Raw genomic sequence first — 72089 nt, 5'->3', positions numbered from 1 at the left:
GCACTTTCCATATCCTTCCCCTTTCTTCACAAGCTTAAGCTAAGTACTTGACAAGAGCTGGCTGTTGATTGGCTGATTATCATTCTATCACTGATTGGTAGAGGGGGATTGGTGAGAGCCAAGAGCCGGAAAATGAGCAGGGTGAGGCAGGAGGATGCGAGAAGTTTGAAACAGAAGTGCGGAAGAGAAGACAGGAAGTGAAGGAGGCATTAGGGGGGAGTAGTGAGGAGGTTGTCGTTGGAGGAGGACGTGAGAGGAGGTGCTCCCCAGTGTGGAGGGGATTAATGTTGCCCATTGCTGAAAGCAAGCATCTACAGTGTGGAGGAGAAAGTTAGGGACTCATCTACACAAGCCCCTGTTAACAGTAAAAACAGAGAAAGGAAAAGAGGCGCATCTCAAATCAACTTCATCAACTGCAGAGTAACCTTCTAGAAAACACCCTCAGATAACTAGGACTGTGGGAATTCTACTGAGTGACCTCTAAATGCAAATGCGTTGAAGACTAACTTGTATTGTACTAAACTGAACTTTGGAACGTTATTTGTTTAATGCACAGCAATACCTCTGCCATTACCGAGAGTCTGTACTTATTGTTTGGAATATTACTAAACCTGGAGTAAACTGTGTATCTCCACTTTGCAAGTCAAAGCTATCGGGACTCGTGTTAGTCATTTCCTCATTAACCCTTAAAGTCCCTGAAGAGGTGCTGGCGTCACGTGACAAACCACCGTTGATAATTGTAAACCATAGTAACCCTTCGCCACTGTGCGCGACCGAGCCAGGCACTTTTCTGCCATTGCCGGAAGAGATCACAGAGCCACCCATCACATCCATCTTGTTTACCCTTGGTCTCCCCCACTTTGGCATGACCTGCTCGGACGCTGCACCACACTTGGCTCTGTTAAAGGATCCTACAACATTCTGCCTCCACCATTTCTGCATGCCTAGTTCCTTCACATGTCCATGTTGGCATTGCATCAGATCCAGCTACATAGGATGTACGGTATATACACCATAATAATGATGCATACCTTTGTGCAGTGAGAAATGGCCAATGCTATTACATTACTGTGCACCTATCAGGATTTTCCACTGCCCCAACCATTCATATAGCCTTTGTTCTCTTTTTCTGAAGGGTTCTTGCCAGTTATTGGGGGCTAGACTGTGTTTGCAACCTTGGCAGCTCCTATTGCTGTTTCTTTTGTGCCCATCATTGGTCTACTATCTCCTGGACTTTAGATGAGCACGCATCTCTGGCGTTATTGTGTTAAAGGCAGGGGCGTACCTATAGGGGATGCAGGGGATGCAGTTGCACCCGGGCCCACAAGCCTTAGGGGGTTCATAAGGCCTCTCTTCTCCATACAGGAAGCCCAGTACTATGAATAAAGAATTATATTTGGGGGCCCTGTTACAGGTTTTGCTTTGGGTCCCAGAAGCTTAAACTTATACTTCTGATTAAAGGGATTGTCCAGATAACAAAAGGACATTTTAAAATTAGGTCCAAATGAGTTAAACAATAAAACAAATGCTACTTACTTGTTCTCAGCTCTGGCGATCCAGCACTGTAGCCCCACAATTCTCCTGGTCTGTGTTGATATTGGAGGTCAGGGGAATGATGTCTGCCAATCAGAGGCTACACTTTCTGTCCGCTCCAAACTTCTGCCATCATGGCGCCCAGGGTGCGAGTTCTGATGCCAGAAGAACGGGCAGTGAAGCTGCAGTCTACAAAGACTGGGAGAATCATGGAGCTGCATCGCCAGGGTAAGGACGGCTAAGTATTGTTTGTTTTATTGTTTTAACTGATTTGGATCCAATTTTAAAATGTCAATTTGTAACCGGACAGTCGCTCTAACCCAAAATTCCTCTACTTTAACATCTATACCCTGAAAATGTCAATTTCCTATTTCCAGTCTACAAGATATCTACAGTACATCTAAGAGTCCTATCAGACGAGCCGATTCTTGTTTGAACGAGGAAATGGGTGAGTGACGTCATCGCTATCTCATTGGCTGTTGTGCAGCCTGTTTATGCAGCAGATACATCGTTGGCTTTTTCAGAATCATTCAGTCTTTCACTTTTGCTGTATTAGTGATGCGAGTAACTGAACGAGCGCCGGTTAACCCGAACGATAAGCGAACAAGCCAAGGATATTTTTTATTTATTTATGGTTTTTTTTTATGCCTGCAGAAAATGAGAGACGAGAGAAAAGCGAACGATTCTCATTCTTAGTTTGGTCATTGGCTCGCATTTAGACCAAACAATATCATTCGCTGGTTTGAACAATCGTTCCGTTTAAAAGCACCTTAAAGAGCAGAGCTGAACTTGTTTATTTTGTGCACCCACTAATGCAATCCAGTGGAAAACCAGATCAATATCAACATGTATCAACATCCATTGTGCCAAATGACAAAGTTAGCTCTGCTAAGTCTGTAGTTGTTGTCTGGGGTATCAAGTAGGGTTTTTTTTTTTGCTTTTGTGCTTTCCGGCAGAGAAAGGATTAACTAGACGGCTCGCTTGCCCACTCATCGAGGAGCAGCCTCTTATGCCAATACAGGCTCATGTTCGGATAAACGCCAAACAAACACCTCATAACAAGGTCCTTGGAAAAGGGGCACAAAAACACTTGATAAGGAGTGTGGGAAAAAATCTGCTGCATTGATTATCAGAAAGTCTGCGGTTCTGGAACAGCCAGTGGCATTAGCTCACTTAGCTGAGAATGTCATCAACAATATTTGAGCACAGCGGTTAAAGACCTTGTGAAATATGAGAGGAATTCCATAGGGTCTCCCATTCACACCGATAAGTGACATGAAGGTGGCAGGGGCAGGGGTTGGCTGGACACTCGCTGCACACCTGGACTGCACTTTCACTCAGGTAGCCAAAGGATAATATTTGTGTGGTGTCAACATGTCCTCATATCCATAGTGCGGGAAGAGCACATAGGCAGTACATTGTGGGAACCACAGTATGAACAAGACAGTATGCACTAACTAGGTCCAGAACCCAACAAGGGACCAACTTTAAACTCTTGCATGGATATTTATTCATGTATAGCAGCAAATAAAATTGAGAAGGTAGACCACAAGGTCATACCAAGCAATGAGACCTGGCTTTCCCTGCTAGACCAATAAACTTAGGCTTGGGCTACTTGGGTGTCTTCATTGGCTCAATGTTACAAATTTGGTGACCTCCTCCAGTCCATTGGGGCAATATTATAACAAACCACCAACTATAGCTTTAACCCAAACTTATAGGGTTTTGTTTACTGTGGTTGATGCCTTATTAGTAGTAGGATCCTTTGAGCTGCTCCTGGGACCCCCTGCAATCAGTTGGGGAAAAGACTGGTTTTAGGCAAAGTGAGACCCAGGGTAAAAGTAAAAGTGGTTCATATCACAGATCAGAATAGGAGATGCAATGCGCACTGTCCCTACAGATTGGTGATCAGACAGACCAGCAGCCAGGCCAGGACATGCAATCGTAGTAGGGACTCATAAATGTGGCTGTAATATGCACTTGTGTCACTGACCTTAAGGCCCATTCAAATCTGCATTGGAGGTTCTGGCACGGATCCGGCAGCTAATCCCAGACAAAATACCACAGCATGCAAAATGCCGGACGCTGGACAAACCGTATTATAGCCAATGCAGTCCGTTCCACACCGATATGTGTCCAATTCAGTGGTTCCGGTATTTTCATTGTTCTGCTCCAAGGATGGACCCAAACAATGAAAATCAGCCAGAGCCTAGTGTAGATGTGAATGGGGCAGAATACAACAGTTTTTAGACTCCGAACCCCAATGCCAGGCTCAGAGGCTCAGTCCAGAATAGTTTTAAAAAAACTATCAGATACCAGACCAGCCTGCTACAATCACTACTGGAGTCTGTCTGGCTACATATACCTGCTGATGAAGACCTGGCTGGCAGCAGACATTGTGCACCTTCCTATGGAACTGGCAGGCTGGCCTGGTATCATTGAGCAGGGTCTTCAGACAGGGCCGCTCTGTGAGTCTCCTCCTGCTCTTGCACCTTGAGCTTCTTTGATGTGACCTCACCCTCGTCTGCATCTGTGAGCGGTTTACTGACCCGGAGGCATAACCTAAAGCTCCTGGGCCCCAATGCAAAACCTGTAACAGGGCCCCCAACTATAATGCTTTATTCATAGTACTGGGCTCCCTATATGGAGAGGAGAGGCCTTATAGGCCCCCTAAGGCTCCTGGACCCGGGTGCAACTGCATCCCCTATAGTTATGCCAGTTTACTTGTAGTGGCCCAGCGGGTCCTACAGAACACTCACAGCAACTCCTGTCCTGTCACACCTGTCTACGTGTCGTCCTTGGACATAGAAGGTGCTGTCCATAGGAGAGACCCTGTTTCTCCACAAAGCCTACAGCTTAGCCCTGATGTCAGCTGGTGCCCTATTGGCTGATAGTTAGCTTTAAATTGACTGGTGAAGAGTACAAGGGCAGGAAAACAGCAACACAAGTTCCTTTGCAGAGTGGGAGGAGGAGAGAAAGTGCGTGAATAAGTAAGAGGAGATAAAAGGAAGAGAGAGGGAGCAGTTAGAGGAGGGAGTTCAGTGGTAGTCAGGTGTTGGAGGAGAGAAGTTGTGTCAGAGAAGGAGGAGGTGCTCATGCAGGAGAGAGAGAAAGCAGTTATCAGCACGTTCTTCCCGAGGTTGAGCGAAGGTTTCATTCCGCTCCCTTGGTGTTCCACAGCAGAGAGGAGGAGAATCAATTTTGAGGTCGGTCTTCCACTAAAACAGTGAGTCCAAAGTTACCCGGTGAATTCAAAGCCAGGACTAGGCCAGCGACCGCCTTACACTCTGCTACACCTACACTTTGTTAAATTCACTCAGCCCCCCAGCCATTGTAACTAGTGAGGAAATTGTCTTACAAAGCCGTTTTGGATAGAGTACAGGAGAGAGCGTTGAAGTAAATTGTTATTCAAGTCAATATTGCTATTATGTTCATCGTGTTCAATTCACAGTATCCTGCTGTATCTACTTGTACCATTACCAAGTACCGCATTAGAGATTTTGTATTTTCAACTGTTGCAAACTTTAGCTTAGTAAATCTGCGTACTCCCAGATTACTACCACAAGCTATTTGCATCACCCATAGCAAAACAGGCCTTCCTGTTAAGCGTAATCCGGTACGTTCTTTGGGCCACTACACAACCCCCGAGCAGAGCACTCTTAGGGCCACTGTCAGAAGGGACCACAGAGCTACCCTTGACAACCCTTCTGTAAACCCCGTGGTCTCCTTCACTTTGGCGCTCTCGGCTGTTGCATACTGACCATCCGGATGCTGAACGCTGGTCTGGTGGAAACATAGGATTGACAGCAGGGATGGAGGAGACAGAGCCTCCCCCAACTCCAACAGTTGCTGCAGCGCAGACAGCGCGGTGGAGGAACATGCATCTGTGAGTCAGAACTGGTAGCGCTGCAGTTCAACAGCAGGAGCGGTGGTGCTAAAGAGAGGGGGCCTTTTGGGGATGGGGACTCTGGGCAATTGCAATAGCTGGCCTGGTTTGGGGACATGGAAAGCAGTGTTGAATTCTCCTTCAGTGCCACCACAGGTGAGATGAAGCATTACTTGGTTCTCATTTCAAACAATGGACTATTTATGTAATGCCCAGATGTGAAAGGTTCTCCAGAGTGAGAGATACTCGTTGTAGCTGGTCTGGCCAAGAGATGACAACCTTGAATGGAAGGCCCCCTATATTAACTCAGAATTCCCTAAGGGGGGGCTTTACATGGGGCTACTGTTGGGCACATGGCCATGTCCATGTCCCAATGACTATCGCTCCTGTGCTTTCACACACAATAAGAGTTCAGTGAATGGAGGTGGAGCCCATTGGAGATCTCCTCAGGACAGCCGTCTCCATTCACTGTGAACAGGCAGTCATTCAAAGATGAACAACTGCCTGTTTATACTGAGCGAGGATCACTCACTAGTCACCTCATTTCAGTGAGTTAAGACAAAGCGACCAGTGACTACCGAGGGATCTTTCCTGTGTAAAGACGCCCTAACAGAGTATTTAAAAAGGGGGTTTCTAAACCAGACAAGCGCTTTAAGAAACGGTATGCTATAAGGGCTTATTCAGACAAACGTGGGTGCAACTGCACTCGACAGTAGGGAGCGTAGTTGCACCGGAATGAGGGGTATCCTTTCCTGTTCGCTGTTTTCAAACTCCACGCCAGAGTGTTCACATGGGCATGGGGCAGCTCCCCCCCCCCCACCTCCTGCTGTAATTTAAAAGGCTGTTTAGCCTAATGATTTCCGGATATGTTCTTTTTCCTGCGTTTTTGTGCTTTATTTCACACATCCCATTGCCTGTGCAATTGCGCACCCCTATGAACTTCTATGGGGCCCTTTTGGGGGTGCACTAGTGAGCACAAAATATAGAATGTTCTATTTTTTTGTGCATACAAAAAAAAGGAAATGAGAACAAACCCATTGAAATCAAAGATTTCTCTTCTCTGCGCATTGCACGTGCAAATTTTCTATGCGCAAATCCGTCTGTGTGCAGCAGCCCTAGTGGTGTAAATAGTCTATAGCTGGAATGGCTCTATAAGAAAATGACGCCTATAGGGACTCGGCACTGACATGGCAATGTTCATGTCATACCGGCTCTACTCCTCTCTTCTTGCTTTCTCATTAAAACTTTATGACACATCTAATCAGAGAATTATTTACTGTCCCTTTAATACAAACATCCTGCATCCTGCAGAGGAAAACGCGTTATATTGGTAGTCGGGCCTTATAACCACATCCAGATGGTGTTTTCCTATGCAACCACAACAAAGCATCAATACAGGATATTGGGATTTTCTCGGCTGCTGATATTAATATGAATGAGATTTAGGCTTCCAATAGTAAATGTAACAACCTGCGAGGAGAGACTTAATGATAGATGAATGTATTTCCATACTGTGCTGGTAGCAGACAAATGGAGTAGCGAAGTGCTAAAGAACTGCAAGAAGTATGACCATAAATACAGAGGTGTTTAATGTACAATACTATAAAAAGGCACAGCCAGCTCCTATGACTTTAACCCCCTTAAGGACCAAGCATGGTAAGTATACGGCGCTTAGTCCTGGGCTTTAATCCCGCGCAGTGCAGGATTGAAGCCTCTGCTTCTATAATTAAGCTGGAGTAGGTCGGGTCCTCGGCTATCAGACACAGCAGAGAAGTCGGGAGAGAAAGGAGAAGCTGTTTTTAACCACTTCTCATTTTCTGGGTACATAGCACTCAATGAGCGATATGTACTAAAAAAGTGAAAGTGGAAGTATTATTTCCACTATGTGACCCGGCGATCACGTGACTGCCGGGTGCCCTCTGTTACAGCAGAGCTGCAGGGTCCTAGCAGACCCTGATCAGCTCTCCAGTGACTGTTGTCACTGCAGGGGAAGCTTTTCCTCTGTAACTGGAGCTCCTATGGATGCGGCTCCTACGGATGCCCCAGCTACAGTGGAACAGTGGGAAATTAAAAAAAAAAACATTAATGACCCCTGGAGGTCTTCAATGACATCATGGGGGACGAAAGACGATAAAAACAATAGTTACAAGAATAAGTAAAAAAAAATACAGAATAAAATAAAAATCGATACATAAAAAAGAAAATGACCCTCCACCAACGCCAACCAAAACCGTCGCCGTATGCGCCCTGTATTCTGAGACTATACAAGTTATTTATCAAAATGTCCGAAACAAAAACCCATTCCTGTACTTTATTTTAGCGTAAATTTACAAATTTCAAAAAATACACCTTTAAATGTTAAAAAATTTAACGCCCAATAAAACAAAAATACAAAAAAAAGGCAGTGAGAAAAAATATAAAAAAATAGCCCTATTTGTTCTGGTATCGTTTAGCGTAATAGCAGTGCACTTTTTTAATCATTCCCTTAGGTGTATTAGGCTGAGAAAACTGCGCAAGATTTGTGCATTGGAGACGCACAAATCTCGTACGAGCATGAACCACATTCTTTTTAATGGGGTCATATACATGAGCAATTATTGGTTATAGTTCCTGAACTGATGGCGCTCTGGATGTGAATGCCGATGCCAGGAGAAGGGTCGGTGATGCTGCAGCCTCTGATTGGCTGCAGGGATCAACTAACTTCCTGTGATGTCAGCTGGACTGGAGTGGGGCTGCACTGCTGGATCACGACCGAGAGGTAAGTACAGCTCAGTTTATTTTAATGCAGGGGGCCCTATTAAAGGGATGTTACCTGGTAACAACCCCTTTAATGTGACAATTTCATCCTGACCCTACTGGCTGGAGTCATGCAGTAGGTAAGGAATCATGTACAGCCTCGATTCATTCCTAGTGATTGCGGATTCATTCTCGGTTCCCCAGACATCCCCGTAGCAGCGAGGTTTTACAATGCTTCATGTTTGCATTTCCACAGAATGATGCATGTTTGTATACTTTAATTGTTCTTTTAGTTACATTGTTTCTAGTAAACCATAATCTATTGTGGCAGGAAATGATAATGAACACTCAGACCTGCACAATAAATGGACAGTTTACTGACAAGGCCAGTGATACATGGGCGTATTATGGGCGCATTTATGTGCCCGTGATACAGATGGGTGCCCCGGCCTGATCCGAACTCCGAGCATTACAGATTCCTATAATGCTTGGGGCTGGGGTTAGGATACCTGCAGTCAGGCCGGGGCAATCATCCAACCACTTGTGTAGTCTAAAGGGGTATTCCTATCTTGCCATAGCTTATCACTAGAGTATGCCATCACTTTATGATCAGTGGGGGTCCAACCTCTGGGACTTTTGGGGATACCTCTTTTAAGATTAATTGTTATATACCGCATTTTCCCGAAAATAAGACAGTTTCTTATATTAATTTTTGTTCAAAAAGGTTTAACTTTTTTACATGTATAGCTACACTATTTAAATTGACTTCTTTAATTAAATGTTAGCAGGGCTTAATTTTGGAGTAGGACTTATATTTCGAGCATCTTCAAAAAGCCTGAAAAATCATTAAGCATCCTCAAAAATTCTGGAAAATCATGCTATGTCTTATTTTCAGGGTATGTCTTATTTTCAGGGAAACAGGGTAGTAAATTAAAAAGTTGAGCAACTTTTCAATGTAATTTGGCACACAAGAGATCCAGGAGGTTTGGACTTCTTGTCATTGTTGGGTCACAACACTTCTACATTAGGTTTGCTGTGGCCAAAGTCATTGTGCAGCCCTAGACTTTAAGTCATTGGCTCTTTAAGTTTAATGCGCAATTTATTACCCATAATGAAATTCCGATGTGTTCTTTTTCCAGTGGAATTCCGCAGTGTTTCATGCATTGCATTTTGTGCGTACATTTGCGCACCCCCATTGACTTCTATGGGGACTTTTGGTGCGCAAATATGCAAACAAAATGGAGCATGCTGATTTTTTATGCATGACCGAAATGCGTGTGCAAAATACGTGAATATGCGTATATGTGCAAACACGTCCGTGTAAAGCCAGCCTTGGGGCACATTTTGCGCACACAATACGCAGTGGATAAAACCCTTTCGGTTTGTTCAAATTTCTGTATTTCGGGCGTGCAAAGTAAGATAGAACATGTTCTAGTTTTCAGCATATTTTCGCACTAATGATCCCCATAGAAGTTAGTGGGGGGCGTGCGCAAATGTGCTCAGAATACGCAAGGAGATGCGTAAAACACTGCTAAATTCCGCTGGAAAAAGAACACATCTAGAACTCCTAAAACGAATTAGCTCCTTCAAACGCTGTGCCGTTTTTACCCCATGTGCAAAAAGACATGCCCTGCGAGCAGAAAAAGTACAGTAAAATATGCCGACGCATGCGCAAAAAGCCTTGTGTATAGTGCAAAAAAGCTGCGCTAAGGTGTGTGCAATGACATCTACATCCATGGGAAGCTGGCCTGACAGAGGATTGCCACGTCCAGATACAATTGTAACAAATCCTCTGCTGTAATATTAGGTCTGTACAGTCTTTCAAATTGTTCTATTCATTGACAGCAAGCAATGACTTTGTACATGACCAATATGTTGAACATAGAGTAGATCAGATCTCACCGTCTCATCATCCTAGTAATGTGTCTTTGGGACTACTGTAAGCGGTTCTATACGTTGTCTGTCTCCTCCCTTGCTGCTCTAGTATGAGACACACATGTCTATAAATGGGTCTCTGTAAACCTGGTCAAATATCACTGCCAGCAATCATTCCAGTGGGAGAGCAGAATTGTAGCAAGTGCTCCAGAACACCAGGGGTTAAATCCCTCTTCATCCCTCTCAGCAGCACCTTTGATTTATGTGTCTGATGGGGTGTTTGCCTTCAGCAGGCAGCAGATTTGGGAAGGGTCCCTGTTGACACTTTCTATTTGTCTTTAGGTAAACTTTAAACAGGACACTTCACCTCTGGCTTCCTGGGAAGGCCATTGTGACTGCAAAATGTGCTCCTTCCCACCTCCATCTACCTGCCAAGTGCCCCGAGGTCAGCATGTGATACTGCCCTGTTAGATTTGGGGTAGGGACCAGCTGTATGGGCTGAGGATTAACCCCTAATGAGCTAGCATGCTGCTATCCGCTAAGACCTGCATGACACACCGCTAATGACTTTAATACATTCTGTCAAGGTTTCTTAAATCTGTTGTTTTGCTACATCTGTCATGATGCAGTTCAGTACTTGTACCTCCCTGAGCCCTCGTCTTGTACTCATACTTGTTTGTGCCAGATAGCCAATATGTCCGCTATTCCAGCTCCTACAATGGTGGTCACCCATCTTTGAGGTGCCTTACAGGTGTTTGATCTGGGCACCATTGGTGACGCATCAATCATCTGTAAAGTGCGTTAAAATCTTGGAGTTCTTCTACCTTTTCATGTCATTCTGGTGTTGGATGCCAATTCATGTATGAATATATCAGCTAAAGCCCTCTATTACATGAGTGTTATTGTGACGCTAAGTAAGCCGCGCTATAAAACTGCGACCATCAAGTAAAAAAAAAAATCGCGTGAACGAAAAATAGCCGCGACCAAGTCATGGGTGTTAGCCACGATTTTTCCGTCCATTCACGTGTCTGGCTGCGGTGAAATAACGCCGCAGGTCCAAAATCCCTCGGTCGGCAGAACTACTATTTAATGACTTTAAACCCTTCCCTAGAGGCACCTGTCCGTGTTTGGCAGCGCTCGCCACTGCTTAACTCCCTCCCACTCCCTTTTTCAGATGCCTCCCAAAGACTCCCATAGAAGTTTCTGGAGCCCTCCTGTATTATGTGGTCCAAAAATAGGGAAAGAAATTTCGGAAGTTGACATAATGCGCTTATGTGCTTTTATTTGGTGTCTAATTCTTTTTGGCGCGCCAAAAAATCGTTCGTTAGAATGAATCCATACAAAACCATTGGTTCTGATGATCTCAATTTTATATCGCGGCTAACGAAGCATCAAAATAACGCTTGCGTGAATGAGGCCTAGAGCTTGTGTCACACGGTGAATTCACGTAGCGTTTTGTGCATAGAAAGTTTGCATATGTTCTACGCAGTGAATAGAACCCATTGATTTCAGTGTGTTTGTTCACATGCACGGATTTTGCGCTCACATTTCCGTCATGCAGCGTGTTTTCCTGCGTATTCGCTCAAAAAAATAGCACATGTTGAGCTGATTAGACTAATTGCCTATTGCAATTACTGTGAGCATGCATTCATGCTTTTTGGCATGCTCTGTAAAGCTCTCCATAGGGTTGCTATGGAAAGCACAGCGCCCTGTCCACAAGTGGAGAATCATAGCAATTCTCTGCTCACAGGATTCAAATCGCGGCATGCTGCGATTGCCACAATTCTCCGCGGTAAGCCTAACTGTTAGGGCTTATTCAGATGACCGTATATCGGCTCGGTTTTCACACCCAGCCGATATACGGTGTCCTTGTCTGCGGGGGGGGGGGGGGGGGGGATGATGGAAGAGCAAGGAGCAGGAACTGAGCTCCCACCCCCTCTTCGCCCCTCTCCACTATTTGCAATAGACAGGGCGGAGCTAAGTCCTGGCGCTTAGCTCCACCCCCACACCGACCCTCCTATCGCAAATAGTGGCAAGGGGCAGGAGTTCAGGTCCTGCTCCTGGCTCTTCCACCCCCCCCCCCCCCCCTCTGCAGACAAGGACACCGTATATCGGCTCGGCGTGAAAACCGAGCCAATATACGGTCGTCTAAATAAGCCCTTATAGGTTCTTCTCAGAGACCTGTCAGCGATATTCCGCCTCGGCCCTGAACAGTGATACCATTCTTTTTGAACCCCCTTGTAACTAGGAGTAGGGTTATGTATTGGGACTATATTAACAAAAGTATTTAGTATTAAAGGGGTTGTCCCGCGCCGAAACGGGTTTTGTTTTTTTTCAACCCCCCCCCCCCCCCCTGTTCGGCGCGAGACAACCCCGATGCAGGGACTTAAAAAGAAAACTGCACAGCGCTTACCTGAATCCCCGCGCTCCGGTGACTTCTTACTTACCTGATGAAGATGGCCGCGGGGATCTTCTCCCTCGGTGGACCGCAGGGCTTCTGTGTGGTCCATTGCCGATTCCAGCCTCCTGATTGGCTGGAATCGACACGTGACAGGGCGGAGCTACACGGAGCCGGCATCCAACACGAGCAGCCCCATTGAGGAAAGAAGAAGACCGGGACTGCGCAAGCGCGGCTAATTTGGCCATTAGACGGCGAAAATTAGTCGGCTCCATGGAAACGAGGACGCCAGCAACGGAACAGGTAAGTGAATAACTTCTTATAACTTCTGTATGGCTCATAATTAATGCACAATGTACATTACAAAGTGCATTAATATGGCCATACAGAAGTGTATAGACCCACTTGCTGCCGCGGGACAACCCCTTTAATTAAAACCAGATAAAGGAAGATGTTCCGTGTTCTTACATTTCTGTCGAGGCGCACTGCGGCTCCAGGCATGCGTTGAGTACATGGAGAAGCGTGCGCCTCTTCATACATTCAGTTCCCTGTGTGCCAGAGAAGACTGTAGTATGCCCGACATCAGCAATGCCTTGGCTTAGTAAATTTCCACCTAGGGGGTAATATGCTACGGAATGTATTAGCGCATGAACCGGCGGGGGCGGGGGGGTTGACTATTCAAATTCTGCGCTAGTGCATGCCAGTTTAAAAAAGTGGGAAGATAGATCCTGCGTTATCTTTCTTGCATGTACAAACATTACATGTGAGGGCTCATGCACACTTGCGTTTTTGTTGCACGTTTTTTTCACGCGATTGTCAATGGGACTTTCTAATGTTAAAAACGCATCGCACAAAAATTGCAGAGCACCAACCTGCGATGCCTTTTTAACAACAGAAAGTTCCATTGACAATCGCGTGAAAAAAAAAACGCACAAGAAAAACGCAAGTGTGCCGGAGCCCTGAGAAGGATAAGGAAAGTCCTATCCTTTCTCGTGCGAGAATCCCGATAGTGGGAACGAAGCCATCGAAATCAGTGGTTTCGCCTCATCTTATTTTGAGGCCACACAATGATGTAAAGTTCCGCCCGTGTGTCTAAGCCCTCAGAGTGTCTCTCAGTATTGGCCTTTGGCGTGTGCGCTAAAATCAACTGTCATTTATCAAGTGGGGGGGGGGGGGAATTAAGCCTGATGGCATCTGGAACATGTGTCCCCAATCCCGGACTTGGTATCATAAGCTAGGAAAAGGCTACTACACCGGGCAAAACTACATTCCGTAGTCGATTCATTGGGCAAAGCGATTTAGACAACCGTCTGGCACCGTATGGCAATGTTATTTGGACACTCTACTGTTTGGTAACCATAGGGGGCCAGGCATGGAGAGCAGATACTGCATAGGATATAGTAGTACTAGATTAAGGGCTAATGCCCCTCGGCCGGATTTCCAGGGCGTTGCACCGCAGCTTTAATGTTCTATTAGCTCAATGTTCACGCTGCAGAATTCCACAGAGTGAAATAAACTGCGGCGTGTCCTGTTTGCTGCAGGAATACGCGGCCGGCTTCCTTTGTAGTCAATGGAAGCCGTCCGTCACGCTGTCGGTACAGCGGAAGTATCGTGTGAATACGCGACTCCGCCCACCGCCGGCCGCGTCATGCGCTGTACTGTGCATGCACTTTGGCACGGCAGGCTGGACGCACACAGCGTATCCAGGAGGTGAGTATGGGGTCTTTGGGGGAGGGGCGCCCGTGACGAACTCTGCTGCGATATTCCGCTGGCGGAGCCCATCACGGCCGTGGGCACGTGCCCTAATATATTGTACTATATCCAGGTGTTCTGTTACATGCATGGGTCAATAGAGCTTTTACCACCCTGGGATATCATTTTATGGCATAAACCTCTCAATAGTCCTAGGAAAGTGAGCCGACTTATAACCCCATGGATAAAAGTATAGCACTGCCTTGGCAGTGTTAAGAAAAGCTTCCGCACTCTGAGGTACTGATATTCAAAATTAGTCAATGCCCCCACCAAAAAGGGGTTAAAATACATAAAATGACACAAAACCAGGATAGTTCTGACAATTTGTAGCTTATGTATGGCCACACCTGCCGACACCCATAGCATAGCTGCTAATAAAGTATATGCAACGTGTTTCTGCGCATATAGCGCCTTTATCAGGTCGATTCTGATATCTATAGATACAGCCGCGATTTGTGATGTTTTGTAGCCCATGTTTCCCTATGGAGCTTTCCTTTGTGTTGCATCGCACGAAATCGTGCAGTCCGATGCAACTTTAAAAGTAGAAGTCCTACTGTTTGTCCCCAAAATAAACACTAGCTGCTTGCAAAAAAAAAACAATACATCATCTAACAAATGCTGTCTGCTTCGCTGCACTTCTCCTCCGGCAGCGCTCAATGAACCAATCAATGGCATTCATTGCAATGGTTGTGATTGGTTCATCCAGGGCTGCAGTGATTGGCTGAGCCACGGCACTCAAAAACCAATTTGAGCCAGCGCTTCCTGAAGGTGGGATTTTTTAACCCCCTGACCAGGAAGCAGTGGCTGAAGACTACAAACAAGTACCGCAAAACTGTCGGAGGCGAAGTGTGGCGGAGCGGATAGCGCCTGTTAAATGATGTATTGTTTTTGGATTTGTTTTTTAAATGCAGCCAGGGCTTATTTTCATGGTAAGGCTTATATTTCAAGCCTCCCGAAAATCCTGGTGAAAGAGCGCTAGAAAGTTGAGCGACTTTGAAGCGCCACGCATGACTTTGTAGCGCCACAAAACCGCTATATTGCCACGAGAAAACACACAGAACACACATATTGCACAGAACACGGCTGCGATGTGGCCCTGATCTTCTTGTGGCTATATCACTGTTGCCCATGAGAAAGAGGCCTAAAAGTGAACCTTTTAACCCCCCCCCCCCCACCCACAGCACCATCAGCTAAGTTATGGCGCTGTTAGAGCAGGCGACAGGGAGCCAGGGGATGTATTTCCTAATCTGGCCCCTGATCCAGCGCTGTCACCCGGTGACATTTGGGCGGCGCAGGGAAATCGAACTCTCTTGAGAATCCTGTGTGCATGCTCTCTCATGGACTTATATGGCGATGCACGGACTTCGCAAGGTGGCAGCACTGGATCATGGGTGTTATAGTGCCCTATCAGCACTATAACTTAGTTTATGGTGCTGAAGGCGGTGGTGGTGTTGGGGGAGGTGGGGGGTATGGGGGTGTCCGACAATTTCCCTTTAATAAGTAAAAACCAAAAACCATTCATAAGTTTCATCCTGAGTTCAAGGTCAATGAATTTAATCTATTACATGGCGTTGGTAAGGGTTAAGTCTTTGCGCACCTGCAGCCGATGAAACCAGAAGAGCACTTCAATATAGGAGTGAAACTGCAGATTAGTCAAAAAAAGTTTAATTTACAAGTCAACTGGACTGGACGTCTGTCATCAAATATCTAATACCCGACTACCGAGAAAGTAACCCTTTAATTATTCTCCTTGTTTCCCTTCCCTTCCTAGTTGTTATCAGTCTCTTTGAAGCAGTATGAAGAGACGGGTATATGTGTAGGCCCATTGTTCCCCGGGTGCAGGCAGAACATTGATGGCACTATGACCTCTCCCTCTCACTTAATACTTCCTATCTTCCTTCTCTTACAATACAAGGCCTCGGGAATTTTACATTTCATAGCCAAATGAAGTGCGCCATCCAAATGTAGAAGGAAAAAAAAAGAAAAAGAAAACATGTCTTGTAAGCACTTGACTGAAGATACTTGGAGAGTAGCAAAGTTATTTTTTATGGTTAACGAAGAAAGGAAAGCTGGTAAGATCAGTGGCCTACAGAGAGGTGAGAAGGCAGAGAACAATTGTCATGTTGTTTAGCTGCGTCTTGCTCTTATGAATGGAGCTTAAGAAAAGCTATCCTTGGCCACTTGTTAATAGTACACATCTTCTCCCAGGTCTCGCTCTATATAATGTTGTCTTATGAAATAGGGGCACTAAGACACAGCACAATGCACTATATAACATAGGGTTCTGGCTTCTACGGCTCACTCTCTGGGAATCGGGACAGGCTGCCACATCATCCTGAAGGATGGCCAACGTCTTACCCAATGGTCTATTGGACCCCTCAATTTATCCTACCAAGGATTTTACCAAGTCGTAATCTGCCACTTGTTTTAGAGAAAAGGTTTAGAAGAAAATGTTTCTGTTCATGGAAGGAAATCTGCACATTTAGAGCTCATGGATTGAGCCAAGGAGACATATTTCAATTGCTATCGACCAATCGCTTCCCATGGTCAAAGGTTGATTTATCAGGTAAGCATCCATTCTATTTGATAAGGCTCAGTAGTGAGTGTGTATCGTCGGGTTATAAGAAGCCAGGTGATAAAATTCCGCATGTACAATCAATAGGATTTTTTTCCAAGTTCCTGCAAAGGTGCAGAGTAAGAGCGAGGATGAATATGTGATTTATTACACCTTCCTGGATGTATTAACCATAGGCATCCTCGGTGTACATTTCCTGCATGGTGCACTACACCGTACGTCGCAGGTGCTGAGGACTTCCACTGGGGCAGGCAAGTGTTTCAACATGTAGCGTACAATGCAACGTTGTCTTCAAAAGATGACTGCTGTTTGTGCGCCCGTTAATTTGTACGTCTGAATTGGATACCACATAGCGGTTGGTGAGGATGTACTGCATTAATAAGGTAGAAGCTGGACCTGTATATTGTACTGTGAATGCTTTGACCAATCTTGGTAAGGTTGCTTTCATATTTGTGTCGGGGGTTCCGTTTTCTTGCTCCGCTCGGGAGCAGGTCAGGGGAATCCTCTGGCCGAACTGGGCTGTCTTATGATGGAACCGAATAGCGCCGAACGGACCCCATTGACCCCATTGCAAGCAGCGCTATTCCTTCCGGCATTTTATGCCAGTTCTGCGACAGAACCTCCGACTGGGAAATCCAGTGCCAATGTGAAGGCGGCATAATCTGCAGCATACTTAGTTCTATCATAAGTTCTTCTTTCTGTGCTTACTACACTGCAACATTTAGAAAACAGAATCCACATCGCAGCCATCTAGTCGGATTACCATAAGAAGAGATGGAGGAACCCATAGGCACAGCGTGTAGTCATGTTAGATATGTAGCACCATGTTATATTATGTCATTACTCAATCCCTTTACCCATCAGCCACCACTTTGCTAGGAGTTCAGGTAGCATGCATGGCTAATTCCCTTTTGCTATAGTGTGAGGGTGCATAAAGTTCTAATAGTCTATTTGGCCATTTCTGACCTATTTAGGAGTCGGACTCTAACTGATACCGAATGATGGTTCTATTTGTTTAGTGCTATGAGCTGCCCAGGGAGCCGTTTCCATTGACCCCGATACCCCGCTTGACTGCTTTGGAAAGTTATGCACTGTTGAAGTAACTTCCCTCTCCATAATGATGTAGATGTGGTGTATGCAGCATCATACAACACTAATGAATATGTTTCCTGATCGTACTTGTCAGCCGCCCTGAATTGTCTAGGAATCTCTGGAAATGGCCTTAGCCCCAGGATCTCCAGCGGGACAAGCAAAATCCCACAAACCTGGGTATTTGTGTTGCAGTTAGTGACTATTTCAGGGAATGGAACACTTTTCTGCCGCTGATCTCCATCCACACAGATCATCGCCAGAAGATGAAGAGCAGCTGATTGTTGTTCTCACATAACTTCTCAGAAGTGAGACAATGAATCCAAGAGGGGAAAAAAAGTTTCTTTGTTTTTTTTTACAACTGAAATGTACATTCTGACACAAGCTTTGCAATTGCTCTCTGACCGGCACTGGGACCACTCTTAGGCTGCAATGTTAACGGGGGTCCTGTCTGGAGGATACTACCTTTGAGGCAGTGATATAATTGGAAATGCTCTTTCAGTCATTGTGGGGGTGTGGCTAGTAAGCAGGGGTGGAGCTTATATGTAAAAAGGTTTCTGCTGCATAAATACTTCAAAAACTTCCTTGAAAGTGATACTCGCAAGGTAATTATATTGTAGGAGGCACATCCGGTATATTCTATATTATACCAGTGGCATGGGCACTCATGGTATTTAGGTGGGGCTCAGGTTGCATTTAGCAGTAATCTGCTTTCTTGCAAATCATATGTTAATAACTACAGTTGAATCAATGGCTGTCCTAAGTTATGTGTGACTTAGTTATGTGTTACCCGTGCCGTCATACTGGGAACCAGCCTCCAGTTTCTAGAGAAAACAGCAAGCAGATGTAGGTTGGGTTGTGATTGCACCCATTAAGTCCCTCCAGTCAGATGATCTTTTGCCTCTGCGTAGCAAAACCTGTTGACTTATATGATTCATTCTTTTTCTGGCTCTCTTTCCACCCCTGTGAAGTTCTGAGGTGTCACTGTCAGCCCATGGAGCCCTGTAACACAATTGCTTAGCTGTATTTATATTATAATCTTGGTTCTGGTATTGTATCTATGCACTGAGGTTGCTTCATGATGTATTTATGTTATGAACTTGGTTCTGGTATTGTATCTATGTACTGAAGTTGCTTCATGATGTATTTACGTTATGACCTTGGTTCTGGTATTGTATCTATGTACTGAGGTTGCTTCATGCTGTATTTATGTTATGAGCTTGGTTCTGGTTTTGTATCTATGTACTGAGATTGCTTCATGCTGTATTTATGTTATGAACTTGGTTCTGGTATTGTACCTATGTACTGAAGTTGCTTCATGCTGTATTTATGTTATGAACTTGGTTCTGGTATTGTATCTATGTACTGAGGTTGGTTCATGCTGTATTTATGTTATTAGCTTGGTTCTGGTATTGTATCTATGTACTGAGATTGCTTCATGCCGTATTTATGTTAGCAGCATGGTTCTGGTATTGTATCTATGTACTGAGGTTGCTTCATGCTGTATTTATGTTATTAGCTTGGTTCTGGTATTGCATCTATGTACTGAGGTTGATTTATGCTGTATTTATGTAATGAGCTTGGTTCTGGTATTATATCTATGTACTGAGGTTGCTTCATGATGTATTTATGTTATTAATCAGGTTCCAATTGACTAGCCAGCTGACTTTAGCATTGCAAACCTAATGACCAAAAGCGGGGGGGGGGGGGGGGGGGGGGGGGGAGTGAAATTTATTGCTCTCCTTAGATAAGGAAAGCATCTCTGCAAGGATGGGTGAAAGATGCCATTTGGGGGAGGTGGATGGCAGAGGTGACTAAAAGTAAAGTTTCATTTACCGATGCAAACAGATGAAATGCAAAATACACAATTCACAGCAAGCAAGCAGCACAGAGGATTTAAGCAGAGGGAGATAGTTGGAGTTCAGTTTGGAGTGGGATCGTGCAGAAATGAACATACCGATGCAAACAGATGAAATGCAAAATACACAAGTCACAGCAAGCATGCAGCACAGAGGATTTAAGCAGAGGGAGATAGTTGGAGTTCAGCTTGGAGTGGGATGGTGCAGAAATGAACGTACCGATGCAAACAGATGGAATGCAAAATACACAATTCACAGCAAGCAAGCAGCACAGAGGATTTAAGCAGAGGGAGATAGTTGGAGTTCAGCTTGGAGTGGGATGGTGCAGAAATGAACGTACCTGTTGAGAGAGGAAGAAGGTAGATGGATGTTATTAACTGCCATGATGGAACTGTATCATACTTTCTCAGCTCATACTTTAATACAGCTCATATTCGCGTGGCAGCCACCCGCGTGGCATGCAAGCTTACCTCTCCCAGCTGTTTCCTAGTCGTACCTTAAACTTTCACTATAATATCAGTGTAAGCTTGCATGCCACGCGGGTGGCTGCCACGCGAATATGAGCTGTATTAAAGTATGAGCTGAGAAAGTATGATACAGTTCCATCATGGCAGTTCGACAGGGTAGGCGACAGGTAGGCCACAAACTCTGCCTTAATGCTTTACACTTAAAAGCTATTCCTAATGTTGTTACTTCTGTTCTCATTCTTGCTCTCAGTTTCAGAACTTCTTTCAAGTGCCAACCTCTGGGGCACTCTATACACATTAGCCCCTCTCTCCTGTCCTCACCTATGCACAGCTCGCATGCACTCTTTACCTTCTTGCTTAGCCTCAAACCCCCTAGTGCCACTAACAAAAATAACAGTCTGCCTCATAAATCTCCTAATCATCTGCTAACCCTAACTATTCTGCTGTTACTAGCTGCTGGGGATATCTCTCCCAATCCTGGCCCACCCTCCACTGCTCCTAGCTATTACCCCCTACCGGGCTCACTAATAAAATCCCCAAGCCCAACTGCTAGCCCATGCATACCCTCCCCTGACTCCTTTAAATGTGCGCTCTGGAACTGCCAGTCAGCATGTAATAAACTCCCCACCATCCACGACTTTTTTACTGCTAAATCTTTAAATCTGCTAGCTCTCACAGAAACGTGGATCCAGCAGTCTGACACGGCCTCCCCTGCTGCACTGTCCTACAATGGCCTGCAGTTCTCCCATACCCCGAGACCAGATGACAGGCGTGGCGGAGGAGTAGGTGCTCTTCTCTCCCCGAAATGCACCTACCAGGTCATCCCCCCTGTACCCTCACTCACTTTTCCATCATTTGAAGTACATATGCTACGGCTTTTCCGCCCGCTGTCCATGCGAGTAGCAGTTATCTATCGCCCCCCAGGTGCTGCTCGCCTGTTTTTGGACCACTTTGCCGCCTGGCTCCCCCACTTCCTATCCTGCGAAATTCCAACCCTCATCTTAGGTGATTTTAACATCCCCACTAATGACCCCAACTTCCCATCTGCCTCTCAGCTTCTCTCACTCACCTCCTCCCTTGGTCTCTCTCAACTCACAGCCTCTCCCACTCACAGGGATGGCAATACTCTGGATTTGGTCTTCCTCCGGCTCTGCTCTGCTGCCAACTTCACTAACTCCCCTCTCCCGCTCTCGGATCATAACCTCCTCTCTTTCTCTGTCACGCTCCCTAACATCTCTCCAGACCCACCTACCTACAGTACCTACAGGAACCTTAAGGCCATTCACACCCAGAACTTTGCTGAATCCCTACAGTCCTCTCTGTCCCCCATCTCTCTCCTCACCTGCCCCAACCTGGCTGCCGCTCACTACAACACCGCTCTCAAACATGCCCTGGATGAAGCGGCGCCCCCCAGGACCCAAGCCATTCGATGTAGACCACGGCAACCCTGGCTCACGCCTCAAACGCGCTTCATCCGGCAGTGCTCTAGAAGTGCTGAACGTCTGTGGAGGAAATCGCAAACGTCCGCAGACTTCCTCCACTACAAATTCATGCTCAGAACCTACAACCTTGCCCTCCACCATGCCAAGCAAGTCTACTTCACCTCTCTAGTCTCCTCACTATCCCACAACCCTAAACGGCTCTTTGATACTTTTCACTCCCTTCTCAGCCCTAAACCATAGCCCCCGGTGACGGATCTCAGTGCCGAAGAGCTGGCTGCTTACTTCAAAAAGAAAATTGATGACATCCGTCAGGAAATAACTTCCCAACCCCAGACTAGCCCTGACCCTAGTCTTGTCAGCACTGCATCTAGCTCATGCTCACTGTCTGTACTCAGACCAGCGACAGAGGAAGAAGTCTCCAAATTGCTCTTCTCTGCTCGCCCCACCACCTGCGCTAGCGACCCCCTCCTCTCACACCTCCTCCGTTCCTTCTCCCCAGTGGTCATCTCCCATCTCACCACTATATTCAACCTCTCTCTGACCTCTGGCATCTTTCCCTCTTCTTTCAAACACGCCATCATATCCCCACTGCTAAAGAAGCCGACTCTGGACGCGACTGATGCTACCAACTAGCGACCCATCTCAAACCTCCCCTTCATCTCCAAAATACTAGAACGGCTGGTTTACTCCTGCCTTGTAAGCTACCTATCAGAGCACTCTCTCCTAGACCCCCTACAGTCTGGCTTTTGACCTCAACACTCGACAGAAACTGCCCTTACAAGGGTATCCAATGACCTACTGACAGCCAAATCGAGGGGCGATTACTCCCTACTGATCCTCCTCGACCTCTCCGCAGCATTTGACACTGTTGACCACAAACTCCTCCTCAGTATGCTACGCTCCATTGGCCTAAAGGATACTGCCCTCTCCTGGTTCTCTTCCTACCTATCTGACCGCTCTTTCCGTGTCTCCTTTGCTGGCTCTACCTCCCCTCCTCTTCCCCTTGCTGTTGGCGTCCCTCAGGGCTCTGTCCTCGGCCCCCTTCTTTTCTCTATCTACACAGCCCCTATTGGACAAACCATCAGGAGATTTGGCCTCCAATACCACCTGTATGCTGATGACACCCAGCTATACACCTCTTCCCGTGACATCTCTGCACCTTTACTCCAAAACATCACTAACTATCTGTCCGCTGTCTCTAACACCATGTCCTCTCTCTACCTAAAACTAAACCTCTCTAAAACTGACCTGCTGGTATTTTCACCCTCCACTAACCAACCTCCTCCTGAGATCTCCATCTCAGTGTGTGGCGCCACCATAACTCCTAGACAACATGCCCGCTGCCTTGGAGTCATATTTGATTCTGATCTCTCTTTTACCCCCTACATCCAATCTCTCGCCCGAACATGTCAGCTGCACCTCAAGAACATCGCAAGAATCCGCTCTTTTCTCACTGTGGACACGCTAAAAACGCTTACTGTTGCCCTCATCCACTCCCGGCTCGATTATTGCAACTCGTTGCTGATCGGCCTCCCCTGCACCAGACTCTACCCTCTCCAATCCATCCTAAATGCGGCAGCCAGGCTCATCTTCCTGTCCAGCCGCTACTCGGACGCCTCTGCCCTGTGCCGGTCACTGCACTGGCTGCCCTTTAAATACAGAATTCAATTTAAACTCGCCACCTTCATCCACAAAGCCCTCCACAGTGCAGCGCCCCCCTATATCGCCTCCCTCATCTCAATCCATCAACCAGCCCGGGCTCTCCGCTCTGCTAACGAAACCAGATTGAGCGCCCCTTTAATTCAAACTTCTCATTCCCGCCTCCAAGACTTCTCCAGAGCAGCACCGGTCCTCTGGAACGCACTACCAAAGGCTACCCGAGCAATCCAGGACTCGCAGAACTTCAGGCGTGCTCTAAAAACGCACCTCTTCAGGGAGGCATACCGAATTCCCTAAACAAACCCCTCTGTACTCCGCCTGATAACATGCTCCCTGACCTACTGACTGCAATCCCTGCTAGCCATCATAAACCCCTCCTGCAGTCATACTGTTTCTGCCGTCACACGGCTAAATGTCTGACCATTGTCTGTGTATATCACCCCTCACTCTCCACCTCGCCATACAGTGCACATCTCCAGCCCCTTTACCTTCTGTATCAGCCCATTACTTGTAGTATGTAAGCTCGTTGGAGCAGGACCCGCACCCCTATTGTTTCCATCAATTGATTACTTTGTAACCGTGGTTCTGTAATGTTTGTGCTTTTGTCTTTCTGTATCCCCTGTCTATGTAAGCACTGTGGAATATGTTGGCGCTATACAAATAAAGTTTATTATTATTATTAGCTTGGTTCTGGTATTGTATCTATGCACTGAGTTTGGTTCATGCTGTATTTATGTTATGAGCTTGATTCTGGTGTTGTATCTATGTACTGAGGTTGCTTCATGCTGTATTTATGTTATGAGCTTGGTTCTGGTATTGTATCTATGTACTGAGGTTGCTTCATGATGTATTTATGTTATTAACTTGGTTCTGGTATTGTATCTATGCACTGAGGTTGGTTCATGCTGTATTTATGTTATTAGCTTGGTTCTGGTATTGTATCTATGTACTAAGGTTGCTTCATGCTGTATTTGTGTTATGAGCTTGGTTCTGGTATTATATCTATGTACTGAGGTTGCTTCATGCTGTATTTATGTTATTAGCTTGGTTCTGGTATTGTATCTATGTACTGAGGTTGCTTCATGATGTATTTATGTTATTAGCTTGGTTCTGGTATTATATCTTTGTACTGAGGTTGCTTCATGATGTATTTATGTTATTAGCTTGGTTCTGGTATTATATCTATGTACTGAGGTTGCTTCTTGCTGTATTTATGTTATTAGCTTGGTTCTGGTATTGTATCTATGTACTGAGGTTGCTTCATGCTGTATGTATGTTATTAGCTTGGTTCTGGTATTGTATCTATGTACTGAGGTTTGTTCATGCCGTATTTATGTTAGCAGCATGGTTCTGGTATTGTATCTATGTACTGAGGTTGGTTCATGCTGTATTTTTATAGTAGGAATTTGGTTCTGGTATTGTATCTATGTACTTTGATTGGTTTATGCTGTATTTATGTTATTAGCTTAGTTCTGGTATTGTATTTATGTAGTGAGGTTGGGTTATGTTGTATTTATGTTATTAGCTTGGTTCTGGTATTGTATCTATGTAGTGAGGTTGGTTCATGCTGTGTTTATTATGAGCTTGGTTCTGGTGCTGTACTTCTGTTATGAGCTTGGTGCTGTATTTATCCCCTGAAGTGTTTTGGTGTGGGTACGCTACTATCTTGCTGCTTTCTTCACAAGCTGAATACAGGTAGACTGCCTATAAGTGCAAAATATTTATTTATTTTATTTTTTTTTTAGAATGTGGGAGCCGCCAAAAAAAAAAATCTGCACAGAATGCCCTCTAACCTGAAGCTAATTTCACACGGGAACAGGCGATTTGCCCATGGATGCAAGGTGTTTTTATATCAAAATCACATCACATCAGGGAAGTTTCTCTCATTGTTCATTCTCTCAGGAAACCTCGCATCGCACTGTGTGCACCTAGCATGTGGTGCGATGCTGCCGCCGGGCCTCATTAAAAACAGTGGGCGATGCGAGGGCGCGCCTGAAGTTGGGACGTGCAGCAATATGTTTCTTACATCACGGTACGATGCGGGACACAATTCAAAAGACACATTCAGATCAGCGCTGGTTGGACCCATATGGCAGATGCCTACTGCTGAGGACAAGGAGCCCGGGTCCTTCCAGCTGCCCCTCTCCTCCGTGTAGCTCAGCGACGAGAAGCATCGGTGGGATTCCCCATATTAATAAATATCACAAGTGGAATGTAGGAGACCTAAACCAAGAACAAAGGCTAATGTTCACGCTACGTTGGATGGCGGAGGCTGCAGAAGCAGAACTCTAGTATTATTGAACTAGGAGACGTGACACTGCCAGCGATGACACATCGTGATTCACAAACCCTTCCTGGTGTGACTGGCAGGTGACCATTAACCACTTAGTTCCTGCAGGGACTGATGGAAGGAGACGTAAGGGAGAAAGTTCTGAGATCCGCTGTTTAACATCCTGCGGTACATGATTCATGATGAACAAGTACAGGACTGATTTGTGGCCCCGACACTTATTTTTAGGTTGTTTTTCTTCACTGATGGTCGCTTGGCAAGAGTTTAGAGCATTTTTTTTCCTCTTAAGGGCCAGGTGTTTGTTAAGGTTTTACAGCTACTTGCTATTTTGTCCTATTTTTTTCTTTTTAATATCCTATTAAACTGTGGATCCCAGTTTACTTGTGATTATACTGGTACCCCCCCCCCATCCTAGTGCAGACATCACCCAATAATGCCCTTAATTATGCCTACATGTCTAAACCTTATTGATTGATTGTCCTTTAATGACTTATGATGTCTTCTTACGTCTCAAAAACCGTTTACGGCTGAGGCTCAACTGTGGCTGCCAATAGCCGAACGTATCGGCAAGATCATGCTTCCATTGGTTGCCTCAGAGAGAGAGAGAAGAACCCCTATAAGCTTTTATGGCAGCCCAAGTTCCCTTCCTGTACTGCTCACTTTGCCAACCCTCGGACTTTCTACTTTTGTCCATATTTATTTAGATAAGGTAAGTTACTGGCAGTGGTGGGCCAACTCAAAGGAATCAAGTGCGGTCTTGTTGGAACTCACTCGAAAGTAATGGAATGCTGAAGAGAAGCGTTCTAGTAATGTGTTACTTGGTTTTCTTAGGCTGTATAGACATCGGTCAGTGCAGTTTCGGCCCAAGAAACTTGGACTGATATGGTGCTTGTAAAATTGCAATTTCCTATGTGAGAAAATCGCATCTCATCACAGGACGGGGGATTTTTACGTGCATGAAAATTGCATGTTTTTTTCAATAGGAAAATTCAAAAAATTGCATTGTATTTGCGTGTATAGGCAAGTGCAGCACAATTTTTTTTTACTCATTTATAGGAGATAATGGGCATGTTTTAAGTCAAATAGTTGAAAAATAGGACATGCTGTGGTTTTCTGTGACGTGGTATCGCGCGGGACATGTAAATAGACCTACTGAAAACAATGGGGTCTATTTCCGTGAGAGCTTTGTGTGTCTTGAAACGTTCAAAACTCTCACAGTTCAACTCGCCCGTGTATATACTCTCTTAGCTGTAGATATCTGGAAAGGAAGGATGGGGTGGCACCAACACGCCCTGCTTTGGGGTAGGCACAGCTCAGTACTGAGCCCCATACCTGTGGAATAACTGTTGCTTACAGGTGTTATTGGCCAATGAAAATCCACATTGTAACCCAAGTCTCTGCTTTTCGAGAAAAGATTGTGGACTTACGTGAAGCTCCAACGGAAAATATGGTTTGGCACTCTGCTTAAAGCCTTTTTTAGATCAAGACTCAGGGGGTTATTTATTACGTCTTGTATGCCAGATTGCTAGAATACAAAAGGTGCAATCAGGGGGTATGCCATAATTGGCCACTTTTTACCTTTCTATGGTACATCAGCCTCCAACACTTTTCTGAAAGTGTGCAGGGCTCGGCAAAGGGGGTCGTTACCTCTCAGGCCGGTTAACCTGGCGATCATTTGCTCCAGAAACTGGCATAAAAGGTGACTGAAACCCCTACCAGCTGCTAGGTGGCGTATATTTCAGCTTCAGCACATGGGCAGCCTGAGAGATGCACCGAATAAATTAACAAGCTTGTGTCTCTTAAACATTTGGCACTCTTCATGGCAGCAACACCCAACACACCGGCCTAAGAGCAGAAGTATTTTTTTTTAGATTGACTCTTAAGGACCCCTTAAGGACTGGGCTGCTTTGGTCCCAAAGGAACAGATACTTTTTAGCGATTTTACCCATGTGGTGTATTTACTGCCTTATTTTTTTTTTTTTTTAGTTTAATTTTTAGTAAAATTATTTTTCCTGTATTTTTTTCAGTGACATATAGTTTTTTTAAATATCTTTTTTCATAGATTTTTTTTCAGTTTCTTAGTTTTGTTAGGGGTAAAAAAAAAGTATAAAGATTTTTTTTTTATTCATAGTTTTTAAAATTAGTATATGTTTTGCTAAAATAAAGTACAGGAATGGGTTCCTCATTTTGTTCGGATGTTTTGACGTATAATTTGTACAGTCACAGATTACAGGGCAGATATGGCAACAGGTGGGTCGGTTTCTTTTTAATATATTTTTTTTAGTTTTATTCTGTAATTTTTTGTTTTTTACTTATTTTTGTAACTATTTTTTAACATCTATGTCCCTCATGGGATAAAAAGCTAACAAAAACCGTTTTATTTATTTATAATTGTTCATTTTTTTTAATTAGTATATGTACGCTAAGATAATGTACAGGAATGGGTTCTTCATTTTGTTTTGTATGTTTTGATATATTATTTGTCTGGTTTTGGATTACAGGGCACATATAACGATGGTTTAGGTTGGCGTTGGGTTATTTTATTTTATATATATAATTTTTTTTTTTTTTTAATTAAATTTTGTAATTTTTGTTTTTCACTTATTTTTGTAGCAATTTTTTTTTACATCTGTGTCCTCCATGACGTAATATAAGATCTCAAGGGGCCATTCACATTGTCCTTTCTTTTTTTTGTCTATTTGACACTTTTCCACTGCAATTAGGGCATCAATAGGAGTCGCATCCATAGGAGCCCAAGTTACAGGGGAAAACATCCCCCCAGTGTGACAGTAGTCATTAACAGAGCTGATCTGGGTCGGCTAAGTTCCTGCAGCTCTGCCATGGCAGGGGGCACTCACCGGTCACGTAATCGTAATCGCCGGGTCGAACAGCAGAAGTGACACTTCACTTTCACTATTCATTAGATAGTGCTCATTTAATGCTATGTTAAATGAGCACTATCAAAAACCTGTTGCATAAAAACATGCAAGAAAGAAGGCAGAAGTGGTTAAAAAATGCTATTACCTTTACCTCTGGGTCCTTGGCTGTGACTAACAGCCGAGGACCCAAATGCTACTGCTGCATGTAAAACCCAGGACCAAGCGCCATCAATTTATTGTGCTTGGTCCTTAAAGGGGTTGTCCCGCGCCGAAACGGGTTTTTTTTTTTTTCAACAGCCCCCCCGTTCGGCACGAGACAAACCCGATGCAGGGACTTAAAAAAAAAACCGCACAGCGCTTACCTGAATCCCCGCGCTCCGGTGACTTCTTACTTACCTGGTGAAGATGGCCGCCGGGATCTTCTCCCTCGGTGGACCGCAGGGCTTCTGCGCGGTCCATTGCCGATTCCAGCCTCCTGATTGGCTGGAATCGGCACGTGACGGGGCGGAGCTACACAGAGCCGCTCTCCGGCACGAGCGGCCCCATTCAGAAAAGAAGAAGACCGGACTGTGCAAGCGCGTCTAATCCGGCGATTAGACGCTGAAATTAGACGGCACCATGGAGACGAGGACGCTAGCAACGGAACAGGTAAGTGAATAACTTCTGTATGGCTCATATTTAATGCACGATGTACATTACAAAGTGCATTAATATGGCCATACAGAAGTGTATAACCCCACTTGCTTTCGCGGGACAACCCCTTTAAGCGATCATTGACAGCCGATGACCTGACCTGCTCTTGCTACATTGCAGGAGCTTTAATCCCGCGCTGTATTTTTACTGTCGGCCACGATTAAAGCCCAGAATAAAGTGCCGTAAACAGTGCTTGGTCCCTAATGGTTTAATGTGACGTGGCATCACAGTGGACCGTGCTATTGGAGGGATTTATATACACTTTGAATTGCTTTGCAATGGGTTTTGTTGTGTTCATCTAAGAGAACAATGGCTTTTAATGGGTTAGGGTACCATTCCATGCCGCCTTGCTATCACAATCAAGTTAAAATGTTCTGCTCCTGTAAATATACCCTTGTGTGTTTTGAGAATGTACAGATCCGCCCCTCAGGTCCATCATGAAGAGACCTGTTAAACTTAATGACAGATTGACCTGTAGGGTCTCTGAGGGCTCAGTCAGACGAGCGTGGGTTTTGTGCACAACTAATGCATGCTTCTAAAAGAACCACTGGGTTCCTATAGAAGTGTTCATATGTGAGGAATTAGCATCGCAAAATGCCGCGCACCTAAAAAAGATAGGACATAGCTGCACGTTTTGCAGGAGTTTCCATTGACTCCTTTGGGGGCAGAAGTTAATAGAAACCTGTGCTGCTGCTGCCCCATTGATAGCAATGGGATGAAGGCAACCCCCGCAGGGATTTTCGGGGAAGGGCCCTACCCCGAAAATAACCCCTAGCTGCATGAAAAAAAAAAATAAAATAAAATACATCACCTAAAAGCACTGTCCGGCCCTGGCACTTGTTCTCTCCCCAGCACTGTTCTTCATTTCTTTTGACCAGGGATTGAAAAATCCCCGCCTCCTGGAAGTGTTGCCTCTGATTGGCTGAGTGCAGGAACCCATCACAGCCATTTAATCATTGTGCTGCGCATATGAAACTTTGCCCGTTCACCCGTTTTCGGTTTATGTGAGCAGCACATTTTTTTTCTCACACATAGGCGCGCAAAAAAAACACGCTTGTCTGACCTTAATGTGTTTTGTTTATCTACTGAAAAGAAGTCAAAAATCTTAATCTTTTTTCATATGTTCTAATGGCAGCTACTGTAAATTTACAATTTTTTTTTGCAAACACAGGTCTGGTTTTGTCACATGGATTTCCTCAGACGTGTAAAGGCGCAGCGTTATCTCAGCCTCAGAACCTACTGAAGCACCACACTGGTCCTTTTTTTCTCCAGTGAAGCCATAATTCAGTTTAAGGCTTCCTATTCATGGCTTTGTTCCTAAATTAAAAAATAATTCAATTCCATATTCAGTGATGTTAGTAGAAGAGGAGCGACTGAGTGGCTGTGATGAGCTTCAGGTATTTTATTATGTATTATTATTTTTCATTTTTTGCATGAGGTCTTTTTTGCCCTGACCTGGGTATCTATTACCTCTCACTAATCTTATCCCCATCCTACTTTTAATAAGAGTAAGATAGGGAGAGACAGGTCAGGATTCAGTGTGGGGTCACCTTTTACAGGGCGGTTGCTCTGCTTGTTCATTTAAATATTATAGTTTGGGACTTTCTAGCGTGCAGTCAGGTTTTTTTATATAATTTTTTTACATAAAGTTTAACCAAAGCATACCGTACACTTTTTCTGTGGATTTCTAAAAGCTTCAAGTCCTTATTTCAGGAAAATGAGAATGATTGTCAGTTTTCGAAACAAAATTAAAAACGTATTAGCATGTTAGATTTTATGGACACTTTGTGCCTTAGTTGGAACAAGGACGCACAAACGCATTGATAAAGCAGAAATGAATTTTTGATAGAGTTACCCCATAACATCTCTTGAATCTTGTATACGTCCAGGACGGAATAAATGGCTGAAGAAAATGTCTTGACCTTTGAGTGGCAAATTGTTGTGTTGTGCAAGACTCCCCAAACAAGTATCTATGTTCTTCTCCCACTGTGTCATTATAAAAATAACTAACTGCTTGTTAGCAAAACATTTTCAGCGTTCCAGTCAGTAAGTACATCTCATACTTGAAAAACAAGGAAGAAACAACATGACAGTTCTGAAAGGTCTCAGGAGAAAGTAATGTCAAAATAAAGGCTGCCGAGTCTAATAATCAGTAATGGTAGAACCTAAAACAAACATAAAACAAGAACATTTCCATCAACATATTTTAGGAGAAGACTAAAAATGCTGAAAAATATGTATTGAGAGATCACTGTCCTACTATGCAGTTGGTCTGGCATTAGAACATAACTACATACTCAGCAACATAGATCCTGACAGACACTATAGCATAAATGGTAAACCTTAGCTCATGGATGTTAGTAGTAGGTGAAGAACATGGGCACATCGTGTAAATGGGTGCAGCCAGCTTGGAAATCCCTTTTATTACTGCCACTGTACCATCAAGTTTTATCTTACCCTTTAAAATTTACCAGCTATAACGATTACTGGGCATTTCTCATACATCCCAGTAGGGTAGCCCCCTTACCATAGCATAGGCAAACAATCTAAGCCAAGCATAAAGTAAGCTGTGAGTAATAGGAGGACACCAATAGGGCATAGCGTTAAAACTACAGGTTTAGAAATAGATTGGAGTGATCCGGCAACCCTAGGCACTGTGCAAGGGCCACATAGCTCTCATTGGACCCCCAGAGTCCTACAGAGATCTTTCTTCATAGTTCTACAAACTGTGTTTCTATATCAGCTAAAGGTTAATTTCTCTGTGTTTTTGGTAGGTGAAACAAAGAGATGAACATTTACAAGTTGATAGCACATAAATCCATTTGGAAGATTGGCCTTGTCATCACTTTGGTCGATAGTAAATATATTTGGGTAAACAGGGTCTAATCTGCTCTTGGAAATGGAACTTCCTCAGTTTGCATTGCTGAAAGTAATGCTGTTTCTTAACCTGAGATTTATGATGACATTGCACAGTTTTAAGAGGATTAATGTGATTACAAAGCAAATATTGATAACACCAGTCTGTAATACATGTCTACAAATGAAGGAAGCCGAGCAAGAGGCGGCATGGCCACAACACTACTGAATCATTTACTGACCGTAAAAAATCTATAACTGTAAAACCACAGAACCCGATCGTGGCGCGGACAGAGGGGTCAATTGTCTTTGCAACGGTTTCACCGCCACTGTTAGCCCATTTAAACTTTAAGACCTCTTTCACATGAGCATTACTCCGACGCTATGTTAGCCGCTCCAAAACATTGCGACCATCGGAACCAATGGATTCCTTCAGACGATGGATTTTTTGGGCGCGCCAAAAAATCATACCGCAAAATATAGCCTATAAGCGTGTTATTTCAATGCCCGATGCTGCACTAGAAGATAGGTCTTGCCCTATCTTTGGACCGACAAACACTGGAGGCTCCATAGACTTGTGTATATTTTTAGGAGGCATACTATCATGCATGGAAAATTGTCTTATAGGTATATTATTTTCTGATGTCTAATTTTTTTTTATATTTTAGTGTTTGTTTTTTGTGAGAGTGTGTGTGTGGGGGGGGGGGGTGGGGGGAGGGCGGGTGTGTGGGATTCCATGGAGCTTGTGCACCTGACTTTTTAAGACCCTAGTAATACCTTTGGACCATGTAATAAATTCGTTAGTTCCTAAAATTAGCCGCCTGCACACATACGTGTCCTTGAAAAACTGAAAAAAAAAGCCCATGACAAAAGGAACTGAATACTAACATTACGTAACAAAGAAAAATGGAGTGGGGACATCAAAGGGCGATTTTGCACAGGGTACCCTGCAGTCTCAGGCCGGCCCTTGATACAAGTATCCATTAACTTTAGCCCAAGTTGCAGCATGCCAGCCAGGTGTCCTGGTTTTCTTATCTCCGGCCCTTTATAATAGGGAGGCATACCGAAGAATATATTACTGTGTGTTTACCATTTTCTTGTCATCGCCTCATTGTTCTTGTATTTATAGTATATTTGGCAAGGACAAAGCCTAAGACAAGAATCAGTGATATGATTTTCATTTCTCAACTAATAACAGCTCTACCTGCAAGTGAACCGTGACACTCCATAAACACATAACTGCTCTTCTGGGTCTGATGTAGGCGACCGCAAAAATAATCAACATAAAACTTGTCAATATACAGTAGTTGCTTCTGCTGGCGTCCAAAAAAAATCCTGTAGTTCAATGTACAATATGAGAAGGCAAAAAACCCACTAAAAATAATAATACAACATATTTATGTAATATTAATTTTCCCAAAGAATCATGTTTGTAGCACCAAGTAATGAATATTAAAAATACAATGGATAGATAGATACAGTAGATAGTGTATATATATAGAGAGATAGATAGATAGATAGATAGATAGATAGTAGATACTGAGATAGATAGTATATAGATAGATAGATATAGATTAGAGATGAGATATGAGATAGATAGATAGATATGAGATAGATAGATAGATAGATAGATATGAGATAGCTAGATAGATAGATAGATATGAGGTAGGTAGATAGATAGATAGATATAGATTAGAGATGAGATATGAGATAGATAGATATGAGATAGCTAAATATAGATATGAGATAGACAGATAGATAGATAGATATAGATATGAGATAGATAGTATATAGATACTGTATATAGATAGATAGCTAGATAGATATATATGAGATAGGTAGCTAGATAGATATGATATAGATTAGAGATGAGATATGAGATAGATAAATATAGATATGAGATAGATAATTATAGATATGAGATAGATAGATAGATAGATAGATAGATAGATAGATATAGATATGAGATAGATAGATATGAGATAGATAGATAGATAAATAGATATGAGATAGATATACACATATAAACCAGTTAGCAATAATGTTAAAACCACCTGTGTAATATTGTGTTCTAAGGTCTAAGCCCTTGAGGCATGGACTCCACAAGACCTATGACATAACTGACAACTTTAATAATAATCATCTTGATTTATATAGAGCCATATTCTGCAGAGCTTACAAAACAGGGGGAACAGAAACGAGACCACTGTTACATCTAACTGTGTAATCAATTGATGGAAACAATAGGGGTGAGGGTCCTGCTCCAACGAGCTTACATACTACAAGTAATGGGGTGATACAGAAGGTAAAAGGGCTGGAGATGTGCACTGTATGGTGAGGTGGAGAGTGAGGGATGCTATACACATAGACAATGGTCAAAGTGAACCGTGTGGTGGCTGAATCGGTATGACTGCAGGAGCCGTTGATTGCGGCTAGCAGGGAGTGCAGTCAGTAGGTCAGGGAGCATGTTATCAGGCGGAGTACAGAGGGGTTTGGTTTAGGGGATATGGGATGCCTCCCTGAAGAGGTGGGATTTTAGAGCATGCCTGAAGTTGTGTGAGTCAGGGATTGCGTGGATAGTTTTGGGTAGCGCGTTCCAGAGGACTGGTGCTGCCTGGAGAAGTCTTGGAGGCTGGAATGAGAGATTCGAGTTAAAGGAGCACTTTATCTGATTTAGTTAGCAGAGTGGAAGGAGCAGGCTGGGTGGGGGATTGAGATGAGAGAAGCAATGTAGGACAGCGCAGTGCTGTGGAGGGCTTTGTGGATGAAGGTAGTGAGTTTAAATTGAATAAGTAAGTAGCAGATCCTTGAAGTCTTATAAGTTGCAGAGCGGGACCTCCATGGATCAGACTAGTTTTCCAGCACATCTCATAGAGTCTTGATGAGATTGAGATCTGGGGAACTGGGAGGCCAATTCACACCTTGAACAGTTTCTCATCTTCCTCAAACTATTCCTGAATAAGATTGTCATTTTGGATTCAGTGTGCCAGCTACTTTGAGCATATACACTTAGCTTATGGGGCTCAAAGTAGCTGAAAAAGTCTCTTTACGTGCGACCCAGTATGGAAGTGTGTCCTCACTTAAATGTTTATATGTGGCTGGTAAATGTCCATATATATATTAGATACATTGATAGAGTATAATATTATCTGAATCTATTTTGGTGGGCAGGCACATTCTCTGTAAATGGGCCCTGGGTACTTGGCACTCCAGCTCTGCAAAGAGGTTGCCCCACCACAACACAGCAAAGGATTGTGAGGGAATATGAGCAAGTGACAGAAAACCATGTGTTAACCTCACAGTATGAAGCAATGGAGGAACAGATGCATCCATACATAAGTTGGACACCTTCGTCAGTGAAAAGTACTGGACAAGGTAAAAGGTGGTGTGGTTGGGGCATGGCTTACCATCACATATGATTTTACCTCTTCTATTCCACTTGGAAAAGTGTGAACAAACTAAAACCTGGCTGTCACCGTTCTTATATTGTGGTACTATGCACGTAGGCCCCCTCTACTAAGGTGCCAGTGGCCAACACATCCTGTTAGGTTGTGCTGCTTGGACCTGTTGCTCCACGGGTTTCCAGGAGCTCACCTCCACAGGTGTGGGATTATTAAGGTGGCTGAGTGTGGAGTTCTCCAGTCAGCCAATCCCCACTGGTCTGCTGCTCATATATACCAGCCTCTCTGGCTAAAGGATGCTGGTTTCCCAATACCCTGATGTTTGCAGTAATGGATGTTGTTGTGTGTGAACAGTGTTATGTTCTGTGTGTCTGTGCAGTTGGCCAGACATGTGGTGTATTATCAGTCCTGGTTCAGTGTGTATTGGTGTGAACTGTGACGTGTTCTGTGTGTCTGTGCAAGTGGCCGGACATTAGGTGTGAACAATCCTGATATTCTGTATGGTATGCAATACCTGGTGTATTGGTGTAAACTATGTCCTGTCCTGCTTGGGTCGTTACAGCTTGTTTTGTGACAGTAGGGACCTGTGAGACAACAAGGACCCTTCTCACGGGCTTGCATGCTTAAGTTTCTTGGCCAAGACACGAACCAATACCTTGTATGCTCTGTAGTACTTCCACCTATCTATGCGTGCTGGTATGCTTGGTGAGTGTCTTGGGCTTGTATCAGTCGTGGTTTATGCCTGCCCGTGAGTTCTGTTTGCAGCTTACGTATTCAGTTCTGTTGGTGGTCTGGTAACAGCAGGTTGGAGCCTCTATTCTGAGTGGAGCCATCTTCATAAAGATAAGTGCTGATCTATCTTTCCTTTCTTTGTTGGTGTTTTTCACAGGAGCTTTTGCTATGTTTAGTATATCCCTTCAGGTGCCCTTTCAGGGATAGTCAGGTCCCAGGAGAAGACCGTGGGGCTGTCCTTATCAGGATGCTAACTCCACATTTAGGCAGGGGTTCCCCATCTTCCTCTTTAGTAAGGAACTAGGGCCATCCATATTCCTTAGCCTGGTGTGGAGTAGTCTTCTCAGCAACATACATGCAGGTATCTTTACAACTGCAATGAGCGCTGCCCTGCGTCTGGGTTGAGCATGGTATCTTGCGCCACTTGAATGTGACACCTGTATTGTACATCAGCTGATGATGACCCTGTAATGAGGCACCAACCATAGACACCCCCCCATAATGGGGCACTGGCCTCTGACAGCTTCATAAATATGCACAGGTGGTTACGTTGCTACTCGTGACCTACTATAGTCAGGGGCATACATAGTACTAGGCCCCATAGCAAAACTGAATTTCCCCCACCCTGAAAATGTATATATACAGTATTCTGTAACACAACCTTTATAACATGATAAGCAAGGCTTAGATACAGCAGCTCCGCTCTAGTGAACCTGTAAATAATGCAGTCACCATATAACGGTAAGATGGTAGCGAGATCACAGGTGGCATTAACACCGATTGGTGACGTGTGCTTTCTTTGGGGGGGGGGGGGGGGGTCCAGACTGCCATTAAGACTTTTTCTACTCGCAACTTGTCTCTGCACTCATTCCATCCTGACACTACCCCACAGTATCCCTCATAATAATAGTGCCCCCTTCTGTAAGTACAGTAAAGTCTCTATGTGGCCCCACAAGGTAATAGTATCCCCTCCCGTGGCACTACTTAGATACCATGGACCCTTATGTGGCTACCCTTCAGATATAGTTCCCCCTCATTGGCCCCACTTAGATATAGTTCCCTGCTGCATGCTCCCTTTTGATACAATGTACCCTCTCTGTTGCTTCCCTTTAGGTATAGTCCCCCTTAGACACAGTTCTCCTCTCTGTACATCCTGGCTAGTAATTACCTCTACAGACCAGTGCTGGTAATTATTCTTTACTGGCAATATTAATTGCTGGCTAGAGATGAGTAATTTGCTTTATCCGAGTATCGCTGTGCTCGTCCCTGAAGATTCGGGTGCCGCTGCGGCTGACAGGTGAGTCGCAGCGGGGAGCAGGGGAGAGCGGGCGGGAGAGAGGGAGAGAAAGATCTCCCCTCCGTTCCTCCCCGCTCTCCCCTGCAGCTCCCCGCTCCGTGACGGCACCCGAATCTTCAGACCCGAGCACAGCGATACTCGGATAAAGCAAATTACTCGAGCGAGTAGTGCTTTTCCGAGTACGCTCGCTCATCTCTATTGCTGGCCAAAAATACTCAAGCTGCTGTGGGGCATAGGGCCACTAAGCCTGTTCTATAGCTGACTTACCAGGACTTGTCCCCAAATCTCCGGCTGGGCAGAAACCTTGCAGGAATCTTCCCTTTGCTCACCAGCTGACTATCATTATTTAGAGGTATCCTAGAGCTGAGCCCCTATATGCATGTATGTATGTTCCAAAAAAACAGGACTGCGGGGCTGCGGGGCTGGATCGACGGGGTTGAGGATGGGTAAGTAGCACTGCTTTCATTATTTTAACAGATTTGGATCTATTTTTAAGAAACTTGTATGACACATGGACAGCCCCTTGAATAAAGGTGCCCACTTAATGCCCCCTACTTAGTAAAAATGCTGTCTGCACAGTAAGGCTGGGTTCACACAGGGCGGATTTGCTGCAGTTTTGCCGCGGTTTTTCCGTTGCGGTTTTGCCGCAGAAGAAATGCTTCTGCGGCAAAACCGCTTCAAAGGTTAATTTTGGCTTGTAGATTTTCCTGTGGAAAAATCCGCAGCGGTTTTTAACTTTTTGCCGCGTATTTTGGTGCGGATTTAGCTGCGTCCATAGAGGTCTATGGACAAAAAAGCGCTGCGGAAAAGACAGAAGAATGGACATGCTGCATCTTTGAAAACCGCGCCGCAGTTGCATTTCCGTACTGAGGCTGTGCGGAAAAAATCCGCCCTGTGAGAACAGCTTTTTTCCAAAACTCATTTGTGCTGCATTGCACTGCAAACGCAGCGGTTTTGCCGCAGTGCGGATATGCAACGGCAATCCACGGCAAAACCGCAGCAAATCCGCCGTGTGTGAACCCAGTGTTAGAATTGCAAATGTCATTGTGGAATTCCACAGCTGCAGACTTGGATGCGTCCTGCGGGGTAATTCTGGCCAATGTGAAAAGTCCCAGATTAATCTCTATTAGAGATGAGCGAACACCAAAATGTTCGGGTGCTCGTTATTCGGAACGAACTTCCCGCGATGTTCGAGGGTTCGTTTCGAACAACGAACCCCATTGAAGTCAATGGGCGACCAGAGCATTTTTGTATTTCGCCGATGCTCGCTAAGGTTTTCATGTGTGAAAATCTGGGCAATTCAAGAAAGTGATGGGAACGACACAGCAACGGATGGGGCAGGCGAGGGGCTACATGTTGGGCTGCATCTCAAGTTCACAGGTCCCACTATTAAGCTACAATACCGGCAAGAGTGGGCCCCCCCCCCCCCTCCCAACAACTTTTACTTCTGAAAAGCCCTCATTAGCATGGCATACCTTTGCTAAGCACCACACTACCTCCAACAAAGGACAATCACTGCCTGCATGACACTCCACTGACACTTCTCCTGGGTTACATGCTGCCCAACCGCCCCCCCTCCCCCCCACAGCGCACACCAAAGTGTCCCTGCGCAGCCTTCAGCTGCCCTCATGCCACACCACCCTCATGTCTATTTAGAAGTGCGTCTGCCATGACGAGGGACCGCAGGCACACACTGCAGAGGTTGGCACGGCTAGGCAGCGACCCTCTTTAAAAGTGGCGGAGCGATAGCCCACAATGCTGTACAGAAGCAATGAGAAATAGAATCCTGTGCCACCGCCATCAGGAGCTGCACACGTGGGCATAGCAATGGGGAACCTATGTGCCACACACTATTCATTCTGTCAAGGTGTCTGCATGCCCCAGTCAGACCGGGCTTTTTAATTCATAGACACAGGCAGGTACAACTCCCTATTGTGAAGTCCCTGTCGACCCACAGCATGGGTGGCTCCCTGGAACCCACCGGCGATACACAAAAATATCCCATTGCATTGCCCAACACAGCTGAGGTAGTAATGTCGTGCTTAATGCAGGTGGGCTTCGGCCCACACTGCATGCCCCAGTCTGACTGGGGTTCTTTATAAGTGTACAGATGTAGTAAAAACTCAGTGTGCACCTACAGCATGGGTGGGTGCCAGGCAGCCACCGGCGGTACACAGAAATATCCCATTGCATTGCCCAACACAGCTGAGGTAGTAATGTTGTGCTTAACCCTTTCCAATCCAATTTGTATATGGTTTTCCTAGGGGGCTTACTCTTTTTCTGCCGTTATACAACGGCGCTATATGCTGGCTAAAGCCAGTACTGCATGAGCTGACACGTAGGATAGGCTCCGACAGCAGAGAGGCTGGCAATATACAGTAAGAGAACCCCGACGGACGTCTACCAACAACGGAGCTGTACAGCCTTAAACCCTAATGTCTTCACAGGTCAGACAGTGGACTGGAAAGGGTTAATGCAGGTGGGTTTCGGCCCACACTGCATGCCCCAGTCAGACTGGGTTTCTTTATAAGTGGAAACAGATGCATTTATAATTCCCTGTGGACCCACAGCATGGGTGGGTGCCAGGAAGCCACCGGCGGTACATAGAAATATCCCATTGCATTGCCCAACACAGCTGAGGTAGTAATGTCGCGCTTAATGCAGGTGGGCTAAAAATTAATTTGATTACACTGTAGGCGAGGGCCCACAAAAATTGCTGTATCAACAGTACTAATGTACATCAGAAAAATTGGCCATGGCCAGCCAAGAGGGCAGGTGAAACCCATTAATCGCTTTGGTTAATGTGGCTTAAGTGGTAACTAGGCCTGGAGGCAGCCCAGTGTAACGAAAAATTGGTTCAAGTTAAAGTTCCAATGCTTTTAAGCGCATTGAAACTTATAAAAATTGTTCAGAAAAATTATATGAGTGAGCCTTGTGGCCCTAAGAAAAATTGCCCGTTCAGCGTGATTACGTGAGGTTTCAGGAGGAGGAGCAGGAGGAGGAGGAGGAATATTAGACACAGATTGATGAAGCAGAAATGTCCCCGTTTTGGATGGTGAGAGAGAACGTAGCTTCCATCCGCGGGTGCAGCCTACGTATTGCTTACGTATCGCTGCTGTCCGCTGGTGGAGAACAGAAGTCTGGGGAAATCCAGCCTTTGTTCATCTTGATGAGTGTTAGCCTGTCGGCACTGTCGGTTGACAGGCGGCTACGCTTATCTGTGATGATTCCCCCAGCCGCACTAAACACCCTCTCCGACAAGACGCTAGCCACAGGACAAGCAAGCACCTCCAGGGCATACAGCGCTAGTTCAGGCCACGTGTCCAGCTTCGACACCCAGTAGTTGTAGGGGGCAGAGGCGTCACCAAGGATGGTCGTGCGATCGGCTACGTACTCCCTCACCATCCTTTTACAGTGCTCCCGCCGACTCAGCCTTGACTGGGGAGCAGTGACACAGTCTTGGTGGGGAGCCATAAAGCTGGCCAGGCCCTTAAAGACTGTTGCACTGCTTGGGATGTACATGCTGCTCGATCTCCGCACCTCCCCTGCTACCTTGCCCTCGGTACTGCGCCTTCTGCCACTAGCGCTGTCGGCTGGGAATTTTACCATCAGCTTGTCCGCAAGGGTCCTGTGGTATAGCAACACTCTCGAACCCCTTTCCTCTTCGGGAATCAGAGTGGGCAGGTTCTCCTTATACCGTGGATCGAGCAGTGTGTACACCCAGTAATCCGTCGTGGCCAGAATGCGTGCAACGCGAGGGTCACGAGAAAGGCATCCTAACATGAAGTCAGCCATGTGTGCCAGGGTACCTGTACGCAACACATGGCTGTCTTCACTAGGAAGATCACTTTCAGGATCCTCCTCCTCCTCCTCCTCCTCCTCAGGCCATACACGCTGAAAGGATGACAGGCAATCAGCCGGTGTACCGTCAGCAGCGGGCCAAGCTGTCTCTTCCCCCTCCTCCTCATCCTCCTCATGCTCCTCCTCCTCCTCCTGTAAGCGCTGAGAAATAGACAGGAGGGTGCCCTGACTATCCAGCGGCATACTGTCTTCCCCCGCCCCCGTTTCCGAGCGCAAAGCAGCTGCCTTTATGGTTTGCAGGGAATTTCTCAAGATGCATAGCAGAGGAATGGTGACGCTAATGATTGTAGCATCGCCGCTCACCACCTGGGTAGACTCCTCAAAATTACCAAGGACATGGCAGATGTCTGCCAACCAGGCCCACTCTTCTGAAAGGAATTGAGGAGGCTGACTCCCACTGCGCCGCCCATGTTGGAGTTGGTATTCGACTATAGCTCTACGTTGTTCATAGAGCCTGGCCAACATGTGGAGCGTAGAGTTCCACCGTGTGGGCACGTCGCACAGCAGTTGGTGCACTGGCAGCTTAAAGTGATGTTGCAGGGTGCGCAGGGTGGCAGCGTCCGTGTGGGACTTGCGGAAATGTGCGCAGAGCCGGCGCGCCTTTACGAGCAGGTCTGACAAGCGTGGGTAGCTTTTCAGAAAGCGCTGAACCACCAAATTAAAGACGTGGGCCAGGCATGGCACGTGCGTGAGGCTGCCGAGCTGCAGAGCCGCCACCAGGTTACGGCCGTTGTCACACACGACCATGCCCGGTTGGAGGCTCAGCGGCGCAAGCCAGCGGTCGGTATGCTGTGTCAGACCCTGCAGCAGTTCGTGGGCTGTGTGCCTCTTATCGCCTAAGCTGAGTAGTTTCAGCACGGCCTGCTGACGCTTGCCCACCGCTGTGCTGCCACACCGCGCGACACCGACTGCTGGCGACATGCTGCTGCTAACACATCTTGATTGCGAGACAGAGGAGGAGGAGGAGGAGGAGGGTGCTTTAGTGGAGGAAGCATACACCTCCGCAGATACCACCACCGAGCTGGGGCCCGCAATTCTGGGGGTGGGTAGGACGTGAGCGGTCCCGGGCTCTGACTCTGTCCCAGCCTCCACTAAATTCACCCAATGTGCCGTCAGGGAGATGTAGTGGCCCTGCCCGCCTGTGCTTGTCCACGTGTCCGTAGTTAAGTGGACCGTGGCAGTAACCGCGTTGGTGAGGGCGCGTACAATGTTGCGGGAGACGTGGTCGTGCAGGGCTGGGACGGCACATCGGGAAAAGTAGTGGCGACTGGGAACTGAGTAGCGCGGGGCCGCCGCCTCCATGATACTTTTGAAGGACTCCGTTTCCACAACCCTATACGGCAGCATCTCAAGGCTGATGAATTTTGCTATGCGGACGGTTAACGTTTGAGCGTGCGGGTGCGTGGCGGCGTACTTGCGCTTGCGCTCCAACAGTTGCGCAAGCGACGGCTGGACGGTGCGCTGAACTACACTGCTGGATGGGGCTGAGGACAGCGGAGGTGAGGGTGTGGGTGCAGGCCAGGAGACGGTAGTGCCTGTGTCCTGAGAGGGGGGTTGCATCTCAGTGGCAGGTTGGGGCACAGGGGGAGAGGCAGGGGTGCAAACCGGAGGCGCTGAACGGCCTTCGTTCCACCTTGTGGGGTGCTTGGCCATCATATGTCTGCGCATGGTGGTGGTGGTGAGGCTGTTGGTGTTGGCTCCCCGGCTAAGCTTTGCGCGACAAAGGTTGCACACCACTGTTCGTCGGTCGTCAGGCGTCTCTGTGAAAAACTGCCAGACCTTAGAGCACCTCGGCCTCTGCAGGGTTGCATGGCGCGAGGGGGCGCTTTGGGAAACAGTTGGTGGATTATTCGGTCTGGCCCTGCCTCTACCCCTGGCCACCGCACTGCCTCTTGCAACCTGCCCTGCTGATGCCCTTGACTCCCCCTCTGAAGACCTGTCCTGTGTAGGCGTTGCACACCAGGTGGGGTCAGTCACCTCATCGTCCTGCTGCTCTTCCTCCGAATCCTCTGAATGCTGCTCCCTCGGACTTACTGCCCTTACTACTACCTCACTGCAAGACAACTGTGTCTGATCGTCATCGTCCTCCTCACCCACAGAAAGTTGTTGAGACAGTTGGCGGAAGTCCCCAGCCTCTTCCCCCGGACCCCGGGAACTTTCGAATGGTTGGGCATCAGTGACGATAAACTCCTCTGGTGGGAGAGGAACCGCTGCTGCCCAATCTAAGCAGGGGCCCGAGAACAGTTCCTGGGAGTGTTCCCGCTCCTGAGCAGGTGTCATTGTAGTGGAGTGAGGAGGCTGGGAGGAAGGAGGAGCAGCAGACAGAGGATTCGGATTTGCAGCAGTGGACGGTGCAGAACTGTGGCTGGACGATAGGTTGCTCGAAGCACTTTCTGCCATCCAGGACAGGACCTGCTCACACTGCTCATTTTCTAATAAAGGTCTCCCGCGTGGACCCATTAATTGGGCGATGAATGTGGGGACGCCAGAAACGTGCCTCTCTCCTAATCGCGCAGCAGTCGGCTGCGACACACCTGGATCAGGAGCTCGGCCTGTGCCCACACCCTGACTTGGCCCTCCGCGTCCTCGGCCGCGTCCACGTCCTCTAGGCCTACCCCTACCCCTCAGCATGCTGTATTACCAGTGATTTGATTTCACAGGCAGCTAATAAATTGGCGCAAGACTGCAGGCCAAATATAATTTTTTCCCTTTTTTGAAAACGAAAGGCCCCACTGCCTCTAGTGAATGTATAATCTAAGTTTAATAACTGTGCTGTTTTCCTGCTAATGTGTCACAGAACGTGAGGGTAGCAGAGTTATTAACTCTGGCAGAGCAGGTATTTTTTTTCCCAATTAAGGAAAGCAAATGGCGAAGCCAGGAGTAAAACGTAGCTGGGTGCGTCTGATTTTTAAAGGTTGTACACGCAGCCGACACGTGTCCACCGCCCTTAGGACGGACAGAGGCAGGACAAATAGAATTATTTTCAGTTTTTTTCCACCAAAAGGCAGCACTGCGTATATTCAATGAACATGAGAAGTTTAATAACTGTGCTGTGTCCCTGCTAATGTGTCACAGAACGTGAGGGTAGCAGAGTTATTAACTGTGGCAGAGCAGGTATTTTTTTCCCCAATTAAGGAAAGCAAATGGCGAAGCCAGCAGTAAACCGTAGCTGGGTGCGTCTGATTTTTAAAGGTTGCACACGCAGCCGACACGTGTCCACCGCCCTTAGGACGGACAGAGGCAGGACAAATAGAAATATTTTCTGTTTTTTTCCACCAAAAGGCAGCACTGCGTATATTCAATGAATAATAACTGTGTTGTGGCCCTGCCTACACAATTCTTTCCCTGCAGTATCAATGGAGGGTGCAATGCTCTGCAGAGGCGATTTTGAGAAGTAAAAAAAAATGCAGCACAGCTAACAGCAGCCAGCACAGTACTGCACACGGTTAAATATGGCCCTAGAAAGGACCGTTGAGGTTCTTGAAGGCTACACTCACTCCTAACACTCTCCCTGCCTATGCAACACTTCTGTCCCTAATGCCGGGTGCAACGCTCTGCAGAGGCGATTTTGAGAAAAAATAATTGCCACTGCTAACAGCAGCCAACACACAGCTATCAGTGGCCCTAATAAGGACCTTTGGGGGGTCTTGAAGCCTACACTAACTACCAATTCTGTCCCTACAGCAGCTCCGGTACAAACAGCACTGTCCCTCATCTAACTCACCAGGCATCTGAGGCGAACCGCGGGAGGGGCCGACTTTTATGTTTGGGTGACACCTGATCTTCCCAGCCACTCACAGCAGGGGGGTGGTATAGGGCTTGAACGTCACAGGGGGAAGTTGTAATGCCTTCCCTGTCTTTCAATTGGCCAGAAAAGCGCGCTAACGTCTCAGGGAAGGAAGTGAAAGTAACCAGAACACCGCATGGTGTTCGTTACGAATAACGAACATCACGAACACCCTAATATTCGCACGAATATCAAGCTCGGAAGAACACGTTCGCTCATCTCTAATCTCTATCTAATATTTTGCCACCACTGCCCTAACACATAACAGCAACATCAAATTATATGCAGGCTATATTTGTAGTCCGTAACCATGGAGACACATAGGTCTGCATAGGAGCTCTAGCTATAGAAGGCTATGAATTTTTTAAGTTAAGCTTATATTTGCTTCTAGCAAGTCACACTATTAATGACTCACAAATCTCCAAATGATTCGCCAATATACTGGAAAAGGCTGTTTTTATAGGCATATTTAAAGAAGAACCTATGAGGATGTAATGTTTCTACTACTGGAGAAGAAGTATAAAGTGATCCTCGGTATTAGTGTATCTTGACACCACTGGAAGCTAGGGGTTTGACAGGGATTCCATGGAGGAACACCCCTGTTACACCCCTAACTCCCGATTGGCTCAATAATACCACTGCTGCTGGCAATGTAGTGTCTCCGTCGCTGTCCTCCCCCCCCCCCTTGCTTACCCCGCTGCTCCTAGCTGCTTACTGCCCTCCTTCTGTAGCAAACGCAGAACACGCCCCCAGTTTCACCTTTCCGCAACTGTCTGACTGGGCGCTGGAACTCCGGCCAGTCACTCCTCTGCAGGGCCTTGCTGTGGTGCCGCTGCAGACGCTCCTACCCCCCGCTGCTGTGTCCCACTGCTGTTAGACTGCGCGTCAGAGCTCAGGTCAGTCACTGCTGTGCTGAGGCTTCTGGTGGTGCTGCTGCTGATGCTCCCCGCCGCTGATCAGTGACTCCTCTACTGGGCCTTGTGCTGGTTGGCGCTGCTGATGCTCACCGGCGCTGTGTCCCGCTGCTCCTGCTGTGGCACTCAGCTGTCAGTGAGGCCGCCGTTCTGCCTTCACTCCGCCATGCTCCGCCACTGTCTCCTAGCCAGCCTCCAATGATGGCACAGCGAACAGTGACAGTGCAGGAGCCGGCAAGGAAACAATGGCGAGCGGTGGAGGGGTATTTCAGGGGAGCCAACAGGGAAGATAAAGGACACGGGAGATGATGGCCACCTATTGTCCTGGGCAGCCAATCCTTGAGGGGGGAGTTGGTTCAGGGCGTGTATCTTGTCTCCACCCATTCTGCTGGTGGTGTCAAGATACACTAATACCCTGATCCTCTGGGTCTGGAGAAACAAAAATGGCCACAGCAGCTTCTCTGACTGCCTGATACACACTGTGCACAAGCATGCATCATTAAAGTGACCCAAAGCTGGACAAAATTCTGTCCTGGGAGAGGAGGAGACAGGGGTATATTACTTACGGTCGTTCTTTTCTTTCGATTGGTCAAGCTTGGACCCTGTATTTGGCCATCCAAAATGGCTGCAGCCGTTTTCTAACTTGCTAATGCAAGCTGTGCACTGCCCTCTGATTGGCCATTGCTAATCACATGAGCAGTTTTGGCCAATCAGAAAGCAGGTACAGTGCATTCGTAGTCTAAAATTACCAATGCACTATGGGGATTAGGTAGTCTGAAGGTTGTGTTGGCCATCTTGGAATGCTGAAACCAGGACCCGGCCTTGGCGGTTCGGAGTAATGACTGAGAACAACTGCAGGTGAAATACTCCCCTCTGGACAGAGATTCAATCTAAGACACTACACCTGCTTTGATTAACCAGTGGAGCCCACAGGAGCAGGACTCACCAGTCAGAGCAGCATGTAGAATCTTAGACTACGGATGCATACTACATACAGTTTGCATTAGGATAGTCAGAGAAGCGGTTTGGCTATCTATGTTTTTCAAGCCCGGAGGATCGATTTAATGACCTAACATAATGATCTGTTGAAACTTCTACAGTGAGGTCTAGCAGTAGATCTTGATCTATTATTTGGGCCCTCACTGCCCAGGCACATGACTGCAGGATCAGACTGCACACAAGGTTTGTTTGTAGTCTGTCGTCATGGAGACACATAGGTCTACATTGCAGCTGTATATGTAATGCAATAGGAAATATTTCAACAAGTTGCTTCTTTTCTAATTTAACAATAATTTAAGCAATAACAAAGAAATGGTTGCAGAAGACCACCTAGACTCCAACTGTATAGATTTATACCGGACTACATATATGAAAAGGTCTGGAAAATGTATTGGAGAGACTCAAATTTTGTCATTAGAAATACTTGGCTCTGGAAATTTGCCAATATTTCAATAGTGACTGAATTCTCCACATAGTTTTGGTTATGGAGCTCTGGACGTTCTGAGAACTATGTAACTATTGTATTGTGCACTGCGATCTACTGCACAAGATAAGAGCTACTGAATCTTCCGCTGTCTGTCCTGCAGCAACATTCAAAATGTAGCAATTATGTAATTTCTGTAAAAACGTTGTAGAATGAGAAACGTTACATTAGAAATGCAGGAGGAATTGTCACATTATCTGCAGATTATCCCATACTTGTCCTTTTTTGCAATGTAGTCAGAACAAGCAGAAAACCACCACAAGTCATTGCTTCCAACTGTCAGATAATGGTGCAATAAGCCTTGTCCCATTAGGGGGCGCTCCACTGGTATCACGTCACTATAGTTTGTAATGAACAGTTAGTACAGGTTGCACAACAGACTAGATTATTTGTGCATTAAGCAAACAAGTGTTAAGCTACTGATCCTGCAAATGCTATGGGCTCCACGGAGAGGGGGACTTCAGTTTAAAGACAAGGCGTCATCAGAAAATCACCTAATTTATAAATCAAACATTTTTAAAGCATTTTTGGTGATTTTTTTCATATACTTTCAATGTCACAACCTATGATTTAAAAAGTCCTGCAGCTTTCACCCTGATCATCAGGGCCGCTTTCACATGGCTGACAAAATCGCGCAAAATTTGTGCATTGCAAGAGGCAAATATCTCGCACAAATATAAACACCAGTCTTTTGAATGGGATCATATGCAGGAACTATTTTTTTTTTTCTTTTCACTCTTTTTTCTTTAATTCATTAATTAATTAATTTTTTTACCCACTTCACCGTGTGGGAAAAAAAAAGTGAAATGTCCTATCTTTGGGCGTTCCCTAGCATAGCATTGCCCATTGCCCATGGGGCTGGCAAAGCATGGCACGCAATAGCCATTCAATGTGCATGTGTAACAGAGCATGTGCACAAATTTTGCGATTGCACGTGATCCACCATTTCTGGATCATATGCGCATAAACACTGTTCTCAGCCGTGTTATTCCTGCCACATGCGCTTTGGCGCATGGGCTTGCGTGCATGTGTCTAGTGACAAGCACAAACGTACTTGCGGTCATTCAGCTGTAAGTATCATCACACACTTATAACATGTCTCTATATTCCATATGTGAAAAAAGAAGGCAAATCTGCTTATAAGGGCTCCGAAACGCGTTGTCTTTCTCTGTGATTCCCGCACTGTTTGTCCTGTATCCATGGAATAAAGACTGGAGGTTCCTGCTCTTGCAAGAAACTTGAATAGAAGCCAACCTAGATAATTGCGGAGGCTCGGGGTGCCTGCAAACTCCTCATCCAGATAAGTACTTCCTCTAGTTCTCAGTAAACCGCCCACTCGTACACCCGGAGCCCTGGTTCTTTTGAAACAAGCTCTTGACACAAAAAAGACACAAACTTGTATCACAGTCAGCCCTCCCTTACAGATGTTTTTGTACAGCGTTTAGCACTGCCTTTTTTAGCGCTGCGCTAAACGCTGTACAACGCTCCAATTCATTTCAATGGGGCTGCCCATACAAGTGTCGAAACGCAGCATTCCCAACACTGCGCTCTGACAGTGATGCATGTTCTATCTTTGCCTGGTTTCAGCTTATTAAAATGAATGGGCAGTGATTTCAGCGCTGCTAAAAACCTGGCACAACTTGGTACTACATTTTTGGCAGCGTTGGATGCCAGCTCTAGCTGCATGACCTAAAAAAAAAAAATCAATATATAGCTGGTCCCATAGGGGTCCCTGCCACTGCTCTCTCCTGAGCACCGAGCAGGCTGCTGGACACTTGTCAAGCTGACAAAGCATCTACTGCTGGGATTGCTTTGATTGGCTGAGCCTGCTGAGTGTCAGCGGGCTGAGCCAATCAAAGCCAGCACTGGATGCACCAATCACAGCCATTCAATGAGACTGTCGTCCCTGTCATGTTCAATGGGTTCGTTCACATGCATTTCGGTCGTGCAAAATGAACTGCAGCATGCTCTATTTTCTTGCAGATCCACGCACCACCAATCCATAGAAGTCAATGGGGGTGCACAAATACACGTACACTCTTGTGAATCCTGCTTAAGGGTTGTACACAATTCCAGGAAAAGTGCCACGTTTGTCAATGTGTTTTGCCTGGTATTGCAGTTTATTGAAATGATGGGGCTGAGCTGCAATACCACCTACAACCCTTGGACAGGTGTAGCCCTGTTTCTAGAGAGCAGCCATGTTTTTCTATTCCCGAACAAGCCTAATATAAAATAATGTTATGGTGAACGGAATTCGCATTATGACTCTTTAACACTAAATTGCAAAAAAAAAGCATTTCTCCATCTGCGACGGAAAATCTTTTAAGGGAAAAAAAATTCCGATAAGCCAGTCTGTTTTTCCTAGCCAGTGAAAAAATCGTTTTATCTGTCAAGACCATTGACCAGAATGTCATGGAAATGTAGAAATGTATTGAAAGAGCAATTTTCGGGGGAGCTTGTGCTTTACTCCATGGACCAGGCTTTATTTTGACTCTCTGCATGGCGTCTACCTTTCCTGGTAACCGTCATAGATTCTCGGAGGTTGGAGGGCTGGGTGTAAGGACGTTCTTCAGTAAACGCATTTCCTGTTATTTTTTCCAAGGGAATGTAAGAGTCAATTAAATATTAAATGAATGCGGCATTTAGTAGATAGGGCTCGGCACGAGGCTATCAGTAATATGAACCGGCTGCGGCACACAAACCCCCTCTTTAATAAATCACCCTCTCTGTGAGTGGTGGCAATACGACAGGTTCTAGCTCTCCGATGTAGAACAGCAGGGCGCATTGCAACGGTAGGAGAAGAAAAAAAAAAACAAAAATAAGCAAAACAAATCTTGGAACCATTTAATTGCATGTTAATTAAGATAAATATTTGGAAAAAGGAAAAATTTATGGGAAGAAATGTTGTTAATGAAAACAAATTATTTGCGTTAGATGAGAGTTCTGCGTACTAAGGCTTCCTTAATGTATGAAAGCACTGGGGATGCTGTCGTATTTCTGAAAAGACTCAAAGGGAATTTATCAAAAACATTGATCAAAAAGTTGAGTACAGTATCCTTGCTATGCTAATACTGTGCAGTGTCTACTGGTCAACCTTGTCTACGGTTGTTCTCGCCTATAAAAGAATACTAGTGATTATTAGGAAATGATAGTACCAGTGTTTCTGGTGGTGTACATACACGTCCCACACATACAGCTCTGCTACATGCGCGTCACACACACACACAGCTCTGCTACATACATTGTTCATCCTACAAAACATGGATCAGAAGCAGCGCAGCACTGGAGATGAAGGACCTGTGATGACATCACCGTCATGCTCCACTCCTGATCACATGATGGTGATGCTCATGCTGAGTGAATGCTGTACATGCTCGGCCCCTGATTACATGACGGTGACGTCATCAAAGATCCTTCATCGCCAGTAAGGGAGTTACATGCTCTAACCCTTATCACATGATGGTGACGCCATCACAAATCCTGCATCGTTGTGCAGATTATGGGCGAACTGCAAACCCCCTGCAGCCTCAGTTGCTATGGAATACTAACGAACACCTAGCTGGACAATAGCCATGTTTGTACGGTCCTGTGATGATGCCATTTATGTAATCAGGGGCGGAGCATGTAACTCCCTCACTGGGATGAAGGACCTTTGATGACATCACTGTCATGTGTTCAGGGGCGGAGCATGTAAGTCACTGACAAACGCACTCACGCACAGACGGACAGGTTATCGTTAGTATTTTGATGTGGAAACTCTACTAGGCCCAGGTTTTCACACAATTAAGTGACCTATGAGGACCAGCAGTGGGCAGCAGTACTAGTCACTTATTGATGTGGTTAATTACTTATTTCAGATGAGTTAATTTGCAAATAACCATACATTATTAATGTTATGCATTTGTGGGAAGGCAAACTGGGCAATTGTCCAGGTGCCTTATCTTAAAGGGGCCTGCTGCCTTCAGTGATATCCTACAGACTCATTATGCCACCCACTGTCCATCCGACACACAGGGAAAGGAAGCTGTAGCTGGTAACAAGATGAGCCTCCTGCTCACTGAGCGCCACAGCCTCCTCCTGCCTTCAGCGTTGCTGAACGTCCAATCACTTTGTATATGTGACTCATATGATTTTGCACCTGTTTATCTGCATTTAATTGGATAGATTAGATTAAATAAATATGAGTAAATTAAAAAAAATTTACATTATGGATGATACATCACAGTAAGAAAAGCCATGAATGTAACCTATGCAGCTGCACAAGACGCCTGCTACCTTAAAGGGGTATTCTCACCCGGGTCCTCATCTTGACTCACTTTGTACTACTGGCTGCCCCATCCAGACTGAGAAATGAGAGACATGATTGAGTTTTAGGCCTCTTTCACACGGGCGACAGTGATATCGCCATAAGAAAATCGCTGCGATATTGCATCTGTGTTCTGTGCGACATCGCTGCATTTTCTCGCACCAATCTTGCGTTTTGGTGACGCTACAAATTCACGTGACTATGTAGAGCTCTTTTGCCGGGATTTTCATGAAAGCTTAAAATATAAGCCCTACCTCAAAAATAAACCCTAGCTGCATATAAAAAAAAAAAACACAAACCAACACATCACCTAACAGGCACGGTCAGCTCCGCCGCATGTCTCCCCTGCAGCTCCGCCACACTTTTCTGTAGTCTTCAGCCAGCGCTTCCTGGTCAGGGGCTCAAAAATCATTGGTTCATCGAGCGCTGCAGTGATTGGCTGAGCCGCGATGCTTGAGAACCAATCAGAGCCAGGGCTTCCTGGAGGCGGGGTTTTTGAAACACTGGCTGAAGATTACAGAAAAGTGTGCAGCAGCTGCATAGGAGACATGCGGCAGTACTGACAGCGCCTGTTAGGTGATGTTTTTTTTTTTTTGCTTTTCTTAATGTAGCTAGGGGTAATTTTAGGGACAAACAGTAGGATTTGCTACTGTAAAAGCTGCATCACACTGCACGAAAACTGCGTTTTTGTGTGATGCGATGCAACACAAAAGAAGGCTCTATAGGGAAACATGGGCTACAAAACAGCACAAATCGCAGCCATATTCAACATGTCACATTTTTTTTCCCTCAGGCAATGTAGCAGCCTACAAGACATTGCTAATGTGAAAGAACCCATTGGAAAGCATGGGCTTCACATACATGCGATTTGTAGCAATGTTGCCCGTGTGAAAGCGGCCTTACAGAAACAGCTGAGCACCCTCTAATAGGCTGCTTCTATAACTCCTATAGAAGTGAATGAGAGTAACAGAAACCAGGTAGCAGACTGCTCAGCTGGGTTTTTTTCAAAATTGGGCCACCTCTAACAGCTTGGATGTGAACAAAGAGACTCAGTCGCCTCCTTCTAGAGATAACTGGGATTCCTGGAAGTCACACTTATTCCACAATTGTAATTTGCATATGTTCCCTAAAACAATTCTACACTAAACATTCTATAACAGAAAATGTTGTTTTCCGAGTCTCTCAGGAGTGGAGGCTCCGTTTTTGGAACGATAACTTTAAGCAGTTGTAGTTTGGTTTAGAAACAAGATGTTACACATGTTCCCATGTTTAGTGTACACTAAGGGGCCGTTCACTTGGGCAAAATTATTCCGCATTCTATACCAAAAGACGGGGCTTTTTCCGCCACTGCAAAATTCCTCTAAACCTGCGGACCTTGATGCAGAATTGGTGGTAGAATTAAAGCATTTTCAACTCCGCATCAAAATTCACATAGAGGCTGTGGATTTTGGAGCAGAATTTTCCTATTTTTTTTAGTATGAACTACAAAATAATTTCACCCCATCTGAAAGCACCCCATGGGTCTTTTGGTAGTTCTCCTTTCAAAAACACTCTAAAGAATAGACTTTTTTGGGAATCAACCCACAAGAAATAGACCATACTGGCTTCCAAGTCAACTCAAAACATGCTTTCACCATCACACATTGGACCTTGATCTTCATCTTCTAGTAGCTTAGAGGGTTGCGCCTCCATACCAGTTTTTTTCACATCCTTTTCGCTACACTCACTCCCACCCTGGTGGAGCGTCATCTGGTTGGCAGCACCTCCACCATTTGAAATACTCCATCATTGGAAACACTTTGTACTCCAGAAATATTCCACCACCCTCACTGGGTCTTGCTCCACCCTCCTTTTCATTTCTTTTACTCACAACTCAAAACATGGACCTTTGTGGCCTTGTTGCATTAGAGACCTTTTATTATGTCAGAGGCTGAGCTCATCAAAGCTTCTCTAGTATGTTCTTGGGCCAGTTTGACCCTGTTCTCAGGTTATCATTAAAGCTCTACTGGTGCATCAAGCAGAAATATAAGAAAGTCGTGTAGCACAGTGTTAAAGCAGCAGAAATTCAGTCCTAAGCTCTCACTCATGACCTGAAGGTTTACAGGTTCAATCCCTGCTTGAATCAGGTAGCCCGCTCAAGGTTGACTCAGCATCCTTCCGAGGTTGGTAAAATGAGCACCCAACTTGGCGGGGGGTAATAAATTATCTGAAAGCGCTGCGGAATAAGATGGCGCTATACAAATAACAAGATTTATTTATTTTTATTTTAAATTTGTTGTTGTCTCCTAACGTTTTGGGTCTGACCGGCCATCACGCTTGCTCCTGGAGGGGACGGGGGGGGGGGGGGGGGGCGAGAAGCTACCATTTAAAGTCTACAGTAATTTGTTCCCCTATAGGCCAAGTCAGATACAGTTAAAGATTTAAAATCATTAGATACAATATAATTCCAATATAAACAACAAGGCCACAAAAACTAGAAGGGACCTCCGATTCCATACAGTAACAAAGTAAATCACTAGTGATAACAAGGTAAACTAGCTAGTCCACAAAAATAAAAGTGTCCAGAAGCACCCTTAAGGGAAAATATTGCCAGCTATAAATGTAAAACTACAGAACAAATATCTAAAAGCATACTAAAAAGCATCATGTTTAGTATGACCTTGAATAATGACAAGCCCAGGTAGATTGGGAGCGGGCCCCTGCCGTATATTACGTTTATTGTGTTGTGTTGCTGTTCCTTTCAGCTCCATCATATGGATGGCGCCACACAAGAATAAAATAAATAGTATGCACACAGCCTAACACTGTCTGCGCGTGAATCATATACATTGCATATGTAAAACTGTGCACCGTGAAATCCACTCTTCGTGCCAAGAGCAACCGCAAGGTATACAGAATCCCAGCAAGGGCGCACAATATCCAGGATGGCTTTAACATGGGGAAACAGACGCTGGAACCTGATTTCCTTTTATATTTTATTTAGATTAGTCTCTGCTCAGTGGGGTGGTTTCTTAATTAGAGCAGTGCGATGGTGTAAGCCGCGAGCCTCGGACCCCTGCTCTGATTCTTAAGTTACACTGAGGAAGTCGAACTAGTATATATCCTGCTCTGCAATATCTGAACAGCGAGCAACCATTTCAATGGGAGGAAAGGACATGAAACTTAATCAACTTTATGAAATTTACAAGGGATTTGAGCCTTGTCTTCGGAGGTTGAATTGTTTTTCTACCAGATGATGAGATGCAAGAGACGGGCTTCTGGAAGCTGAGCTTATTTCAGTGTTCACTGCAAAGCTCCATTGTTGGTGAAGAGTGAGTGACAACTTCATCCTGAGTTATCTTGTAAGCATTGGTAAGAGGAACATAACTGTAGGAGGAGTTGCTGAGTAGAGGATGCGACCATGCCTGGTGCCTTAGGGGGCTACTTCGCCACATCAGAAGGCACCAGTATGGCAGGTGGGCGAAGTTATGGATTTTACTTGGGTGCCCCGGTACTTCATGCTACACCTCTGACTGAGGGATTAGAATTAATGGTGAATTATGGTATAATCCACACTATAGGCGATTGTGGTTTTAGTAGCAAACAGAACTTAGATAATAACTGGTAAGTTGGGAAATCATTAAATAACATAAAACCTTATTGTCAACACTCTTGTTGTGTCCCACTCAACTTCTTACAAAGTCTACAACTTATTAAAAGATGACATTGGCTTGGAGTCTTGGCTTACTATTGACCTCCTCAAGAGTAAGGGGGCTTCATGACTATTATGGTCTGTGATACATGATGGCACATCTGGTTTAAGTACTAGAAAGCCATGAAATACGTGGTGGAATAGAATGGAGAAGACATACTTTTTTGACAAGTAGTCAAGTTGGATTTTTAAGGTATGGTAGATCCTTCCCAGTAAGTTTTGGGACAGTTGCAAAATAATGCAGATACAAATAGGGTTGGTGCTCATGGTAACTAGAACCTACAATATTCTATGAAACAACTGGTTCAGTTACTGTCTGGAATTCTGTCAGTGGAAATGGACAGAGCAATATGGTCCCAGGCTGTAATAATACCTCCCCTGGTTATCTGTACTGTAATGTGCTAGTACATTCACTTTACACAGATTGCAGCTACTGGCATCATCCTGTTTATAATTGGGATCAGACTTGACTTTCTTTATCTTATATACATAACCTAGATAGTCCTTTAACCTATTGGCATTTTTTGGTGTAACCAGGAGTGCAGACAGGTAACCCCTAAAGGACCAGATACTTTTTAGGGATTTTACCCATGTGGTGGTTTTACTGCCCTATTTTTTTATGCAGCTATCAAAATTATTTTTGCAGTATTTTTTTTCCATGATATATTGGGCTATTTTTTATGGGTTTTTTTTCACTGATTACCCCCCCCCCCCCCCCCCCCCATTTTTTTCAGTTTTATTAGGGTTAAAAAGCTAAAAAAAACAACCTATTTTTTCAAAAATTATATTTAAAATTAGTAGATTTGTACAAAAATAAAGTACAAATTATTTTTGCAACTATCTTTTTTAACATCTATGTCCCTTAAGATGCCATAAAAGACCTTTGGGGGTCATTTACACTGTCTTTTTTTCTAGTCTTTAATTTCACACTTCCATTTTAGCTGGGACATTCATAGGAGCCCCGGTTACAGAGGAAAATATTCCCCTGTAGTGACAATAGTCACTAACAGAGTTGACCGAGGTCTGCTAGGACCCTGCAGCTCTGCCTTGGCAGGGGGTACCCAGTGGTCACGTGATCACTGAGCTGAATAGTGGAAGTAACACTTCTACTTTCCCTCTTTACCACATAGCACTCGTTGAGTGCTATGTAGTCTGCAAGAGAGAAGGCAGAAGCAGTTAAAAACCACTTCTGCCTTCTCCTCTGAGTTCTCAGCTAGGACTAGAGGCTGAAGATCTGACTTGCTCCTGCTATATTTCAGGAGCAGGAGCTTTAATCCCACATCGTATGTTGACTATCGGCCAGGATTAAAGCCCAGCACCAAGAACTGTACATTTACGGTGCTTGGTCCTTAAAGGGGTTGTCCCGCGAAACAAAGTGGGGGTATACACTTCTGTATGGCCATATTAATGCACTTTGTAATGTACATTGTGCATTAATTATGAGCCATACAGAAGTTATTCACTTACCTGTTCCGTTGCTAGCGTCCTCGTCTCCATGGAGCCGTCTAATTTTCAGCGTCTAATCGCCGGATTAGACGCGCTTGCGCAGTCCGGTCTTCTTCTTTTCTGAATGGGGCCGCTCGTGCCGGAGAGCGGCTCCTTGTAGCTCCGCCCCGTCACGTGCCGATTCCAGCCAATCAGGAGGCTGGAATCGGCAATGGACCGCACAGAAGCCCTGCGGTCCACCGAGGGAGAAGATCCCGGCGGCCATCTTCACCAGGTAAGTAAGAAGTCACCGGAGCGCGGGGATTCAGGTAAGCACTGTCCGGTTTTCTTTTTTAACCCCTGCATCGGGGTTGTCTCGCGCCGAACGGGGGGGCTATTGAAAAAAAAAAAAAAACGTTTCGGCGCGGGACAACCCCTTTAACAGCATTAGTACAAGAACATCATATCCAATCCATGCTTGATATTGCCTGTGGTTGGAATTGAACCCAGGACCCCAAAACTACATTATAATATCACATTGAGTTGTGCTGAATAACAAACATAGATTATTGTTATCTGACAACCTCAGTGTTACGGCACTCTGCCCCCCGAGCCCCAGTGGGGTGCCCTGATCTTCCCGCACCCCACTGTCCCTGCCTATTTGCCTCGGCCCTGGCTAACCCCAGGCGGACAACTGGACGGCGGTCCCTGCCCTGGCTAGGGACCTGGCGGCTGACAGAATGGAACTACCTAATGGGGGGAACAGAGTGCCGACAGAGGAGGCAGATGAATCAGACCAACAAAACTTACAAGGCTGGAAATGGAACTCACAGGCAAACTGGCAGGGTGCTGGATAGCAACTAGTGCTGCCTGGGCCAGACTAGATTAGAGGCAAACAGAACCAACAAAAACAGACAGAGTAATAGGGAACCAGAGGGAGCTGACCGGCAACTAGGGACTGGCTGAGGAGAACCGCAGACAGACTGGCTAGGTGCATGCAGAACCAATAACTGGCAGTGAGCTCAATTCACTGCCAGTCTTTTAACCGCAAGGTTCCGCCCAGGGGCGGAGAGTGGGAGGAGGCAACTCCACCCACTGCTGTATAAGAAGAAAGGAGGAGTGCGGGCGGCACCCTACGGGCGGGCACGCCCACTGGCCAACCCAAGCTGCTGGGAATGACCTCGACACAGGGCTCCAGGCTGCCGGAGCCGACGCCAGAGCGAGGCACGCAGACCGCGGGACCCCGTGCCGCGCTGTATGGTAACACTCAGCCTGCAATTTATTGATGAGTTATTTATTTTCTCCAGTTGACTGCTTTTCATATACAGTGAATGAACTGTTTGCTGTCTATATTGTACTTTTTCTGCATTGGGCTTACTTTTGCCCCAGTTTTTAATTTTTATTCATTAACATTTCCTTCACACATGTTTTTAGGTAGTTTTTTCGTTCCTAGCTTGTAAAAAAGGCCATGAATTTCAGGTCTATTTTAGGAGGTTTTTGGTGCGGGTGTATTTACACAGAAATGTGATTTTTCAGTCATTTTTCTTGCTTTAGAAAAGTCTACAGGAAACGCCTAAAAAAGCTGCCATACCTAAAGCACTCTGCAATTTTCTAAAGTGTCTATTGACTCAAAAAAATGTACTAACGTTGAGGAAAAATGCCCCAAAAATGCAATGTTTGTAGTGCAGTTTGTAACTTCTTATTGACCTACAGCTAATATCTGGATGCAGAATTTTGCCAGAAAAATGCCAAATTAAGGGCTTATTCAGACCGTATTTACGAAGATATTTCACGGCAAAAAACGAAAAATCGTCCAGAAAACGCAAACGTGCGAAGCATTGGATTCTGATGGGTGCATTCAGATGACCGATTTTTTTTGGCGCGTACAACAATTGCGCTGGAAAAAATTGCACATATATGACAGGTTTTGGTTGCTGGTTCTATATGCTATAAGATAGGTCTTCCCTCTTTACACCCAAGCTGACTGGCTTTTGACTATAATGGGGTCCACCTAATTTCCTCCTAACTGGCTGGTTACCTGCAGCCACATCTGTGATGGAACCTCCAGCTAGCAGTTCCGACGCAGATATAAAACCACCCTTAGAGTTAGGCAAGAACTTTTTAAATGTTGATCCAGGGTTTATTCTGGCTGCCATTATGGCGTCGGGAAGGAATTTTTCCCCCAAAATGGGCTAAATTGGCTTCTGCCTCATTGTTTGTTTTTTTTTGCCTTCCTCTGGATCAACATGCGGGGGTGGAAACAGGCTGAACTGGATGGACATTTGGCTTTTTTCAGCCTTGCGTACCATGTTAACGTATTAGTATATTTTTGTATGTAAAAGGAAAAACCAATGCAAACACAAGGAGAACAAACAAACATGAAGATTCAGTTGGATTCAAAGTCGGTATCCCAGTGCTCCAACAGTGCTGACCACTGAGCCAATGATCTGCCCTATAAGCACCGGGAGAACATACACACTTCATATTGTCCTTGTTTAGATTCAAACCGAAGACCCCAGTACTACATTATATTATATTACCAAAAGGGAACCTACTTGTCACATACCTTATACTATGTAAACGGTTAGCTGTACTTGATCGATGGGTATATTTTGATTCGGACAGGGGTATCGTCTTCATGGTTCAATTAGACTCTAGTTTTGCTCTGGTTTTTGGGTTCTATAATCCTAATCCAGATAAGGAGCCCTGGCATCTCCAGCATTGTAAGGTGATCCTGCGTAGACTGGATTCATAATGATTAACTAGAATGCAGTCATATTGTTTGTTCTTCAAGACTTGGTTAAACTTGATTGAGGGATATGTTCATTAGAACATTACAGTTATGGTTTGGGTTGCTACTGATCAACCTGCTTTAATATGTACCACTGATCCTTTGGACCAGGGATAACATTGATTTAGGGCTCATTCACTTTCAGTGTCTGTGTGCTGTCTGTATTTGTAACTGACTGCATACAAACAGCACAATGACCTAGGACAGCCAATGGAGCCATAGACATGCTTGGTTTTTACAAAGACTGTAAAAAGGAAATCGCAGCACGCCGTATTCTGATCCAACTTCTCTCGGCGAACAGTCACCCAATAAAGTCAATGGGTGCGTACGAAAAATTGGGTCATCTTCCATTCTTTTTATGCATGTGAAAAAAGGGGGAAAAAAGGGTGAAACGCGTAAGTAAAAAAAAGGACACATGCAATGTATACAGATGCAAGACGGACATACATACAGATTAAAATCGATTTGTTTTCCATGGACCGAAGTAGAACATGCTTGTCTGAATAAGCCCTTACTGAGGCTTTACACTGCTTCTTTGGACTGGGTTAATGGGATTTGTTTGCAGTAAGTAAGCTTCCACTCTTTTGTCTTGTACAGCTGGAGGAAGTTGCTGCGTTACGATATACTACTCAAAAGCCAAACCATTCACTCATTCATCTCAATTAAGTAATATCAGAAGTAAACAGAAGTCAGTTGAGCGAGACCAAGATATGTTCCAAAAGGGAACAATTTACGAAATAAAAGACAGCTCAATTCAATGTACGTTCACACGTGTATGTATATGTCTATTTGTCAGGCCCCTGACACCCGCACCTCGGCCAAGAGCCTGTAATGCCATCTTACATGTAGCTGGCCAGAACGGAGCGAAGATGGATGCACAACAAACTTTTACCCACACCTCCCACCCCTCCGAAAAAGTTGATTGTTCTCACTTACAAAGCAAGAGCCATAAGCAAGGGATTTGTCCGAGATCCAAATGCAACATTTGTACACGGTCCAAGTGTAATGAGATCCAGACATTTTTTTTTTTTTAGCTCAAGCATGTTTTAAGATAATGTGATGTTGGAAGTAGATACAGAGAAGCTCCTAGAATTAGCTTTCGACTTTGTCTTCAAAAATCCTACTTTCAAATATCCCCTCAAATTCCCATCATTATTTTTATTACAGATAACTATTCCTGGTTGTAGAGAAAGTACAACATGGCCTTAAAGGGCCCTTCTTCCTAAAATCAAAGAAATTGTCAAGAAATATGAATCATCAAGTCATTCTTTTGTCTTTCAGTGATCGATTTGCTGACTGACAACCATAGTAGAAGCTTTACAGGTTCCATAAGTGCTGTCACCCATCTTCCCATAGACACAAAATGGCATTTAAATATGTATTCTTATGAAAATAAGTTATCATGCCAATCAAGGACTGTGGAAAAGGCTATCAGCACTGTAATAATTAATAGTTGTCAATATTTTTAACCTAAGAGACCTATATAACTCAGAAATGGCTGAATGTGAAAAGACTTCATTCCAGTCTGGCAGTTTCCTTAAATCTAGCACCTGATAGACCAGAATCACCAACCCTTGTCTTTACAACTAAACACCATAAAAAGGTAGACACTCACAAGATCAGAAGTAGAAGACTAAGCAGATAACTAACATAACCCTAAGGAGAGTTGATGTGAGACTCTACTTTAGTCAACCGAAGCCAATAAAAAGTCATGGATATATAGAACAGGTACTTCATTGATACATTTTATAGTACAAATACATAAAAAGCCCTGTTTACCAACATGTTACATTGTCCATGTATTTTTACTATTGGATATAATAAAAATAAACTGGCCCTACACCTGGTACCCTCATACCACTTTGTCTAATCCGATTGTTGGTTGCATCGTCATTCGAGATCCTAACACAACTTTACATCTGGTAGTCCAACAACCATCGGCTCCCATCATTCGGGTTTAAAAGAATGTTGCTACATTTTTATTTCCAGGCAATTAGGAGGTAAACCAGATCATACTTTTTTGTGGTGCCGTTCCCTTCCTAGCATATAAGAAGGATTAAACGTATCCCTTGAGAACTAAGAAAAAAGCGGTTGAGCACCTCATACTTTTCTTAATGTAATAGCGTGAATGCAAGGGAGTCAATGATTGAGGATGCCAATTGGTTGGCTGGAGTGCTACCAGTCCAGGTGATACCACACTTAAAAAAGGGGTGTTGAAGCAATTTGAAGAATGTTCAAAGAACTGGAACTAGGAACGACCTTCTGGCAATGAAAACCAGAGTTGTGATTTCAAGCTGATTCCTCTGTTTGTTAAACGACAAGCACATATAACATTAGATTTCTTACTTCCATACATGTGCAAGCTAAGCTACAAATTTTGCCATGGGTATACCAATTGTATCTGGTGCTCATGGTTTCATTGCCAGAAGGTCCCGTCTAGCCCCAGTTCTTTGCACACTCTACTAAAAGTGTCCCTTGTCTTATTAAAGGTACTCTCTTGGGAGATGCCCAATGTCTGAGCAGGTTGGGGTGTGAGTCATTTAGCTTCTGTGGAATGTCACGTAATGAAGTCTAATGGTTGTACAAAGAGACTATCGGCAGTTACTAATAACAGATGTCCTAATAGTCCTTTGATATCAGTTGCAGTGTTACGTGCGGGAGTATCAAGTCTATGAGCAAGAAAGAAGATTTATATTCCAACCTAAATCTTATACAAACAGAACAACTGAAGGCAAAAGGTGTCTCTCACGTCTCCTGTTGCTTGCACTTTTTGTCTTACTTTACTCCTGAGAATATCGTTTATTATGTAAGGAATTCTATTTTCCTCCTGAAAGTAAAAGGACTCCAAGGCTCGAGAGCCCAGTGGGGTAGCTGTGGACGGGAAGGAAGTGAGAGAGTGTAATTCTCTGGTGTCTTAAAGTAGTTAGAGACTCAAGTACGAAGGGGAAAAAATGAAGTCACAGGTCAACGTCTCCAGAGTCATTATCACTCAGCCCGTGAAAACCTGTAGATGTGGAAGCTGCATGGTAAATCTTTACTGTTAATTAATGACAAATGTTAGCAGGAAGGATGTGCCAGCGCACAAGGAAGAAAATCCCAGATTTTTCACCTTAACACCGTGGGCCATCAGGCATTGCACAATAAATGGAATGCGTGATTTTAACCTGTAGGGTAACCAAAAGCAGAAATGGCAACTTCTTGTTTTCTACAGTATTAACCTGAATTAAAAAAGGAAGTCTTGTTAAAAAATTATCAAATGGGATTTTCCTACACAGTAATTTGAATGGTCAATCCTTAGAACAGGCCATCAACACATGATCAGTCTTGGCCCCCCTCTTGCCAACTAGCACAATGAATGATATGTGTGCCCTTCATTTGCACAGCAACTTGACCATACAGGTAGCTGTTCCTGATAGTGCAGCTCAGTCCCCTTAGTTGTGCTGGTTAACGGTGTCCCACCAATCAAAACATTGATGGTCTATCCTAAGGTTTCCAAAAAGTCCTGGAAACCCACTTTTAAAGTGAATGTCCATTTTGGAACATCACTTCATTTTAGGCAAAAATATCCTTATAAGAGTCAAAGTTCTTCTTTGTGATACAGACTTCACTAATAAAATTCTATTTGACTTAAGTTGCCACGATGAGGAGTCTTGGAGTCTACAGCATGTGGATTTCTTATGTGAGTCCATTATTCAGTGTGAGTGACCCATGCAAGTTGGTCCTAAGACAACCCTCCTTACTTGCCCCCAGAATTTAGAGAGATTTGATGCTTTGTAAGAAAAAAATAGGGCAGTCTGCATACAGAAATGTTATAGAATGAAAACATATTAAATTTTGGACCTGTTTAGGTAAAAATCACATATAAAAATTGTTTCAAAAACACCTCCGCTGTAAATGACAAAACTCAATGTATTAGCATTGTTTCCATTTAGCAGTTGTGGTGCAGGTGGACTGGCCCACTGGTTCATAAATCATCAATGAAAAATATCAATGAAATTAAAGGAGTAGTCTTAGGAGAAAAGTCTAAATTTACATTTACCCAGCGCTGTTAAAAAGTCATAGCCCACCCGGTTCCCTGCAGCACTCTCCTTCCCGCTCCAGCATTGACGTCTGGTCATAGGGTCATGTGACGGCTGCAGCCAATTGCCAGCTGACCCTGAGTTATATACTGCTAGTAATCAGCTGCAATGGTCACTTGACCCCACGTCGGGACCTCGTCTCTGGAGCCAGAAAAAAATTGCAGTGAGGACCAGGGTACGAAAGTGCCAATGCCATAGCCCGGCAGAGACCTGATCTGATGATAATAAGATTTTGTTGGGGAAGAGGGATTGCTACAGATTAGAGGGCATTTTCAACATTCGGCCTCATATAATGGAGGATTTGAGGCTAGGTAAGGATTAGAGATGAGCGAGCATACTCGTCCGAGCTTGATGCTCGTTCGAGTATTAGGGTGCTCGAGATGCTCGTTACTCGAGACGAGCACCACGCGGTACTCGTCTCGATTAAACGAGCACTGACCATTGAATTCAATGGAGCCGGCAATACAGCCGGCTCCATTGAAAGCAATGGGCTGCCGGCGATCTCAGGATGAATTTTCGGGAAGGGCTTAAAAATATAAGCCCTTACCTGAAAATCATCCTAAAATGTGTAAAAATAAAAAAAAATGTATACTCACCTTTCCGCTGAAGCCGGAGTTCAGCCGTGTCTGGCCGGCAGTTCTCCTGAACTGCACTGAGTAGTATTCAGCAGACGGGGATTTAAAATCCCCGCCTGCTGAATGAGCTGCCTCTGATTGGTCACAGCCTCACCAATCAGAGGCAGCTCTCACTCACACCCATTCATGAATTCATGAATGGGTGAGTGCTGCCTCTGATTGGCTCAGCGCAGGGACCAATCAGGGGCAGCTCTCAGCTGTCAATCAGAGGCAGCACTCACTCACCCATTCATGAATTCATGAATGGGTGTGAGTGAGAGCTGCCTCTGATTGGTGAGGCTGTGACCAATCAGAGGCAGCTCATTCAGCAGGCGGGGATTTTAAATCCCCACCTGCTGAATACTACAGAGAGCAGTTCAGGAGAACTGCCGGCCAGACGCGGCTGAACTCCGGCTTCAGCGGAAAGGTGAGTATACATTTTTTTTTATTTTTACACATTTTAGGATGATTTTCAGGTAAGGGCTTATATTTTTAAGCCCTTCCCGAAAATTCATCCCGCGCTCGCCGGCAGCCCATTGCTTTCAATGGAGCCGGCTGTATTGCCGGCTCCAATGAATTCAATGGGCTAACATCATTCTTCTCTGCCACAGCTGTTACAGCTATGGCAGAGGAGAACGATCTTTATGCTGACATAATTTTTATTTTTTATTTTTACACATTTTGGGATGATTTTCAGGTAAGGGCTTATATTTTTAAGCCCTTCCCGAAAATTCATCCCGCACTCGCCAGCAGCGCATTGCTTTCAATGGCTGTATTGCCGGCTCCATTGAAAGCAATGGGCTAACATCGTTCTTCTCTGCCACAGCGGTTACAGAACGATCTTTATGCTGACAGTGCGGGGGGGGGGGGGGGGGGGCACTCTTGCCGCTATTGTGGCTTAATAGTGGGACCTGGGAACTTGAGATGCAGCCCAACATGTAGCCCCTCGCCTGCCCTATCCGTTTCTGTGTCGTTCCCATCACTTTCGTGAATTTCCCAGATTTTCACAAATGAAAACCTTAGCGAGCATCGGCGATATACAAAAATGCTCGAGTCGCTCATTGACTTCAATGGGGTTCGTTACTCGAAACGAACCCTCGAGCATCGCGGAAAGCTCGACTCGAGTAACGAGCACCTGAGCATTTTGGTGCTCGCTCATCTCTAGTAAGGATCTGTCTAAGAAATTATTAATATTTCATATTTGACAATATGCTGTGCTCTGTCTATTGCATTTCATATTATCTTCCATCTGAAAGTATAGGATGAAATATGAGACAGAAACGTCTGTGCGCACATCCCTGCGTCCCACACAAAGGAACCATTATTAGATGTTGTACCTTTAAAAAAAAAAGAGAGCTGTGCCCAGACAATTAGTTGGCAAGATAATCATTTAACTACATGTCTATCTCTTCTTCCTTGCAGGCACTATTGACGACTCAACTATTCCAGGTTACAAAGACCTCTCAAGACAAATGTTTTAATTTGACCCGTTTAAAGAGGAAATTAATGGCGAGCCTCGAGGCAGAGCTGATTCATCTCATCTTGTTTCAAAATTTTCTAATTTTCCAAATAGTTCTTGGTTTATTAATTTGAAATGTGGTATGCCGGGATTCCTTTAAGATGACTCTAATTTGGGTCTGCGACTGCCAAAGGCTTCTTCATAATGCACAGTAGAATAAAAGGCCGTCTGAGAAGTCAGAAAGAGGAAATTGATGATGGTTTGTGTATTACTCTTCTTGGTTCTCAGGTTCGGTAAGGCTCAGGTAGTTGGCTCTTCTACTGCTCTAGCTTCCTAATAAAAAATGTCCAGCAGAAGACGACTCCATATTGATACGTCCTGTATGCATAATGAGAGTAATAAAGATTAATGTGTAATTTGAAGTTCATGTGCACATGGTCTGTATGGATGGAGGGTGGGTAATCAGAATTTTATTTTTTTCCGACCGATCCAAGGAACTTCAATCAGACACTGCCCACATTAACAAATCCACATCAAAGCCACACCTATTCTGGACATTAATATGCAAAGTTATAGTGAAATACATTTATGTTTTCAAACTAGAACCTCAACCTTTGTAGTAATCCTCTACAAATAGAGTATTTCATAGAAACTACTGTAGAATCCTAGAATGGTAGAGTTGGAAGGTACCTCCAGGGTCATCGGGTCCGACCCCCTGCTCAGTGCAGGATTCACTAAAGCATCCCAGACAGATATCTGTCCAGCCTTTGTTTGAAGACTTTCATTGAAGGAGAATTCACCACCTCCTGTGGTAACCTGTTCCACTCATTGATCCCCCTCACTGTCTAATATCTAATCTGTGTCTCTTCTCTTTCAGTTTCATCCCATTGCTTCTAGTCTTTCCTTGTGCAGATGAGAATAGGGCTGATCCCTCTGCACTGTGACAGCCCTTCAGATATTTGTAGACAGCTATTAAGTTTCCTCTCAGCCTTCTCTTCTGCAAGCTAAACATCCCCAGATCCTTTAACCGTTCCTTATAAGACATGATTTGTAGACTACCCACTATCCTAGTACCATGCCCCCCGAAAATAGGACCTACCCCTAAAATAAGACCTACCCAGATTTTGAGGGGCTTGATATATACGCCCTACTACACTACATTAAAAAAAAGCAGTACATTACCTAGCAGGCACTGTCTGGGTCCCTTACGCTGGTCTCTGGACCTCAAGCAAACTTGCTTGCCTTCCCCAGACGCTAAAGATTGCTTGCTGGTAATGGGGTTCGTAAACCCCACCTCCAGCACCTGATGGCTCTGATTGGCTCTCGAGTGCTGCGGCTGAGCCAATCAGAGCCACTGCTTGCTGGAGGCGGGGTTTACAAACTCCGTTTTCAGCAAGTGATCTTCCTTTGGCGGCTAAGGACTGTAAGCAAGCGCATCGGAGCTCCAGAGAGCAGCGGGAGGCATTTCTCCTTATTACATACCATTCTGTTAGTCGCTGCCCACTGTTCAAGCTTGTCCAGATTGTACTAACTTCCCCCGCAAAGACTATTATGCACTTCTGTCTTTGAGGAGCAGGCAGCCTACCCCCATAGGGCTGCCATGTGGTGTTGTCAGGCGCAGGCATCAGATGCACAGGCCCCATGTTTTTTCATGGTATGCCTGGTGTGTCAAGTTGGGGATCACTACTTTCAATTCTATCTACACCCCCAATAATTATGGGTGAATATCTGCTAGAAGGACAACGCAGCCCAGTGCAGGAGGTTCATTCTGACTGTCATGGGAGCCCGTATAGATTCTGTAACTGGGGCACAGTGGCTGTGATGGGGGCATTGTGGCTGTCATAGGTGGTGTTGTCACAGTTATAAAAGACATTGCAACTGTCATGGGGAGCATCAATTGGAGCAGTAGGCGGGCTCCGTAATATGAACATGGTATACCAAAAGGTACTTTGTTGTTTTGTACTGAAAAAAGTTTGTCATTCACCCTAAAATTTACAGTAATACCTATGCACCATCTATTTTAGGGTCCTTTTAGGTGGCCTGATAATTATCCCATTGTAACTAGTGCCAATCGACACAGCATGTGGATCGGTGCTTGTTCACACCTGTGAATTAGTGGTGATTGACATGTTTTATTGACTATCACTTGTTATAGCCAGTTTACTCATCCATCAACTGACTGCTTACACTTTTACAGAGTGGGGAAAAAGTTTGGGCGAAAGTTAGTGCCCAATCATTGGGCCTGGTAGAAGGCGCTTAAGCCTATGTTACTAGAATTCCAGACACAGATCTAGAAAATCGTGCGGAGGGAGGATTAAACCACTTATTAGCATGTGAGTTGATTTTTTCCCCCAGTTCGAGTGGAAAATAGAGTTTCAGTGCACTTTCTAAGTGATCTTTATCTGCATGGATTTAAAAAATGTGTTTCCTGAAAAACTCTAAGCTCCTGGCGCCCAGGTAACCAGATCATAAGATGTGGTAATGAGATGCCTCAGCACAAATCAACTCAATGTGCAAGAGTGCTCCATGGGAAGGCAGGCAAGGGCAGCGTTTGGGAAGTATTTAATAAGAAATATCTCAGCTGGGGATTCATAGAACATATGGAGGAAAATGCCCCTGAACATTGGCGGGGGAGGGGGTCTGGACATAATGACTGCAGCTACAGAAAACTAATGAACTTGTAGAGTATCACTAGAACTCAGAATACTGGGAAATACTGAGAACAAGCGTTAAATAAAATATATACAAAAGTGTACTTTACATCGGTTCTGTAGGACAGCACATATCAATGCCGAGCCAAGTAACCCAACTGAAATATAGCACACAAGCAAATACAACCAATAACCCCCCCCCCCCCCCCCGAGTCTATGATCACACAAAATCAAAGCTTAAAAAAAAATACCCCAAAAAATATGATGTGAAACCCCAGGATACATATACACATACCGCCGGTTGAGGCTATAAAGGGATGTCGGCTAAGGGAAAAAGATGATTAAAAATATGTTTCCGATTGTAGTTGTTGGTTGGGGAGCCTGTGCGCAATGCAGTGAGACCACAGGTATACGTACCCTAAAGGCAGACCATGAGACTGATATAGGGCCCTTGGACAAAGAGGGCCCCAGCCCTCATTGCACTATCCCTTTTGCTACTAGGTAGCGAGAACATACCCAATCCCTTCAACCAAAGAGAAACTACATTGTTAGCAAACAAGGAGGTAGAATATTGGCCCAAGGTTCATTCTAAAAACCATGGAACAAGAATCAAACACCAAGCCTTCCTTTCCTGGATGGCAAAACTGGACACCATGGCCCGCGTTTGCACCCAGCAAAGCTGGATAGGTTCTGGGGCCCACTGCACTTGGGAGGGCTCACTTTACTTGGTGACAAAGGGTCGATTTCAATTGTAATGGCATGCTGAGGATATTGCTACGATTGAATATCTAGGTGACTTTCTCCGTACCCTCCTTTGGCTTGCTAAATTTTCAGGTTGTTCTCATCTGCCCGGTCACCTCTTTCATGTGGGCTACAAAATCACAAGTTTCACACCAGTATTTGGGTGGTTTCACACTGGCGAGGGAATCGCATGATTTCCCAGCACTGAGAGGCTGCAAGAAATGGCAAAATTATGAAGCCAATGGCTCCCAATGGCTCCATGCACGTTTCTTTTTGTGATCTCACCCATTATTTCCAACGGGGCCGGCGTCAGCCTCACTTAAGTCAATGCGTGAGAATCGCGATCCTCAGTGGCAGAGGACTCTCTGCGACAAGGATTTTTTTTGGGGGGTGGGGCTTGTAATATAAAAATCCCACCTCTTGAAAGCGTTGCCTCTGATTGGCTGAGCGCTGTGGCCAATTACAGGCAGCGCTCAGCATTGAATGACAGCTGAGCGCTGCCTCTGAATGGTCACAACACTCAGCCAATCAGAGGGATTTTTTCAATCTCTGGCCAGAAGAGCAGCAGAAGGAGATTCCTTCAGCCCTGCTGCGATGGGAGGCTGTTTCCCTGCGGAAACGCCTTGCATCCAGGGCTTCAGAAGGATTGCGAGAGCCATATCGGGGTGTCAATCACATCCCAATATCGCTCTCGCCATTGTGCGGGAGCCCTTAATAGACATGCTGAACATTTGTTGCAGTAAATTCCGGCACCATGTGAAGGAGACTTTTCAAATCCTATCCAAAAGGTTTGTTATACAAGGGTTCCTGCACTCGAGTGAATGCGTAGACACACTCACGAGAATGCGCTGTGAAGGGAGCGCTCTCGCCAACTATCACGCGCATATCCATGCATTCTACTGTACTTTTCTACACTGCCGGGACTATTCTCATCGGCGCGGGACACACCCATGCCGTGATTGAAGAGACTGAGCACCCTAATTAGTCCCAAGTGTTATCGATTAACACTGCAAAATTACGCAGTTCAGTGCTCGATTTCGTGTGGATGCAGTTTGTAAATGCGCACCACCATAGACTCTTAGGGTGCCTTGGGTGTGCACAAAAATAGAGCATGTGCCATATTTTTTCGAGTGAGTGAAAATGTAGTGCAAAAATGGCAAATGTGAGGAAACCTGTTGAAATCAATAGGTTCTACCCTCTGTGGTTTGCAAAAACAATTTTGAACGTAAAATCGCCCGTCTGCAGTAGCCCTAAAAGCTGCAGAATTTCTGCAGTGTGTAGAGGCGACCTTAGCGTGCTTTAATACAAGTACCATTAGCATTTATGTAATAGCACTAATTGCTGGGCTGTACTTGCACTTGCAGGTTTAGTCTGGTAATCGTTAGGAAAGTGTGACGGAAAAATGTAATGCTCTGTTGCAGGCTCACTGCCAGGTCCCCCTATCACCCAAAGGTTAACCTGAAGCCTGCACCACTGGACACCATAATGGGGTGTCCATTTAAGTTTTTGCTATGGGACGCCGTCTCTTTTATGAATGAAGAGAGCATGCATGGTTTACTACCCAGCACTCCAACCATGAAAGAACATACGATGTAGGCTTTTGCTATGGGGTTCGAGTGTAAGGAGGACCTACATTATGATAGCCTCGCCAACTCTAGCCCATGCTTAATGTGGAAGCGTATAAGGGAGGAGAAGAGGCTCAATGGTCATTGTGATTTGTGGAAAAATTAAGGTTTTTATAGGCCCAAAGGCATAATAAAGTGGTTCCCGCACACCTCAGAAACACATTAGATCATAATCTTTTCTGGTCCCAAGGGTCACATTGTCAGATTGAACTATTCCCAATGGCTGTAATAAAACTTAAGGATGTTTTAGATACTGAGATATTTATGGCAAATCTGAAGTGCAAATCATAAATGTTTGATAGATGGGGTCCAACTTTTGGGACTTCTTTCTACAGGGAAATAGGGTTCCCCTTCTGTTCTACATTCTAGATAGGAGGAGGCAAGGGGCAACACATGCACACAGTGATCCCCATTGTAGTTTATGGGGGTTATGGTAACAGCTGAGGATTTCATGAAATATAACGGAGAAAGTCATGAATACGCACCACCACTTCTCACCTTGTCTACTCCTCTCTGGAGTGCTGAGCTTATCAGTCATTTAAACACTCTTGGTAAAGTTGGTGTGTTATGTCTAGTCCATGCTTAATTTCCTTTGGCTGGGATTTTCACGTGAGATGTGATGCAGGAAACAAATTGTGGCACGTCCTATGTTTGGGCGTGCCCTCGAATTGCCGTTGTATTCAATGGGGCCGGTGGCAGCATCGCACCATGTGCTAGGTGCATGCAGGGCAATGCAATGAAAGGTCTCCCCACTGAAAACAAGAGGAGACACTCTGTGATCAGCCATACCAGAGGATCTCTACTTCCCCGAAGTGATGTGAGGCAGTTTTGATATAAAATGCGCTACATCTGCGGGGAAATCACATGTTGGTGAGTGTGATATCAGTGCATAATTCACGGCCCGATATCGTACTCACCCGTGTGAAGTTAGCCTTAGGTGTCAGGAGAGGGGTACTGCAGGTTAGGTATAGGTCCAACGGGATAGTCCACATTGCAGTCTCCGCTCACTTCCCTCCACTCAACCTCAGTTGGCCATATCCCCAGTAAGCCTCAGGGCTCAGTGCTCTCGTGGTGAAGAATGTCCAGTCACAGGATCCCCGAGATGTTCCACATTGAATCGTCCACAGAACCTTTTTTTTAATTAACAGGGTTTTCACAGACTTTCAAGCGCCTAGGTGACTGTCAGGTCTCGGCTGGAAACTTATACTCATCACTGCGAAGGAAGGAAAGGGACAATTACCTG

At 45.2% G+C, this 72089-nt stretch overlaps 1 long non-coding RNA gene across 1 annotated transcript; it reads left to right on the top strand.

Moving 5' to 3' along the window:
• Nucleotides 1-16331: 16331 nt before the first annotated feature.
• On the top strand, nt 16332-66251 carry LOC136587662 (uncharacterized). The gene is made up of 2 exons (XR_010787479.1): nt 16332-16746; nt 65793-66251. It is a non-coding gene; the product is annotated as an uncharacterized lncRNA (long non-coding RNA).
• Nucleotides 66252-72089: the final 5838 nt, after the last annotated feature.

The sequence above is a fragment of the Eleutherodactylus coqui genome, chromosome 13, assembly GCF_035609145.1.
Source record: "Eleutherodactylus coqui strain aEleCoq1 chromosome 13, aEleCoq1.hap1, whole genome shotgun sequence".
NCBI classification, from domain to species: Eukaryota; Metazoa; Chordata; class Amphibia; order Anura; family Eleutherodactylidae; genus Eleutherodactylus; species Eleutherodactylus coqui.
The sequence above is the reverse complement of the archived record's forward strand: the minus strand, read 5'-3'. Positions and strand labels throughout refer to the sequence as shown.